This window comes from Neoarius graeffei, chromosome 23 (assembly GCF_027579695.1).
Source record: "Neoarius graeffei isolate fNeoGra1 chromosome 23, fNeoGra1.pri, whole genome shotgun sequence".
NCBI classification, from domain to species: domain Eukaryota; kingdom Metazoa; phylum Chordata; class Actinopteri; order Siluriformes; family Ariidae; genus Neoarius; species Neoarius graeffei.
Genome location: NC_083591.1, coordinates 19364601 through 19436689, shown reverse-complemented (window position 1 = coordinate 19436689; position 72089 = coordinate 19364601). Strand labels below are relative to the sequence as shown.

The window sequence follows — 72089 nt, the reverse complement described above, 5'->3', positions numbered from 1 at the left end:
CTTCGAAAGTTGTTACATGTCACGTATGCTCGAATGCACTCATTTCGCTCAAAAGCAATGTTCCTTGTCAAACGTTTCCTTCATGCTCTGAAAAGGAATTAGAAACGGGCTGAATGCGCTAGGAAAGCTGTTTTCATGCACTGGGTGACACAAAGTGTGTTTTCCCACTCTGAATAAGTGCATATCACAATGCTGTGTTGAATACTCGTTTTAAACATGCTTTTCCAGTTAAAATGACAAACATGGTGAAAATGTGTTAAAAGCTCTTAAACATTAAAATCCATGCTTAGAAAGTTGTTACATGTCACGTATGCTCGAATGCACTCATTTCGCTCAAAATCAGTTTCCTTGTCCAACGTTTGCTGTATGCTCTGAAAAGGCGTTAGAAACGGGCTGAATGGGCTTCTGAGCTAGGAAAGCTGTTTTCATGCACTGGGTGACACAAAGTGTGTTTTCCCACTCTGAACAAGTGCATATCACAATAGTATGTTGAAAACTCGTTTCAGACGCGCTTTTACAGTTAAAATGACAAATGTGTTAAAAGCTCGAAAACATGAAAAACCATGCTTAGAAAGTTGTTACGTCACGTATGCTCGAATGCACTCATTTCGCTCAAAATCAATGTTCCTTGTCAAACGTTTGCGTTATGCTCTAGAAAAGCGGTAGAAGAAGGCTGAATGCGCTAGGAAAGCTGTTTTCATGCACTGGGTGACACAAAGTGTGTTTTCCCACTCTGAATAAGTGCATATCACAATGCTGTGTTGAATACTCGTTTTAAACATGCTTTTCCAGTTAAAATGACAAACATGGTGAAAATGTGTTAAAAGCTCTTAAACATTAAAATCCATGCTTAGAAAGTTGTTACATGTCACGTATGCTCGAATGCACTCATTTCGCTCAAAATCAGTTTCCTTGTCCAACGTTTGCTGTATGCTCTGAAAAGGCGTTAGAAACGGGCTGAATGGGCTTCTGAGCTAGGAAAGCTGTTTTTATGCACTGGGTGACACAAAGTGTGTTTTCCCACTCTGAACAAGTGCATATCACAATAGTATGTTGAAAACTCGTTTCAACCGTGCTTTTACAGTTAAAATGACAAATATGGTGAAAATGTGTTCAAAGATCGAAAACATTAAAATCCATGCTTAGAAAGTTGTTACATGTCACGTATGCTCGAATGCACTCATTTCGCTCAAGATCAATGTTCCTTGTCAAACGTTTGCGCTATGCTCTAGAAAGGCGTTAGAAACAGGCTGAATGCGCTCGTGCGCTAGGAAAGCTGTTTTCATGCACTGGGTGACACAAAGTGTGTTTTCCCACTCTGAACAAGTGCATATCACAATAGTATGTTGAAAACTCGTTTCAACCGTGCTTTTACAGTTAAAATGACAAATATGATGAAAATGGGTTCAAAAGATCGAAAACATGAAAATCCATGCTTCGAAAGTTGTTACATGTCACGTATGCTCGAATGCACTCATTTCGCTCAAAAGCAATGTTCCTTGTCAAACGTTTCCTTCATGCTCTGAAAAGGAATTAGAAACGGGCTGAATGCGCTAGGAAAGCTGTTTTCATGCACTGGGTGACACAAAGTGTGTTTTCCCACTCTGAATAAGTGCATATCACAATGCTGTGTTGAATACTCGTTTTAAACATGCTTTTCCAGTTAAAATGACAAACATGGTGAAAATGTGTTAAAAGCTCTTAAACATTAAAATCCATGCTTAGAAAGTTGTTACATGTCACGTATGCTCGAATGCACTCATTTCGCTCAAAATCAGTTTCCTTGTCCAACGTTTGCTGTATGCTCTGAAAAGGCGTTAGAAACGGGCTGAATGGGCTTCTGAGCTAGGAAAGCTGTTTTCATGCACTGGGTGACACAAAGTGTGTTTTCCCACTCTGAACAAGTGCATATCACAATAGTATGTTGAAAACTCGTTTCAGACGCGCTTTTACAGTTAAAATGACAAATGTGTTAAAAGCTCGAAAACATGAAAAACCATGCTTAGAAAGTTGTTACGTCACGTATGCTCGAATGCACTCATTTCGCTCAAAATCAATGTTCCTTGTCAAACGTTTCCTTCATGCTCTGAAAAGGAATTAGAAACGGGCTGAATGCGCTAGGAAAGCTGTTTTCATGCACTGGGTGACACAAAGTGTGTTTTCCCACTCTGAATAAGTGCATATCACAATGCTGTGTTGAATACTCGTTTTAAACATGCTTTTCCAGTTAAAATGACAAACATGGTGAAAATGTGTTAAAAGCTCTTAAACATTAAAATCCATGCTTAGAAAGTTGTTACATGTCACGTATGCTCGAATGCACTCATTTCGCTCAAAATCAGTTTCCTTGTCCAACGTTTGCTGTATGCTCTGAAAAGGCGTTAGAAACGGGCTGAATGGGCTTCTGAGCTAGGAAAGCTGTTTTCATGCACTGGGTGACACAAAGTGTGTTTTCCCACTCTGAACAAGTGCATATCACAATAGTATGTTGAAAACTCGTTTCAACCGTGCTTTTACAGTTAAAATGACAAATATGGTGAAAATGTGTTCAAAGATCGAAAACATTAAAATCCATGCTTAGAAAGTTGTTACATGTCACGTATGCTCGAATGCACTCATTTCGCTCAAGATCAATGTTCCTTGTCAAACGTTTGCGCTATGCTCTAGAAAGGCGTTAGAAACAGGCTGAATGCGCTCGTGCGCTAGGAAAGCTGTTTTCATGCACTGGGTGACACAAAGTGTGTTTTCCCACTCTGAACAAGTGCATATCACAATAGTATGTTGAAAACTCGTTTCAACCGTGCTTTTACAGTTAAAATGACAAATATGATGAAAATGGGTTCAAAAGATCGAAAACATGAAAATCCATGCTTCGAAAGTTGTTACATGTCACGTATGCTCGAATGCACTCATTTCGCTCAAAAGCAATGTTCCTTGTCAAACGTTTCCTTCATGCTCTGAAAAGGAATTAGAAACGGGCTGAATGCGCTAGGAAAGCTGTTTTCATGCACTGGGTGACACAAAGTGTGTTTTCCCACTCTGAATAAGTGCATATCACAATGCTGTGTTGAATACTCGTTTTAAACATGCTTTTCCAGTTAAAATGACAAACATGGTGAAAATGTGTTAAAAGCTCTTAAACATTAAAATCCATGCTTAGAAAGTTGTTACATGTCACGTATGCTCGAATGCACTCATTTCGCTCAAAATCAGTTTCCTTGTCCAACGTTTGCTGTATGCTCTGAAAAGGCGTTAGAAACGGGCTGAATGGGCTTCTGAGCTAGGAAAGCTGTTTTCATGCACTGGGTGACACAAAGTGTGTTTTCCCACTCTGAACAAGTGCATATCACAATAGTATGTTGAAAACTCGTTTCAGACGCGCTTTTACAGTTAAAATGACAAATGTGTTAAAAGCTCGAAAACATGAAAAACCATGCTTAGAAAGTTGTTACGTCACGTATGCTCGAATGCACTCATTTCGCTCAAAATCAATGTTCCTTGTCAAACGTTTGCGTTATGCTCTAGAAAAGCGGTAGAAGAAGGCTGAATGCGCTAGGAAAGCTGTTTTCATGCACTGGGTGACACAAAGTGTGTTTTCCCACTCTGAATAAGTGCATATCACAATGCTGTGTTGAATACTCGTTTTAAACATGCTTTTCCAGTTAAAATGACAAACATGGTGAAAATGTGTTAAAAGCTCTTAAACATTAAAATCCATGCTTAGAAAGTTGTTACATGTCACGTATGCTCGAATGCACTCATTTCGCTCAAAATCAGTTTCCTTGTCCAACGTTTGCTGTATGCTCTGAAAAGGCGTTAGAAACGGGCTGAATGGGCTTCTGAGCTAGGAAAGCTGTTTTTATGCACTGGGTGACACAAAGTGTGTTTTCCCACTCTGAACAAGTGCATATCACAATAGTATGTTGAAAACTCGTTTCAACCGTGCTTTTACAGTTAAAATGACAAATATGGTGAAAATGTGTTCAAAGATCGAAAACATTAAAATCCATGCTTAGAAAGTTGTTACATGTCACGTATGCTCGAATGCACTCATTTCGCTCAAGATCAATGTTCCTTGTCAAACGTTTGCGCTATGCTCTAGAAAGGCGTTAGAAACAGGCTGAATGCGCTCGTGCGCTAGGAAAGCTGTTTTCATGCACTGGGTGACACAAAGTGTGTTTTCCCACTCTGAACAAGTGCATATCACAATAGTATGTTGAAAACTCGTTTCAACCGTGCTTTTACAGTTAAAATGACAAATATGGTGAAAATGGGTTCAAAAGATCGAAAACATGAAAATCCATGCTTCGAAAGTTGTTACATGTCACGTATGCTCGAATGCACTCATTTCGCTCAAAAGCAATGTTCCTTGTCAAACGTTTCCTTCATGCTCTGAAAAGGAATTAGAAACGGGCTGAATGCGCTAGGAAAGCTGTTTTCATGCACTGGGTGACACAAAGTGTGTTTTCCCACTCTGAATAAGTGCATATCACAATGCTGTGTTGAATACTCGTTTTAAACATGCTTTTCCAGTTAAAATGACAAACATGGTGAAAATGTGTTAAAAGCTCTTAAACATTAAAATCCATGCTTAGAAAGTTGTTACATGTCACGTATGCTCGAATGCACTCATTTCGCTCAAAATCAGTTTCCTTGTCCAACGTTTGCTGTATGCTCTGAAAAGGCGTTAGAAACGGGCTGAATGGGCTTCTGAGCTAGGAAAGCTGTTTTCATGCACTGGGTGACACAAAGTGTGTTTTCCCACTCTGAACAAGTGCATATCACAATAGTATGTTGAAAACTCGTTTCAGACGCGCTTTTACAGTTAAAATGACAAATGTGTTAAAAGCTCGAAAACATGAAAAACCATGCTTAGAAAGTTGTTACGTCACGTATGCTCGAATGCACTCATTTCGCTCAAAATCAATGTTCCTTGTCAAACGTTTGCGTTATGCTCTAGAAAAGCGGTAGAAGAAGGCTGAATGCGCTAGGAAAGCTGTTTTCATGCACTGGGTGACACAAAGTGTGTTTTCCCACTCTGAATAAGTGCATATCACAATGCTGTGTTGAATACTCGTTTTAAACATGCTTTTCCAGTTAAAATGACAAACATGGTGAAAATGTGTTAAAAGCTCTTAAACATTAAAATCCATGCTTAGAAAGTTGTTACATGTCACGTATGCTCGAATGCACTCATTTCGCTCAAAATCAGTTTCCTTGTCCAACGTTTGCTGTATGCTCTGAAAAGGCGTTAGAAACGGGCTGAATGGGCTTCTGAGCTAGGAAAGCTGTTTTCATGCACTGGGTGACACAAAGTGTGTTTTCCCACTCTGAACAAGTGCATATCACAATAGTATGTTGAAAACTCGTTTCAGACGCGCTTTTACAGTTAAAATGACAAATGTGTTAAAAGCTCGAAAACATGAAAAACCATGCTTAGAAAGTTGTTACGTCACGTATGCTCGAATGCACTCATTTCGCTCAAAATCAATGTTCCTTGTCAAACGTTTGCGTTATGCTCTAGAAAAGCGGTAGAAGAAGGCTGAATGCGCTAGGAAAGCTGTTTTCATGCACTGGGTGACACAAAGTGTGTTTTCCCACTCTGAATAAGTGCATATCACAATGCTGTGTTGAATACTCGTTTTAAACATGCTTTTCCAGTTAAAATGACAAACATGGTGAAAATGTGTTAAAAGCTCTTAAACATTAAAATCCATGCTTAGAAAGTTGTTACATGTCATGTATGCTCGAATGCACTCATTTCGCTCAAAATCAGTTTCCTTGTCCAACGTTTGCTGTATGCTCTGAAAAGGCGTTAGAAACGGGCTGAATGGGCTTCTGAGCTAGGAAAGCTGTTTTTATGCACTGGGTGACACAAAGTGTGTTTTCCCACTCTGAACAAGTGCATATCACAATAGTATGTTGAAAACTCGTTTCAACCGTGCTTTTACAGTTAAAATGACAAATATGGTGAAAATGTGTTCAAAGATCGAAAACATTAAAATCCATGCTTAGAAAGTTGTTACATGTCACGTATGCTCGAATGCACTCATTTCGCTCAAGATCAATGTTCCTTGTCAAACGTTTGCGCTATGCTCTAGAAAGGCGTTAGAAACAGGCTGAATGCGCTCGTGCGCTAGGAAAGCTGTTTTCATGCACTGGGTGACACAAAGTGTGTTTTCCCGCTCTGAACAAGTGCATATCACAATAGTATGTTGAAAACTCGTTTCAACCGTGCTTTTACAGTTAAAATGACAAATATGGTGAAAATGGGTTCAAAAGATCGAAAACATGAAAATCCATGCTTCGAAAGTTGTTACATGTCACGTATGCTCGAATGCACTCATTTCGCTCAAAAGCAATGTTCCTTGTCAAACGTTTCCTTCATGCTCTGAAAAGGAATTAGAAACGGGCTGAATGCGCTAGGAAAGCTGTTTTCATGCACTGGGTGACACAAAGTGTGTTTTCCCACTCTGAATAAGTGCATATCACAATGCTGTGTTGAATACTCGTTTTAAACATGCTTTTCCAGTTAAAATGACAAACATGGTGAAAATGTGTTAAAAGCTCTTAAACATTAAAATCCATGCTTAGAAAGTTGTTACATGTCACGTATGCTCGAATGCACTCATTTCGCTCAAAATCAGTTTCCTTGTCCAACGTTTGCTGTATGCTCTGAAAAGGCGTTAGAAACGGGCTGAATGGGCTTCTGAGCTAGGAAAGCTGTTTTCATGCACTGGGTGACACAAAGTGTGTTTTCCCACTCTGAACAAGTGCATATCACAATAGTATGTTGAAAACTCGTTTCAGACGCGCTTTTACAGTTAAAATGACAAATGTGTTAAAAGCTCGAAAACATGAAAAACCATGCTTAGAAAGTTGTTACGTCACGTATGCTCGAATGCACTCATTTCGCTCAAAATCAATGTTCCTTGTCAAACGTTTGCGTTATGCTCTAGAAAAGCGGTAGAAGAAGGCTGAATGCGCTAGGAAAGCTGTTTTCATGCACTGGGTGACACAAAGTGTGTTTTCCCACTCTGAATAAGTGCATATCACAATGCTGTGTTGAATACTCGTTTTAAACATGCTTTTCCAGTTAAAATGACAAACATGGTGAAAATGTGTTAAAAGCTCTTAAACATTAAAATCCATGCTTAGAAAGTTGTTACATGTCACGTATGCTCGAATGCACTCATTTCGCTCAAAATCAGTTTCCTTGTCCAACGTTTGCTGTATGCTCTGAAAAGGCGTTAGAAACGGGCTGAATGGGCTTCTGAGCTAGGAAAGCTGTTTTTATGCACTGGGTGACACAAAGTGTGTTTTCCCACTCTGAACAAGTGCATATCACAATAGTATGTTGAAAACTCGTTTCAACCGTGCTTTTACAGTTAAAATGACAAATATGGTGAAAATGTGTTCAAAGATCGAAAACATTAAAATCCATGCTTAGAAAGTTGTTACATGTCACGTATGCTCGAATGCACTCATTTCGCTCAAGATCAATGTTCCTTGTCAAACGTTTGCGCTATGCTCTAGAAAGGCGTTAGAAACAGGCTGAATGCGCTCGTGCGCTAGGAAAGCTGTTTTCATGCACTGGGTGACACAAAGTGTGTTTTCCCGCTCTGAACAAGTGCATATCACAATAGTATGTTGAAAACTCGTTTCAACCGTGCTTTTACAGTTAAAATGACAAATATGATGAAAATGGGTTCAAAAGATCGAAAACATGAAAATCCATGCTTCGAAAGTTGTTACATGTCACGTATGCTCGAATGCACTCATTTCGCTCAAAAGCAATGTTCCTTGTCAAACGTTTCCTTCATGCTCTGAAAAGGAATTAGAAACGGGCTGAATGCGCTAGGAAAGCTGTTTTCATGCACTGGGTGACACAAAGTGTGTTTTCCCACTCTGAATAAGTGCATATCACAATGCTGTGTTGAATACTCGTTTTAAACATGCTTTTCCAGTTAAAATGACAAACATGGTGAAAATGTGTTAAAAGCTCTTAAACATTAAAATCCATGCTTAGAAAGTTGTTACATGTCACGTATGCTCGAATGCACTCATTTCGCTCAAAATCAGTTTCCTTGTCCAACGTTTGCTGTATGCTCTGAAAAGGCGTTAGAAACGGGCTGAATGGGCTTCTGCGGTAGGAAAGCTGTTTTCATGCACTGGGTGACACAAAGTGTGTTTTCCCACTCTGAACAAGTGCATATCACAATAGTATGTTGAAAACTCGTTTCAGACGCGCTTTTACAGTTAAAATGACAGTGTTAAAAGCTCGAAAACATGAAAAACCATGCTTAGAAAGTTGTTACGTCACGTATGCTCGAATGCACTCATTTCGCTCAAAATCAATGTTCCTTGTCAAACGTTTGCGTTATGCTCTAGAAAAGCGGTAGAAGAAGGCTGAATGCGCTAGGAAAGCTGTTTTCATGCACTGGGTGACACAAAGTGTGTTTTCCCACTCTGAATAAGTGCATATCACAATGCTGTGTTGAAAACTCGTTTTAAACATGCTTTTCCAGTTAAAATGACAAATATGGTGAAAATGTGTTCAAAGATCGAAAACATTAAAATCCATGCTTAGAAAGTTGTTACATGTCACGTATGCTCGAATGCACTCATTTCGCTCAAGATCAATGTTCCTTGTCAAACGTTTGCGCTATGCTCTAGAAAGGCGTTAGAAACAGGCTGAATGCGCTCGTGCGCTAGGAAAGCTGTTTTCATGCACTGGGTGACACAAAGTGTGTTTTCCCACTCTGAACAAGTGCATATCACAATAGTATGTTGAAAACTCGTTTCAACCGTGCTTTTACAGTTAAAATGACAAATATGATGAAAATGTGTTCAAAAGATCGAAAACATGAAAATCCATGCTTCGAAAGTTGTTACATGTCACGTATGCTCGAATGCACTCATTTCGCTCAAAAGCAATGTTCCTTGTTAAACGTTTCCTTCATGCTCTGAAAAGGAATTAGAAACGGGCTGAATGCGCTAGGAAAGCTGTTTTCATGCACTGGGTGACACAAAGTGTGTTTTCCCACTCTGAATAAGTGCATATCACAATGCTGTGTTGAATACTCGTTTTAAACATGCTTTTCCAGTTAAAATGACAAATATGGTGAAAATGTGTTCAAAGATCGAAAACATTAAAATCCATGCTTAGAAAGTTGTTACACGTCACGTATGCTCGAATGCACTCATTTCGCTCAAGATCAATGTTCCTTGTCAAACGTTTGCGCTATGCTCTAGAAAGGCGTTAGAAACAGGCTGAATGCGCTCGTGCGCTAGGAAAGCTGTTTTCATGCACTGGGTGACACAAAGTGTGTTTTCCCACTCTGAACAAGTGCATATCACAATAGTATGTTGAAAACTCGTTTCAACCGTGCTTTTACAGTTAAAATGACAAATATGATGAAAATGTGTTCAAAAGATCGAAAACATGAAAATCCATGCTTCAAAAGTTGTTACATGTCACATATGCTCGAATGCACTCATTTCGCTCAAAAGCAATGTTCCTTGTCAAACGTTTCCTTCATGCTCTGAAAAGGAATTAGAAACGGGCTGAATGCGCTAGGAAAGCTTTTTCATGCACTGGGTGACACAAAGTGTGTTTTCCCACTCTGAATAAGTGCATATCACAATGCTGTGTTGAATACTCGTTTTAAACATGCTTTTCCAGTTAAAATGACAAACATGGTGAAAATGTGTTAAAAGCTCTTAAACATTAAAATCCATGCTTAGAAAGTTGTTACGTCACGTATGCTCGAATGCACTCATTTCGCTCAAAATCAGTTTCTTTGTCCAACGTTTGCTGTATGCTCTGAAAAGGCGTTAGAAACGGGCTGAATGGGCTTCTGCGGTAGGAAAGCTGTTTTCATGCACTGGGTGACACAAAGTGTGTTTTCCCACTCTGAACAAGTGCATATCACAATACTATGTTGAAAACTCGTTTCAGACGCGCTTTTACAGCTAAAATGACAAATATGGTGAAACTGTGTTAAAAGCTCGAAAACATGAAAATCCATGCTTAGAAAACAGCTTTCCTACCGCAGGAGCACATTCAGTCCTTCTGCAAAGCCGTTTCTACGCATAAAGCATTCGTTTGACAAGGAATATTGATTTTGAGTGAAATGAGTGCATTCGAGCATAAGTGGCATGAGATAACTTTACATTACATGTAGACATGTATACTTTACATGGAGATGTCCCAAATCCACTCCAGACAGCAATGCATACATGTCAATCCCTTTGCGCATCCACCTGTAGTATCAGAGTAAGAAATCCATAAAATCCTTATCGCCTTCGAATCGCACCAAACTTAATAAATAAGTAAATATAACTTGCCTGAGAACTTCGTCCAGCATGTCGAAAATCGCCTCGCCCGTGCCGATATAGAGGATGTGCAGTCATGTGACCCATCCATGTTTACTCCGCCATATTGGACGGCTTCAGGATTGTTTACCTTGCGCGAGCGTAATGGATCCAGGGAGTAATCCCCAAGAAAATTCGGAAAATACCCCATCTACATCGCGCGATAACTTGTCTAAGTTTGTTCAGCATCTTGAAGGTGACGTGAGGCAGCATTATGTGGAAAAGTGTTCCAGGTTGGGGATTGCAGATCCATACAACTTGCCGCAATCTTTGTTCAGGGAAATTCGGAGCTGCAGTGCCGGCGATTTGCCCGATCTGGCCTACCACGACATTTACAATTTTCTTGTTAATCATGTTACACTGGCAAAGCCCTCAAAGCTTACAAGAGCCTGGAAGCTTATAAATATTTTGTTGCGGGATGGGTATCCCAACTTTACCTCTGGAAGGTTCCGAAGAAGAATGTCTACTTGATAACCTCACGGGTAAGTGGCATTAAGACGTTTATCATAAAGAGACTTTGCAGGATGTTTTATCGTAAGAATGTTCGAAATCTAAACTCAGTTCCAGATAATGACAGGGCTGTAAATATGTATGGTTTTGTCTGAAAAAAAAAAAATCATGGCGGCACGGTGGTGTAGTGGTTAGTGTTGTTGCCTCACAGCAAGAAGGTCCGGGTTCGAGCCCCGTGGCCGGCGAGGGCCTTTCTGTGTGGAGTTTGCATGTTGTCCGCGTGGGTTTCCTCCGGGTGCTCCGGTTTCCTCCACAGTCCAATGACATGCAGGTTAGGTTAACTGGTGACTCTAAATTGACCGTAGGTGTGAGTGTGAATGGTTGTCTGTGTGTCAGCCCTGTGATGACCTGGCAACTTGTCCAGGGTGTACCCCGCCTTTTGCCAGTAGTCAGCTGGGATAGGCTCCAGCTTGCCTGCGACCCTGTAGAACAGGATAAAGCAGCTAGGGATAATGAGAAAAAAATCACAAATCACTGCTATCTTTATCTGTGCAGAATTATTATTCAATATCAGATATAAATGTATTAAAAGATTACACCTACCTGATATGAAGTGTTCACTACAAATTCGGCTGGTAGAACTGGGGTACCAGTTTTCTCTTTGCACAGCAGACACCCATTTTGCATGTCTCTCCTCATCTGCGGGGAATCTATAAAATGACAGGCCCTCCTTTTGGCCCTGTCTATTGGTACAACCAAATGCTGAACAAGATATAACCATTCTCGAAAGATCTACTCCCACACACTTGATAATTAGAACGGCTTCGTCTAAGTTCTATGCGCGGCCATGCCGTCCAAGATGGCAGATAAACAAATATCACGTGACCTCGTGACGGCAAGTGCACGCTCTCTATAGCACACGGGCATTTCTATGATTATTGACTTCGCCCCTCTGTTTATGTCGAAGAGCCGCACCAAAACGGCCGTCACCAAAACGGCCGCTTGTCTGTCTTTTTGTCATTGGATTCGTCGATCATCAAGGATAATGGTGATGTCCGGCAGTGCTGGATGATCGGGGCTTCGGGGGCCAAGCTCTTTTTGATTATTTGCGCTGTTTTGGTGCGCCTACAGCTGATAGATTTCGTAATCGTACTGTCCGTGCAAATTCGCGGCAACAGTTCTGTCAGGTGGTCCGCAACGTCTAGCGGCAAATTGTGCTGAGCAATAAAATTACAGATCGTAACTTCTGCTCTTATTACACTTGTTGGTTGATCATCGGTCTTAGGCTTTGCAAACATCGTCATTTCCGGCTGATTCTGTTTGTGGTGCAAATTTCGCTGATGTAGTTTGGACCTCATGTGTTCCCTCATGTCGTAAACTCCAGACGCCGCAACTTTTATATCTCACACACAAACTGTGCAGTGCGTGTGCTCCTCATTTTTCGCCTGAACAATGACACCATTAAATGTCTCCTTCCATTCAAGAAGATACCGTCCACCGTATCTCATTTTCTTTCTCGGTGTTCCCATTCTTTCACTCAGCAGACGCTATTCAAAATCTCTCAGGTGTAAACAATGTCGCTCTGCACAATGAGAAAATCGTTCGAACAATGGCCGTTTGGCGCGTTTAAATGCAGATCGTGCGCATGACTGGAACGAGCGAAGTCTCGCAGTCGCGATACTGCACGAGGCTTGAGGAATAAACATCCGGTTTCACACAGTCTGGGTTATCTGACCCTGCATACACGCTGTTCTTTGTCTATAAATCTAGCTTTTGTATGTTTTTGCGACGATCAGCTGACGATGTTCAAGTAAGATACACAAAATAAATTTAGGTCAGAAAATACTGAAAATCCATAAGATTTTGTTTATACGCCCGTACGCCCTTGAAATGAGCTAAAATCCGTATAATTTCCGGACAATCCGTATAGGTTGACATGTATGACAATGTGAACCTGTTAAATCTGTGTAATTACGAATCTTGCTGTAATTACAGTATGTAATTACATAAACTGATAACAGGTGAATCTCAAGGTGCAATTATTAGTTTATAATTATTGTTTAATTTAGTCTTCAGGAGAGACTGCCTGCACACAGTACTAGTTATTAATAGTTTTTTTTTCTTACATGAAAGCTGAGGCATTTATATTATATTTTAAGGTAACTTCATGTTGTGCTGTGAGGTTCTATGCACTTTAACTTTTGAACCAACAGGTGCATTTGGATACGTAAAGCCTATGTTTCTGCATTTTTGTAGTCCTGGTAATCTTTTATATTGGTAAAGTTGTTTATAGGACCATTTCTCAGTGTCTTTGTTTTTTTAATCAATAGTTTTTCAGTAATAATATTTAACATATCACTCAATTTTAATCACAAAAAGAGAAAATCGCAACAATTTCGCGCAACTTTCACTTCCTCCCGCAATGTAAACGCAACAAAAAACTAAAAAACCCACCGCAACTTTCATCGCAATTTTTTGTAAAAACCCCGCAACATCAGACATTTTAGCCCGCAACAATCACAAAAAAGGCCCGCGAAATCCTGGGGGGACTGACTAATATATATATAGGCAGTGCAGAAAAACAGAGCTTCTGATGGGTTTTTGAGCAAAATATTTGCAAGGGCACAAAATCAACCTGAAGAGAATAATAATATTATAACACCATGAATGACCCATTGAATTGTGTAGCGCTGTGTATTTCTTGTGACAGTGAGACCAATAATGAAATACGCATCGCAGTTATGAATACGTACTCATTCCTTTCTTTGACACCGCATGCCATGCACCAGAAACACCATGACATTTCTTATGGTGTGACTCTGCTGAGTGGACAGCAGTGAACCAGGGCTTTCACTTTGAATCAGTGTTGTAGTCGAGTCACTAAACCTCGAACCAGTCTCGAGTCCCCAGCATTCAAGTCCAAGTCAAGTCCAAGTCATTAAAGAAAATTTCGAGCCGAGTCCACTACTGATCCGAGTCGAGTCCGAGAACAAGACTCCAACCGCACCATTTGACGGTGGCTGTTGCTGCCTTTATGTGAAACCGTCTCTGCTTCTGTGTTGGACTAACATTACTGCTTGACTGCCCCAATAGGCTACAGATTAAAAAGCTTGTTCATCACTCAGCAAGCCCCGCTATCAACAGGGCAAATAACATGAGAGAGGGTTAACACTAGTTAGTTCATCAGTCAGCAAGCAAGCCCCGCTATCAACAAAGCAATGACCATAGCGTGTCACTTCCTTCTCTGGGTGGAGTCTTGCCAAATGGCAACTGAAGTTCGAGGTCATCCCCGTCATCTCCTCAATAGGTCTTCTACATGTGGAACACATAGTAGTGCATTTTTTACCACTGCACGAGAAGTCTGTATAAGCAAAGTGGACAATCCTAGGGGCATTCTCTCCAGGCATTTCAGCACCATTAGTTTGTTCCTGAACATGACATATGAACAGGTGAATGTGCATTCTCTTGCATGAAATTTGGATAAAAATTAATGTAAATATAAATATCTTAGTCTATGTGTCAGCCCTGTGATGACCTGGCGACTTGTCCAGGGTATACCCCGCCTTTCGCCCATAGTCAGCTGGGATAGGCTCCAGCTTGCCTGCGACCCTGTAGAAGGATAAAGCGGCTAGAGATAATGAGATGAGATGAGATGAGATTAATGTAAATATAAATATCTTAGTCTATGTGTCAGCCCTGTGATGACCTGGCGACTTGTCCAGGGTGTACCCCGCCTTTCGCCCATAGTCAGCTGGGATAGGCTCCAACTTGCCTGTGACCCTGCACTGTAAAATATAATAAGTTGACTTTACTTTAAAAAAATATGCAAAGTCGTTGCCTCAAAAAAAGTCATTTATGTTGATTTAGATAAATTAGATTGGGTTAACTTATTTTTTGTGAGTTTGCAGTACTCAAATTAACTTAGATTAGTTTGATTACATTAACTTATTTATTGTGAGTTTGCAGTACTCATCTTATATAATTTTGATTACATTAACTTATTTATTTTAAGTTTACAGTACTCAAATCAATGGCTTTCAGATATCTTTTTTCATAAATTTAACTTAATATTCATGAATTGTGAAAGCTTAATTCTCTAGTTTTACTCATCCTTCATACTGAGGCCAATTTAACTTTAATTTTCTTGACCAAAGAGTTTTGCGAAAGACAATAGGACACATGCTAATTTAATAAAAATAAAAAAACCACACACAATATAATGAGCAATAATGAGCCCCCAAACAAATGAATGGTGAACACATTGGATTTACTTTGCAATTAACATTTATTTTAAATGCTAAACAACGCATCATTTAAGGCTCTGGAAACATGTTCCACTTTTGTTAATCCTGGTGCATGTGCTGAAAAGACCGCGCGTAGATGGGGCAGGTCTGCGGATGTCTAAACACAACGCCCAAAGGACTCTGGGACAATAAATTATATTTTCTAATTTAACTGAAGTGGAGTACACTAAGTTAAGCGTGTTCTCCAACTTGAAATTAGCAGTTATTTATTTAATATTAGTGTTGACAACAGGTTGATGATTTCTAAGTTTGATTCACTAATCATTTCTAATTAATTTGAATATTTGCATTTACAGTGTGTAGAACAGGATAAAGTGGCTAGAGATAATGAGATGAGACAAATATCTTATGCTAAATGGCATGTTACAAAAAAATAAAGAAAAAATCTGAGTCCTCTTCTCCAATTTACGAGTCCAAATGCAGTTAATGGACGAGTCTGAGTCCGAGTCTGAGTCATCAATGCTCAAGTCCAAGTCCAAGTCAAATCATGAGTCCTTAAAATTAGGGCACTCGTCGGACTCACGTCCAAGTCTTGAACTCGAATACTACAAGCCTGATTTACATCATTAATGTATCATAACGATTGAATACTATCGGACATGAGAACTAATCGATTTCGATCCGCGGTAATTTTAGATTATCTAAGACTAAGGAAAGATGCTCATAATTGCAACTGTCAATTGTCCAATAAGCTGGTGGACGAATAAAACTGTTTTAACTAGTTTATATGAAAGTGTCGTGAATATTTTATCTAAAATGTGTTAGTAAATAATCCCATGTTATTTTTTAAAAAGCAAATTAAAAATAAGAACTGGATAAAATCCACCTATCATATGTAAATAAAAGATCAATTTTTTTGTCAAGTGTTTGAGATATGTTGCCTTGCATTTACAATCGGGTTCCCTGTGGTGGTACACGGACGTCGTTTTTACAGTCGCAGAAGCCATCAAAAGTGTACACACTACAGTTTCAGCGGTATTATAAGATTATACCTTGTCGCCAGACATGGATTTCTGGCATGTGCAGCATCAGTGACATTCAAGGGGCGGCATGTCAGATACATATAATTTTGATACATGAAGCAAGATCAAATTTCTATAGCGAGTGAGCTTGTCTCATCACTTCACCACCTGTTGTATTTGCACTGCTTAGAAAAGTCTTGCCAAAAATATTTCGTTCATTCATGCAGGTTGATTAGAAAGTTCAAAGTAGGGAGATCGGTGGAGAGGGGACAGAGCATTTTTAAAGGATTTTCCACTAGGAGACCAACTGGTCTGGGCAATACAATCACAGGCCCCAGAGTCCATGCGGCTGCACCGCTGCGGCATATTCTGTGATGCAAAATGGTTCACCAATCACCATATAGACAAACACACTACAGTGACTACACAGCTATCAAGAGCAATTACAAAGCACAAATGTTATGTCAAAAACACTCAAAGTTATACAGTAATGACATCGGATTCTGACATCAGCCATCTCAGTAACCAAATTTTAGTTTTGTTTTTCTTAACCAACATGATCGTGTGTATATCTTATAACATAGATCTTCGTTTTCCTTGTTAAATGTATACTAACATGGTACTTGGTTAATTAATTGCAATTGATTGAACCAAATGATGAGACATAACTTGGTTTAAAATTTGGTCTCCCAAATGTATATATACATTTGGGAGACCAAATTTTAAACCAAGTTATGTCTTATCATTTGGTTCAATCAGTTGCAATTAATTAACCAAGTACCATGTAAGTATACTTACATGGTACTTGGTTAATTAATTGCAATTGATTGAACCAAATGATAAGACATAACTTGGTTTAAAATTTGGTCTCCCAGTTTGTCTCCCAGTTTGGCATTGACTAGGAGACCATATCTGACCACTGGGAGACCATTTGGGACCATTTGGTCTCCCAGTAACTATGTTAAAAAAATGCTCTGAGAGGGGATACCTATCAGAAACACACCTCTAACTTTTTTTTTTTTACAGAAATCTGTAAAAAAAAAAAAAATCCAATCCTCCAAGGTGGATTGGTTTAGCCTCTTGATTCTTGACCTGAGTTTGACGGTTGGTAGATGAGTAATAACTCAGCCTCAAACAGCACAATAAGTCATATTTTGGATAAACATCAGCTGTTTAAAAAGTTAAAAATAAAAAAGGCAAAGTCATCGGGTCCATACGGAGCCGTAGAGGGGACATGGTGAATAAAAAAATAACAAAGCGTGGGAACGACTTATAAGGCGTGTGCACGAGATATTAATGCGCGCGCACGAGTTATAACCCGTGCGCACGCTTTGCGTTAAGGCGTGCGCGCGGGTAGTTAAAAGTGAGGGGACGAGTTACAAATCGTTCCCTCGCTTTCATTAAGACGTGTGCACGAGATATTAAATCGTTCCCTCGCTTTCATTAAGGCGTGAGCACGAGATATTAATACGTGCGCTCGAGTTATAAAGGCGTGCGCACGGGTTATTAAAAAGTGAGGGAACGTCTTAAAACGCGTTCCCTCGGTTTATATCCAAGGCGTGGGAATGATATCCTATGTCGTTCCCTCGACTTATTAAAATATTCCCACAATATCCTTGTTTTCGTTGATCTCGTTGGTTAATTAATTGCAACTGATTGAACCAAATGATAAGACATAACTTGGTTTAAAATTTGGTCTCCCAGTTTGTCTCCCAGTTTGGCATTGACTAGGAGACCAAATCTGGCCACTGGGAGACCATTTGGTCTCCCAGTAACTATGTTAAAAAAATTATATTGCTTTGCAATATAAAAAAATTATATTGCTTTGTCAATATAAACCTGTCACTTTCAAATCCAATATAATGTATAAACAGCACATCAGGTTATGTTTGACAGTAATTTCTGTATTTTGGGATGTTTCTCTGACATTTTGACAAGGCTGTATGGTTTTCATTCTGAAACTTGCTTTATTCATAAAGACATAACTGCTCATGTAAACACACAGTTAGCTACAGGAGTAACTGATTGTGGCAGTTCGATAGGAGTGAGTGGAGCACAGAGGACAGCAGGACAGAGATCAGGTTTGTGCAGAGGCTTTATTGCCACACTTTTCAGTCTAACAATATTTTACTATCAAAAGATAGAGACACACACACACTAGCGTCTCGTCCGGGGGATGAGCGCCTCTGCTCTCTGCTCTCCCTCCCTAAATAGGGCGCAGTCACTGGGAAGACACACACAAACACAGGTTAATTGCAGTCAGGTGTAGTGATTCTGCCACTTACCTTCCCTGACTCCGCCCTCCTGTCACAGACCGGCGCTTGACCACGCCCCCGCTGCCACATACCCCCACTGCCCGACTCAGGCCGGGCGGCCGTCCGGTCTGGGGCCGACTCCCCCCTCCTTGACGGGAGAGGAAGTCCACCATGACCATCTGCACCCCCGGCCTGTGGACCACCTTAAAATTGAAGGGTTGGAGTGCCAGATACCAACGGGTGATCCGCGTGTTGGTATCTTTCATGCGGTGGAGCCACTGGAGGGGCATGTGGTCCGAACAGAGGGTGAAAGGGCGCCCCAGCAGGTAGTAACGGAGGGCGAGGACCACCCACTTGATTGCCAGACACTCTTTTTCAATGGTGCTGTAGTGCCCCTCATGCACCGACAGCTTCCTACTGATGTATAGGACGGGGCGGTCCTCCCCCTCCACCTCCTGGGACAAAACCACCCCCAGCCCTCTGTCTGACGCATTGGTCTGTAACACAAAGGGGAGAGAAAAGTCAGGGGAGTGTAAAAGTGGCCCCCCACACAGTGCAGCCTTTACCTCAGAAAAAGCCCGCTGGCATTGCTCCGTCCACTGGACCGGATCTGGTGCCCCCTTTTTAGTGAGATCAGTCAGCGGGCTGGTGACGTCCGAATAATTAGGTATAAACCAATAGCCAGCCCCAGGAACTGTCTCATCCCCTTTTTGGTCTTGGGCCTCGGGCAGGCCGCAATCGCTGCTGTCTTATTAATTTGGGGACACACCTGCCCGTTGCCCAAGTGGAAGCCCAGATATCATACTTTCACCCACCCAATCGCACACTTCTTTGGGTTGGCTGTGAGCCCCGCTCACCTCAGCGACCTAAGGACGGCCCTCAGATGTTCGAGGTGCCTCGGCCAGTCATTACTATAGATGATGATATCATCTAGATAAGCGGCCGCATAAGTGGCGTGGGGGCGGAGGACTCTGTCCATCAGCCGCTGAAACATAGCGGGCGCCCCAAACAGCCCAAACAGAAGGGTGATGAATTGGTGTAAACCAAACGGTGTGGAAAAGGCCTTTTTTCTCGGGATAGTGGAGTCAAGGGGATCTGCCAATATCCCTTCGTCAAATCCAGCGTCAAATAAAAGCGAGCAGTGCCGAGTCGATCGAGCAACTCATCAATACGAGGCATTGGGTACGCATCGAATTTAGACACCGTGTTGACTTTTCTATAGTCTACACAGAACCGGACCGACCCGTCGGCCTTGGGTACCAAGACCACCAGGCTGCTCCAGTCACTGTGGGACTCCTCGATGATGCCCATTTCGAGCATGGTCTGAAGTTCTTCCCGAACCACCTTTTTTTTTGTGTTCGGGTAGTCTGTAAGGGCGGCTACGCACTACTACCACCAGGGACATCTCTATGTGGTGCTCTATGAGGTTAGTGCGACCGGGCAGGGGCGAGAACATATCCGAAAACTCGGTCTGCAACTGGGCGACCTCCGTGAGTTGGGTCGGGGAGAGGTGGTCTCCACAGGGGACCGGAGAGGTACGTGATGTCAATGCCCCTTTTTGAACCTCTGGCCCAAGCTCCGCCTTCTCCGGAACCACCGACACCAATGCTACAGGGACATCCTCATTCCAGAGTTTAAGCAGATTTAGGTGGTAAATTTGTAGCGCCCCACCCCTGTCCGTTCACCTCACCTTGTAGCCGATGTCCCCAACTCGCCATGTGACCACAAAGGGTCTTTGCCACTTGGCGATCAATTTGGAGCTCGACGTGGGCAACAGTACGAGTACTTTATCTCCCAGTGTGAACTCCTTAAGGCGCGTACCCTTGCTGTACAGGCGGGCTTGCCGTTCTTGAGCCTGCCGCAAATTCTCCTGGGTTAGTTGGGTGAGCATGTGGAGTTTTGCGTGCAGGTCCATAACGTATTGAATTTCGTTCTTACTTTGGGAAGGCCCCTCCTCCCAATTTTCCTGCAGCACGTCTAGGATGCCACGCGACTTATGCCCATATAATAATTCGAACGGGGAGAACCCCGTGGAGGCTTGGGGCACCTCTTGCACTGAAAACAACAAGGGCTCAAGCCACTTATCCCAATTACGTGCGTCCTCACTTACGAATTTTTTAATGATATTCTTGAGGGTGCGATTGAACCGTTCCACTAAACCGTCCGTTTGTGGGTGATACACGCTGGTGCGGATCGGCTTAATCCCCAATAACCCATACAGTTCACGCAGTGTCCGTGACATAAATGTGGTGCCTTGATCAGTCAGAATCTCTTTCGGGATTCCGACTCGGGAGATAACACGGAAGAGTGCCTCCGCAATACTGCGTGCTGAGATATTGCGCAGAGGCACTGCTTCTGGGTATCGCGTTGCATAGTCCACCAGAACTAATATAAAGCGGTACCCCCATGCTGACCAATCTAATGGCCCGACGAGATCCATCCCAATTCTCTCAAACGGGGTCTCGATCAATGGAAGAGGGCGCAAAGGTGCTTTTGGAATGGCCGCTGGATTTACTAACTGGCATTTGCGGCATGCCGTACACCACCTATGAACATCGCCACGAATCCCCGGCCAATAGAATCGGGCGACTTGCTCGAAGAGCATGATAAAAGCCTTGGGGTCGTCCTACAGACCCATCTTGGTGACGGTGAGGGGAGACGGGCCCGCGGTGGGATCGCTGGTGGATCCCGCCGATGCGAGGAGGTGCTGGAACGCTTCTCGGTCTTCTTGCTGGGCCAGCACCAGGGCCTCGAAGCATGATTCTTGATCCTTTTGAAGGGTGATGAGTGCCTGGTGCTGGCTTTGCTGGGCCGTGGCGAGGGCATGGACCAGGTCGGCGAACGGGGAGGACTCCATGGGGTTGATTGGCTGGTGCTCCACTATGATCCCGGGTTTCAGCACCACTGTGGCAGTTCAATAGGAGTGAGTGGAGCACAGAGGACGGCAGGACAGAGATCAGGTTTGTGCAGAGGCTTTATTACCACACTTTTCAGTCTAACAATATTTTACTATCAAAAGATAGAGACACACACACACTAGCGTCTCGTCTGGGGGATGAGCTCCTCTGCTCTCTGCTCTCCCTCCCTAAATAGGGCGCGGTCACTGGGAAGACACACACAAACACAGGTTAATTGCAGTCAGGTGTAGTGATTCTGCCACTTACGTTCCCTGACTCCGCCCTCCTGTCACAGACCAACGCTTGACCACGCCCCCACTGCCACACTGATTTAACTGTCAGATCCATGCACATCTTACTGTCTTTAAGACACATTCTGGGGCACTGCTTAAATATTTTTGGAGCATGCTGTGATTCTGGCCATAATGAGGAGCATTTTCCTCGTTATACAAATAGGGCTTTATAGGATACAATGCCTTGAAAAAGTATTCATACCCCTTGAACTTTTTCACATTTTTCCACCTTACAACCACGAACTTAAAAGTTTTTTATTGAGATTTTATGTGATAGACCAACACAGAGTAGCACATAATTGTGAAGTGAAACAAAAATTATAAATGGTCTTCAAAATTTTAAACAAATAAAAATCTGAAAAATGTTATGTGCATTAGTATTCAGCCCCCCTGCATCAATAGATGAACCACCTTTTGCTGCAATTACAGCTACAAGTCTTTTGTGGTATGTCTCTACCAGCTTTGCACATCTAGACACTGAAATTTTTGCCCATTCTTCTTTGCAAAATAGCTCAAGCTCAGCCAGATTGGATGGAGAGCGTCTGTCAACAGCAATTTTCAAGTCTTGCCACAGATGCTCAATGGGATTTAGGTCTGGACTTTGACTGGGCCATTCTAACACATGAATATTCTTTGATCTAAACCATTCCATACAGCTCTGGCTGTATGTTTAGGGTCATTGTCTTGCTGGAAGGTGAATCTCCTTCCCAGTATCAAGTCTTTTGCAGCCTCCAATAGGTTTTCTTCCAGGATTGCCCTGTATTTAGCTCCATCCATCTTCCCATCAACTCTGACCAGCTTCCCTGTCCCTGCTGAAGAGAAGCATCCCCATAGCATGATGCTGCCACCACCATGTTTCACAGTGGGGATGGTGTGTCCAGGGTGATGAGCAGTGATAGTTTTCCGCCACACATAGCGCTTTGCATTTAGGCCAAAAAGTTCAACTTTGGTTTCATCTGACCAAAGCACCTTCTTCCACATGTTTGCTGTGTCCCCTACATGGCTTCTGGAAAACTGCAAACGGGACTTCTTATGCCTGTCTTTCAACAATGGCTTTCTTCTTGCCACTCTTCCAAAAAGGCCAGATTTATGGAGTGTACAACTTATAGTTGTCCTGTGCACAGATTCTCCCACCTGAGCTGTGGATTTCTGCAGCTCCTCCAGAGTGATCATGGGCCTCTTGGCTGCTTCTTTGACCAGTGCTCTCCTTGCTCGCTCTGTCAGTTTAGGTGGACAGCCATGTCTTCGTAGGTTTGCAGTTGTGCCATACTTTTTCCATTTTTGAACGATGGATTGAATAGTGCTTCTTGAGATGTTCAGAGCTTGGGATATTTTTTTATAACCTAACCCTGCTTTAAACTTCTCCAGAACTTTACCTGTCTGGTGAGTTATTTGGTCTTCATGATGCTGTTTCTCTAACTGAGGCCTTCACAGAACAAGTGTATTTATGCTGAGAGTAAATTACACACAGTAGGACTCTGTTAACTAATTAGATGACTTCTGAAGGCAATTGATTGCATTAGATTGTATATAGAGGTATCAAAGTACAGGGGGCTGAATACTAATGCACACCACATTTTTCAGATTTTTATTTGTTTAAAATTTTGAAGACCATTTATCATTTTCGTTTCACTTCACAATTATGTGCTACTCTGTGTTGGTCTATCACATAAAATCTCAGTAAAAATCTTTTAAGTTCGTGGTTGTAAGGTGGAAAAATGTGAAAAACTTCAAGGGGTATGAATACTTTTTCTAAGGCACTGTATGTTCTGAATTATGCCTGTTGATGAAGTCATCTGCTTCTGTTTACCAGGATCCCTCGGATGTCTGTGTGTACATAGTGTGCCTTGATTCATGGCTTGATTAAAGAAAACACCACAAATGCCAGTTTTTCAACATATATGCTTTATGTGATAAAGGTCCAGAGAGCTGTAATTTACCTGCTTATACTTTCCATATTATGTCCCTTTTTGTCTGAGCATGAAAGAAATCATTTTCTCTTTGGCTAAAAACCAAAAAAAAAAAAAGGTTTTGCACGATTGGGGGGCTGCTTTAAACCCGCGGCGGAATCGAAATTCTTTCTCTCTGGCGGTGGGTTTCCACGCGTGAAAGAGACGTCGTTACATCTGTGCTACCGGAGAACAAAGGACAAAGAACGAGCTATTGATACCGGACCTTTAGCCAAAGTTCAATGTATTTGATCTTCGCATAGTTGTAATAATAACTGAACCGGTTAGTTACTGCAGCCCACGCAGTATTTTAAAGAGAAAAGGCGACCGGATCCCTTTTCGCAACATCGACGAACTACAAACAAGATTCCTTCCAGATCATCGGACGACCGACAGGACACCGAAGATCTTCAGCTAACGAGCTGTAAAAGTGAAAGGAACAGAACTGTTTTCTCTCTGGACCTGCGCTCCGCGCTGTCTTCGGACAGTATTACACCGTCTGCGCCTTTTACGAGTGTTGCATTTCATACTTGAAGGAATGGGGAGCTCCATTTAAGGAAATAGAGGTCCTCTCCTGGACTCTCCTCAACACTGTCCCTCAGTGGGATAAGGTTGAATCGTCCCTCCAGTACGTGTCGTCAAGATTGCATCAATGTCACATTGACGAGACGTCATCTGTGCGGCTAAAGAGCGCTGATGGCAAGTCAACGGATGAGCGCTGGGCGGAGATGTTGGCGCACTTCAGGGAGATTCCTTACAGCAATGTCAACCATCTTTGCCAGTTTGCCATGCACCTACCTGGCACCAATGCTCCAGTTGAGCGAATATTTTCACTCATGAGCAATACCTGGACTGATGAGAGGAATCGCATGACCATGCCTACTCTCAAAGCCTTGCTCATTACCTGGGCCAATTTTGCCGATACTTGCTCGCAGTTTCACAGCAGGCTCTCGGCAATAAAGCGCTACTAGAGCAAATTCACTCATCATGTAAATATATGCAATAAAATGGCATCTTTAGGGTGGGGTGGGTGTGTTTCTGAAACATTTTTTGTTGTCTTTCATCTGTTTCATCTGTCTTTAATCTGTATCACGGATTGTCTTGACTTGTTTGATGCTGTTGTCAACTCAGGGTTCACGTTTTCAAAATAGTTAATAGATTAAACAGAGGCATTTTAGGTAAAGGTTCGAAGGTGACAATGAATAGGCTCATGCGCTCGTTCCTGTTACAACGCATAGCCTATTGTTTAAAAAAAAAGTTCACCGCATAAAATGTTGATGTTAATATGCAAGCAATTCTTGGCGTTTTCACAAAGGTGAAATAAATCAGTTGACATTTAGGCTATTGGCCTATTCCCCATCATCACATCTATTGTCTGATTTTCTTATTTTAACTGAATTGTGATAGAAGTACATGTAGATAACAAGAAAATACTTGATTATTCTCTGAAATGTTGATAAAAGTGAGCTTCTACAAAATGATAAAAGCACCTGTCTGATCCATGGTTTGAGCCGGCGCATGTTTACATCAAAACGCGTGTGCGTGCACGAATATCACGGTCGGGGAGGGAAACTTGGGAGACTGGAGCATGTTGAGCGAATTGAGGAGAGGGCTGTGGAGGACGGAGCTAAGAGGAGAGTCTGGCAAAGCGACGAAGAAGAAGCAAACGCGGTCTGAATTCAAACCGTGAGGCGGTTGGTGACAGCTGGGCTGGGAATGGTCTGGAGTTAGGTAGTGATGTACTAGGAAGTGAGGGTGAGGGAATGGATGAGTCAGGTAGGAGTGGTGAAACAGGTAGTGTGCTTTCTTTGGATGAAGTAGGGCTTGCGGCGAGGGGAAATCACAAACGAAAAAACCCAAGTTGTACGGAGGATAGTTATTGTGAGGAAGGAAAAAAAGCAAGAGTTGAGAGGAAAGAAGTCGAGTATAAAGTTTTGGTGTAACTGCTAAAATAAGGGACGAACTTCGATGACTGGAGCCCGGCTCTGCTAACGGTGGCATTACAGAAGGCGTTTGGTGAGGTGAGTGCCAAAAAGCTTAGAAGTGGACTGTTGATGAAGTGCAAGGATGAGGAACAGCAAAAGCGCGCAATTAAGGTAAACAAATTAAATGGCTTTGAAGTCAAATGCACAGTGGCGTATGACAGGAGACTGGTGAGAGGGGTGATCTCTGGCATTCCACTATCTGAATCGGTAGATGTTGTTAAAGAAAGTATCACCAATGTTAGGGTGAAAGAAGCAAAGAGACTGAAAACCAAACGTGATGGGGTGTTAACCGACAGCCTTTCCATTATGCTTGCATTTGATGAACCTGAACTTCCCAGAAGAGTGCTGTTGGGATATATGAGCTATGATGTGAGGCTATACGTTCCCACTCCGCTTAGGTGCTATAAATGCCAAAGATTTGGCCATGTAGCAGCCGTCTGCAAGAGTAAACAAAGATGCAGTACAGTGAGGGACACGAATATGGACAATGTGATAAGGATGCTAAATTGAAATGCTGTAATTGTGGGGGAGAACACAGTTCTGCATATAAAGGCTGTGAAGTGAGCAAAAGGATGCAGGTGCAGCGGGTTAAAGCTACTCAAGGATTGACATACGCAGAAGCAACGAAGTCGGTGAAAAGGGTGGTAACTAATTCAAACACACCAGAAGTCAGAGAGAGGAAACAGTGCGAAAAGTGTGAGGTCATTACTGAAGATACAATGATTGTTTCCAAGAGTGACTTTGTTTTGTTTGTAGCTACAGTTATCAACTGCACTGCGCAAGTTGACAGCCGCACTGAAAAACTACAAATCATTGTCAAAGCAGCCAAGAGGTTTTTGAATATTAAAGAAGATATGCAATGGGAATCAATCAGGGACGCCCTGAACCTGGCTGAAAGCATTAGTCAATATCAAGGATGTCGTGGTGGATCTGGATAATGGGATTGACCATATTGCAGTGGAATGCCAGGAGCTTGATAGCAAATGGTCAAGAATTTAAAAATTATGTTGACTGTATGAGTATCAAACCTGGTGTCATATGCATTCAGGAAACCTGGCTAATCCCAAAATTGGATTTTAGTATCAAAGGATAGGAGAGTTAGGAGAGATAGGGAAAATGGCAGGGGCGGGGGAATTGTAACATTAGTACAAAAAGGTATCCAATTTAGGGAAATCAAAAGGGGAAGGAGTTGGAATATTTAGTATTAGAGGTCTGGACGGGTATGATTATAAATTTCTACAACCCCTGTAGGCAGTTGTTTTTGGGCCAGTTGGGAGAAATTTGGGAGGGCACAAAAGGCAGAGTAATGTGGTGTGGCGACTTTAACGCCCATAGTATACTGTGGGGAGATAGGACCGATGGAAATGGGGATGTACTGTTAGAATTTATGGATGGGGAAGGGGTAGTTTGCTTAAATGATGGGTCAGGGACTAGATATGATATGGCAAGAGGATCAGAGTCAGCGATTGACCTCACGTTAGCCACAGCAACGTTGGCAGAAAAGTGTGAATGGGAGAATGGGAGGTACTGAAGGATAGTACTGTGGGCAGTGATCATTTCCCGATACGGATTCAAATAGGTATTGAAGTGGCAGTTGAGCGAGAAACTTTAGCTGAAAAATGGGTCTTGCAGAAAGCTGAGTGGGAGAAATTTAGAGAGGTTAGTGATGATATGCTGGCAGATATAGATATAAGCACAGATGTTGAAACACTAAGCTTGAACATTACTGCTGGTATACTTAGTGCTGCAGTGTCCACCATTCCAAGGACTAAGCCTAGAGAACTAGGATAGTTCCTTGGTGGAATAATGAGTGCAGGCAAGTAGTAAAAGGACGAAACAAAGCATTTAAGGTACTGAAAAGAACGCATAATTTTCAGGACTTAATTGAGTATAAAAAAGCGCAAGCAACTGTGAGGAGGACTGTAAGAACGGCCAAGAGGGAATACTGGAGACAATTTTGTGATTCAGTGGGCCGTGACACCCCAGTGGAGAAAGTTTGGGGCATGATAAGGAAAATGAAAGGGAGTGGGAAAGAATATGGCTATCCTGGGCTGATGGATGGTCAAAATATTGTCATTACTAGTAGTGGTAAAGCAGAGGTAATAGCTAAGACACTGAGCCTAGCCCAAGGGAAAAGGCAGCAAGAGCTGAAACAGTGAGGAAATTCCAAATTAATACAGAGAGTGTAGGTATACTTGAGCAGGAGCTGGATATGTTATTTACGATGACAGAGCTGAATAATGCACTTAGGAAGTTGGGCAAATCTTCTCCTGGAGGTGACAGGATTTGCTATGCTATGCTGGAGAATCTATCTGGCAAAGGGAAGGAAATACTTCTCTCTCTGTATAATAAGGTTTGGGAAGAAGGAAGAATTCCAAAAGGATGGAAGGAATCCATAATTGTCCCCATCAAGAAACCTGGCAAGGACCCGCAGATTCCAAGTAATTATAGACCCATAGCCCTTACCTCTCAAATGGGAAAGACTATGGAGAGAATGGTTAATGATAGACTAACATACATTGTTGAATCTGCAGGCTTACTCAAACACTATCAGAGTGGTTTTAGAAGGGCTAGGAGCACTGTAGATCCTCTAATCATGCTGGAGGATGCTGTGAGGAGAGCACAGGTGAATAAGGAATCCGTAGTGGCTGTCTTTTTTGATCTCGAAAAGGCATATGATTTAATGTGGAAGGACGGACTACTGATTAAACTGCACCAAATGGGGCTCAGGGGCAGAGTGCATGCATGGGTTAAGGAGTTTCTGACTGACAGGAGAATAATGGTGAGGATAAATGGGGTAATGAGTAAGCAATATACTACAGAGAATGGAATTCCACAAGGGAGCATTATTAGCCCATTATTGTTCTCATTAATGATTAATGGTATTTTCAAAGATGTGGAGGGTTTTGTTGAAGTTGCATTATTTGCAGATGATGGCGCCTTATGGAAGAGAGGGAGAAATGTGGATTTTGTGACGAGCAAGATCCAACAAGCAGTGCAACTAGTAGATGACTGGGCTACCCAGTGGGGATTCAGAATCTCCATTGACAAAACCAAAATAATGATCTTCTCAAGAAAGAATCGTATCAAGGATATTCCTGTTAAAATTTCTGGAAGGGAGCTGGAAAGAGTAAATTCATTCAAATACTTGGGTATTTGGTTTGATCAAAAGCTTACATGGATTCAACATATCCAAACAATAGTGGATAGAAGCAAAAAAGTGCTAAATGTGATGAGATGTTTGTGTGGAACGGAATGGGGAGCAAGTAGGCCTGCGCTGAGAACTATATATATTGGTTTAATCATATCTATTTTTGATTATGGGAGTATGGTTTATGGGTCTGCATCCAAAACATTATTGAAAAAACTTGATGTTATACAGCATCAGGCATTAAGAATCTCCACAGCAGTGTGGAGCTATCAGAACCATGCCAGTTGCAGCCATCCAGGTGGAAATGGGGGAAGCACCTTTGTGTCTCAGAAGAGAACAGCTAGCTGTTGTATATTGGGTAAACTTGAGGGGGCATTGTGCTAATCACATGAGTCAGGCAGTTTTGCAGCAATGTCAGGAGCGGCGAAGCACTAAGATAGGGAGCTTTGGTTGGAGCATTAAGGATACAGTGACAAAAATGGGCCTCTCAGAACTAAAATTAAGTCCTGCAATACCACTTCCTGCTGTTCCGCCATGGACTTTTGAAGAACTTGATGTTGACTTGGGTATACTGGAAAATAAGAACCAAGATGATTTTGACAAATACTGGGTGCAGAGTTATCTAATGGAGAGGTATGAAGATTGTCTGAAAATATTCACAGATGCATCGAAACAAACAGATAGTAGAGTTGGGGTGGGATATGTCATTCCTACATTGAAACATGTAGAAGGGAAAAGAATCACTGATGATTCTTGATGCAGTATACTCAGGGGAATTGATAGCTGTGTGGCTGGCTTTACAGTGGGTGGAGGAGAAAAGACCAAGGAAGGTAGTGGTGGCGTCAGACTCCAGTTCAGCGCTGATCACCATCAAAACTGGACAATCAGAAACCAGGCAAGATATTGTCCTGGAAATAGTACTTCTTGCAAGTAATCTAATGAAGTCAGGGGTTGGCATTACCTTTGTGTGGGTGCCAGCTCATATAGGAGTCTTGGGGAATGAAATGGCTGACAAGTGTGCAAAAAAAGCGACTGAACATCCAAGCATAGATATGGCAGTAAACGTCAGTAAAGCAGAAGTGAAAAGTATGGTGAAACGCAAAGTAAAAGGAGAGTGGCAAATGTTGTGGGAGGATGGGCTGACTGGCAGACAGTTTTATAACATTCACAAAAAAGTAGGAGTACTTAGGCCTACGAGCAGGAGCAGGAGAGAGGAGAATGTATTTTCAAGGATGAGATTTGGACATACCAGTTTGAATAGTAATCTACATCGAATACAGAAACATGCTGATGGTAATTGTGTTTACTGTGGTTATCCAGAAACTGTAGATCATGTTTTTATACAATGCCCAAGGTACCAGGAAAACAGGCAAAGTCTAATAGAACAGTTAGAGAGAGAGAAGATTCAATTTAATTTGCAAGATATTTTACAAAGGAGTACTGGAGAGGTTTGTTTAAATTTTGTTTTTAGATTCCTGAAGAACACAGGACTGTTTCATAGAATTTAGAAGAACAATTTAATTTTTTTTCCTTTTTCCTCATATTATTTAGTATTTCCTTGTTAGGGTTAGACTTCAGATTCATACCCCAGTCCAGCTGGTGGCGGTAATGCACCATTAACGTTAGTTTGCCAACCGCCATAAAACCTAAAGAAGAAGAAGAGTATCACGGTCACGCGCAAAGTGTCCCGGTTTTAGACTCGGGAAATCTGGTCACCCTAAGTCGGCGATATTAGTCACAACTACTATGACCAAAGTTATCGTATTATTGAGTTTTTATGGTTATCCTTTTTGACTGGTCACTTGAATGTAACTGAATGGGCTTAATCCAGACTCTCAGCTTGGACCTAATATATTCTGTCAGTGGAATGTTCAGGAATAATGTTTGGCTCCAATAAACAGCCGAAATATGACTGGCCACACTTAAATAACGAGTCTCATATTTGCTAAGTAGAATTATGTTTGCTTAAAAACGAATCTTCACAAAGAGAATCAGTGAGGTTTATTTTACAGTTCAGGTTCAAGTTTACTTCCGCATACGCAATTTCGTCATGCGCACAGTCCGGTGACCGCGTGTGTGCGAAACTGAGCGGACAGTAATCCGCAGAGCCAGTAGTAGTAGTGTGCATGCGTTAAACCTGTGTATTGGCGAATCCGCAAAATCAGCTCTACTTTGGAAACACATACGTATGTATGTCTACTTCTGCCCTTAAAAATGTCCCTGTTTGCAAAATGTTTGCTAACACCCGTGCTTTAAACGAAATAATTGCGTTATCCGTTTTTTTTTTTTTTATTACGTTATCCGGTTACGTCCGCCCTGTTGATGGTGTGTGCGTCATCAAAGCGCGACGCAATTATTCATTTTTTGCAGCACGTGCGAAAGAAGTGCTGAACATATTGTGTTTATGTTTGAGTAATATTTTTGTTATCGTAATGTTTTAGGTGAAAAAGTAAAAATTTCCTTGCATTGATACATCCACTGATTTCAGGTAAATTCGTTTTGAAATAGGTGTTGAAACAATTTTTCTTTTTTGCTCGCTCTTGTGTTATTCGATAGTCTAATAAATTGGCTTAAAACAAATGGGTAGCTTCGTTTAAGTAAATATTTCTTTCAATTTTAATATTAAAATCGAGCTATAACGATCAAGGGAATTGTGTTTTTTTTCAGTTTTACGATGTGTTATTTTATTAGCAACATGACTTTCTTGTACGCGGGTGAATTTTCTCAGACCTTTCAAAACACACGGGAAGAGCTACATCCGCAGTTTTAGCCTTTTATACTTTATCAACAAGACTGAATTATAAGTTCATTTAGTAGTGGTTTCTGATGACAAACTCTCATTTAAAAACAGACTCAAGTGCTCATGTTTGTACAGAGCTGTCACGTGTACCATGTGACCTATAATAGCTTATCGTGACCTTAGACTGAACATGAGAAGGATATAGAAAAATTGAAAGGGTATCAGTGTAATCCATAATTCAAAAATGGTGGAGAACAAAGTGTATAAACAATACTGCCAGAAATATGCGAAACTCTAAAATAGTCAGATCTGAAACTGAAATAAAAGTCAACATTCATATTGCATTATATTTCAGTGTTAGGACTTTAATATGCATCTTTTGTTACATTTGTAAGGATGCTGTTTCTCAGTACAGGTTAGAAAGCAGCATGGCACAGCACTGGGCTGGAAGCCACACTGCCCCGGTGCTGTGCATCGGCGCTGCCCCAGGAGCTGACGGATTTCTAGCCTCGGGGGCCGAAGGAGGTGAGGTGACGGTGTGGACTCAGGAAGGGACGCCTCTCTCTCAGCTGCATTTGAGCTCTCGGGAAGATGTCACATGTACGGTTTTCTCCAGCACAGCACCAGGGCTGTTGTATGTGTCTCATGGTGAGACGGTGAGCATCCTGGACTCACGCAGTCTGAAGAAGCCAGTGGAGGAATTCAAGGACGTCGGCGAGGATGAGATTAACTCGCTTTCAGTGAGTGAAACAGGTGCCTCACTGGCACTGGCTGATGATTCTGGGGCTGTGAGGGTGGTGGACCTGCAGACGGGAAAAGTGAACCGCACGCTGCGCAAACACACCAATATTTGCTCTTCCGTGGCATTCCGGCCCCAGAGACCTCAGAGCCTTGTGTCTGCAGGGCTGGACATGCAGGTGAGAGACACTGAATTTACATCAGAGAAAATGAGAATCGCTAGGCCAGGATAAGCAGATTCTGTGATTACGTCATGCAGTACATGCTTTGCTTGTTAGTAGGGACTGTTTTTCCTTGGCATATTAATTATCTTGAACAGATGCAAGACATCCATCCATCCATTATCTGTCACCACTTATCCTGTTCTACAGGGTCGCAGGCAAACTGGAGCCTATCCCAGCTGAGGCGGGGTACACCCTGGACAAGTCACCAGGTCATCGCAGGGCTGACACAGAGACTAACAACCATTCACACTCACACCTCCAGTCAATTTAGAGCCACCAGTTAACCTAATCTGCATGTCTTTGGACTGTGGGGGAAACCGGAGCACCCGGAGGAAACCCACACAGACACAGGGAGAACATGCAAACTCCACACAGAAAGGCCCTCGCTGGCCGCTGGGCTCGAACCCAGGACCTTTTTGCTGTGAGGCAACAGTGCTAACCACTACACCACCGTGCTGCCCCCAGATGCAAGACAATATTTCCATAATCAAGGAAATGAAGGGGCATGGAAAAAGTGACTGTAGTGCAGCACAGCACAAAAATGCTTCAATAACACTGATAACTAGCACAACACAATTTTTGACTTCCTGTCAGACTTTTATAAAGGCAACAAACATGGTGCTTCATCACCAGGAACGTGATCAGGACAGGCTGATGGATTTGATTCCACTTTTGAGTTAAATTACATTTTAAGCCTTATTAATTGGACAAGTATAACATGGGACTGGGTAAGGACAAGGACATTTCACTTACCTGGTAAGCTAGCTGATAAATTTATCATTTGTTCAGCCCGTTTAAAATATTTTAAAATGAACAATAAAAGTAAACGGGATAATACACTCACTGGCCACTTTAATAGGAACTTGTTCTTGAACCCAATGTGGTCTGCTATTGTATGCGGAGATGCTTTTCTGCTCACCACAGTTGTAGAGTGATTTTTATGAGTTGCTATATGAGTCCTTCCTGTCATCTTGAACCAATCTCGCCATTTTCCTCTGACCAGTCTTATGAACAAGGCATTTGTTTCCACCCACTGAACTGTTGCTTGTTCACTCACTCAGTGTTTTTTTGTTTTTCGCACCATTCTATCTGTGTAAACTCTAGAGACTGTTGTGTGTGTGAAAACCCCAGAAGCTCAGCAGTTTCTGAAATACTCAAACCAAAAATACTCCTCTGGCTCAAACCAACACCCATGCCACAGTGATAGAAAGTAACACTTCACTATGAGATCACAATTTTTCCCATTCTGATGTTTGAACATTGTGAACATTAACTGAAGCTCTTGGTTTGTGTCTGCATGATTTTTATGCATCGTGCTGCTGTCAAGGGATTGGCTTATTAGAGAACTGCATCAAACAGAACAGCAGGTGGATGTATGGGTGTTCCTTATAAAGTGGCCGGTGAGTGTATTGTGTAACTTCTTGTGAAACATTTTACTGGAAGCATTCACAGAGGACGATGCTTTCAAGAGTTGGAGCCAGTTTTGATGCTTTTTTTTTTTTAAAGGACTATAGGTCACAAAACTTCAAAGTGGCCAGGCTGATTGCCAAAATTGGAAGTCCTACCAACCAGTGTTGGTCCTACCACTTTATATAATCATATTAGGAGATTGAAACCCTTATCTCCCTGCGGCTGTGCTTCGTTTAGCTGCATCCATTTCTGTCCTGGAATTCCTTCTTTTAAGTTCTTGCCTGAAGGTATTAAAAATGGATGATTTATGAAGAGAAAAAGAGGCAGAGTAAAATAATATAGTGCATGCATATATATATAAAAATAATGTGCACTATATTGTATGTGTGTGTGTGTGTGTGTGTGTGTGTGTGTATATATATATATATATATATATATATATATATATATATATAAATGTGCACTATATTGTGTGTGTATATATATATATACACACACACAATATAGTGCACATTATATATATATATATATATATATATATATATATATATATATATATATAGTGTGTGTGTGTGTGTATATATATATATATATATATATATATAAAAATAATGTTAACTATATTGTGTGTATGTGTGTGTATATATATGTGTATGTGTGTGTATGTATATATATATATATATATATATATATATATATATATACACACACACACACACATCTAAAAACCTGTGTTTTAAACTTTACAAGTTTGAAATGAACATTAACGTAACAGTCATTCAGAACAGTTGGAAATAAAAGCATCACTGCAGTTGTGTCGCCCTCTAGTGGTGTACATGACTTTTCGCAGCGTAAGACCAAAATTTTACATACATTCGGGCGTAACTGGTATTAAATTTATTTGACTTATTTACCTTTGGTGCGAGATGGAAATGCTATGATCTGTCCAAATTGCTGGGTTTCACGTGACGTCACATCTGCCTCATTAGTTATTCAAAACTTTGGCTGGTGGTCTACCAAAGCTCAGCTGACAAGTGTTTGTATGGAGAACATGCATTGCTCGCATGAAAAATGCCTTATACTTGCATTGGTTTTTTTTAGGTTGTTCAAATCGATCGAACCGTGAAACTGGAAAGTTTCTTCAGGGTTCCCAGTGAACTATTAAAAGGTGAACGAACACAGGATTTCACAAAAAGACGTCAAGAAAGGTGGCTTTTGAACCTCTCACTGAAATTGTAGGGAGCTGAGTCAAGGCACGCTCAAGTTTGCAGTGATCACTTCGTGAAAGGTTTGTATATCCCTCTCGGCTATGTCGTTAGTATTTTCCAAGTACTTTTCTTGCTATGTGTCGTTATTTTACGGTACTTTTTTTAGTCACGAGGCGCTAAAGTCCCCAGCTGTTTCTTTGTTTACTCCTCACTCCTCAAAGTCCATATGCATGAAGGTCGTGACAAAATTCTTACCCAGCCATACAGTTACAATGCGCCGTGATCACTTCTGTTTTGTTTAACTAAGATCCAGGTCTTGAAAGGGGTTTCTGATGATCTTTGTGAATGATTTACTTGAGAGATAAAAGCCAACACAAGTGAGAATCAAGCAAACTATTGTTTACACTTCAACTTGCAGTGCTTCGTTGTAAAGACACGAACGAAAAGCTTAAAAACATACTTACACAGGCAAAAACAATACAGGATTCATTCGGCAGCAACTTGATACCGAGGTCCTTTACCCAGCCACATACAAAAAAGTTGTAAGCCTCCATACTCTTCCACACTTTCATCTGTTTTGTGGTGTAGAAGGTGTCTGCAACACCAGATAGTTCAAGATGTCGGGGAACTCGACCGAAGAGTAGGGGTCTATTCCATTGCACATAGCAATCTTCTGAATATATCTAAAATGAGCAGTGGCTTCTAGATTACAAGCATACTCTGTTATCGCTAGTTAGGCACTATGGCAGCCGTTTAGACCACCGGCCATTTCGCTTATGGTAAAACTGCTAAGACAAGTCACATGACTGAAATCCAGCAATACAGTGGTTTTTTTAGCACAGATACTCATATTTCTGTCTTGTTGTCCAGCTGATGCTGTGGAACCTGCAGAAAGCTCGGCCAATGTGGACTTGCAGTTTACAGGAAGCCCCAGAGGAGGACAAGAGCTCCCAGCAACGACCAGGTCAGCTCTTTAACCCACCTCTGGCTCACTGCGTCAGTGTTGCATCGTGTGGAAACGTTGTGGCTTGTGCTGCAGAGGATGGGCACGTGCACCTGGCTCGTGTGGGTGCTGGCTCCAGACTCGAACAGCAGGGGGCGATGAAGGCTCACAGTGAAGGTGCTGCTCAGGCCCACTTCCTCAATTTCATGCCTCATCCTTACTGGCTGGCCACCGGAGGGAATGACGGAGTCGTGGCATTGTGGGATATAAGCCAGGAGCCTGTTGTGGCAGGGGAGATCAAGGTCCAACGCAGGAAGCCCAAAAACAGGAAGTCGAAGCCTCAGGGAAAGGGAGGCAAAAAACTTTCAGATGAGGCCAGGAGTGTTGATCCAAGTCTGACAAACACGGCATTAAAAGTGAAATTAACTCATGAGGAGAAGGTGAACTGGGTGTGTCCAACGCTTTTAAAAGGACAGCTGAGTTTACTTGTGGCAGATCAGAGCACCAGTTTATCTGTGTATTCTCTGTCTGGGCTTTAGCACCGTTTCTAACTGTGGGAAACTGGGTTTAGCTTTTTTTTTTTGTTTTTTTGCCTTGTGATTAAACAAAGGGAGTGTGTCTCAAACAGAACAAGTCAGACCTGACTGAATCAGCCGTGATGCGTTTTGTCTGTTTATTCTTCTTTTACAGTGTGGGTGTGTTCAAACTCCTGGGCCCATACTCCACAAATCCAACATGAGATGATATGCCAGATTACTAATCACTATAATTGTATGTGGTAACTTGTTTTTTCAGACATGTCTGAGAGCTGGATTAGTGAGGTGTAGCTGTGTTGACAACCTGCAATCCTTTGATGCCAGGAAAAGGTGGATATAACGAGATTCAAAACCAGGATCAGTGAGCTCGTGATTGACTAATCTTAACTGTACAGGAGCCTGAAAACACAGGCTTTCGAGGTATAGCAATGCAAACGTGATGAGCATCAGAGAAATGTCATTTATACTGTGGAAATCTGTGCACATCCCACAGAGTTCTTAATGTATAAAGAGCATGTTGGTCATGTGATGACCTTCCTTCGTGGAGAGCTTGTGAGATCTGTACTCATGAAGTCCGCTAGCTCAGGACTGCAACATGTGGTATGTTGCATGATTTTGCTTTACTAATGGTTAAAAAGTAGCTTCGAACAGGACAGGAAAACTGCCATTTTAGCTGACTTTGGAGCTCTTTTTCTGCTACAGAGCCAGCTATGATTTAGGCAGTCGCTTTCAGAGTCCCCAAGTCCGGATACTTTGAACAAAATTTTGGGGAGAAATTTGTTCATTTATTGATAACTTATGGTGAACTTGTTGTACATTTTGTATCCAATATTAAATCTCGGTTTGTAACGGTTTTTTAGTTTTGGGGTTTTTTTTTTCCTTCCCTTTCCATTCAAATTTTGCTTCAAATATTCTGAAAACTGAATTGAAAAATTGTGGAGCCAGTCTTGTGAATTGAATCACAATGTGACCAGAGTGTATGGTTACACCTGTATGCACAACATTGTTACTTCAGTCATGCACAGTTGTGCTAACGTTTTTGTTTATTGTTGCACTGTCAATCAAAAACATACACAATGGGCTGGCTCTTATAGGAAAGTAGTCAGAGCTGGATAAGTGGAATTACAGTTCCCAACCTGAAGCCGATTAAACACACTTCAGAGTGGTATTCTTCTTATACCACAGTATTTAACCAATGATTAGAATTTGATATTTATAGTTATATTTAAAGGTAGACTGCCTTTCAGTGTTTTCATGTGTCGGTCATAAATTTTCCCCAACACCCAATTATTTTTTAGTGGACCGAAAGCTACTGAAGTCCAATTTATTTTTTAATAGAACAATTAATGAATTTCTCTATGTGGCCCTAAATTCTCTATTTTTTCCTGCTCCACCAGGACCCAATTCAGGATACTACAACCCCGATTCCAAAAAAGTTAGGAAAAAAGTACAAATTGTAAATAAAAACGGAATGCAATGATGTGGAAGTTTCAAAATTCCATATTTTATTCAGAAAAGAACATAGACGACATATCAAATGTTTAAACTGAGAAAATGTATCATTTAAAGAGAAAAATTAGGTGATTTTAAATTTCATGACAACACATCTCAAAGTTGGGACAAGGCCATGTTTACCACTGTGAGACATCCCCTTTTCTCTTTATAACAGTCTGTAAACATCTGGGGACTGAGGAGACAAGTTGCTCAAGTTTAGGGATAGGAATGTTAATCCATTCTTGTCTAATGTAGGATTCTATTTGCTCAACTGTCTTAGGTCTTTTTTGTCGTATCTTCCGTTTTATGATGTACCAAATGTTTTCTATGGGTGAAAGATCTGGACTTCAGGCTGGCCAGTTCAGTACCCGGACCCTTCTTCTATGCAGCCATGATGCTGTAATTGATGCAGTATGTGGTTTGGCATTGTCATGTTGGAAAATGCAAGGTCTTCCCTGAAAGAGACGTCATCTGGATGGGAGCATATGTTGCTCTAGAACCTGGATATACCTTTCAGCATTGATGGTGTCTTTCCAGATGTGTAAGCTGCCCATGCCACACGCACTAATGCAACCCCATACCATCAGAGATGCAGGCTTCTGAACTGAGCACTGATAGCAACTCAGGTCGTCCTTCTTCTCTTTAGTCCAAATGACACGGTGTCCCTGATTTCCATAAAGAACTTCAAATTTTGATTCGTCTGACCACAGAACAGTTTTCCACTTTGCCACAGTCCATTTTAAATGAGCCTTGGCCCAGAGAAAACGTCTGCGCTTCTTGATCACGTTTAGATACGGCTTCTTCTTTGAACTATAGAGTTTTAGCTGGCAACGGCGGATGGCACGGTGAATTGTGTTCACAGATAATGTTCTCTGGAAATATTCCTGAGCCCATTTTGTGATTTCCAATACAGAAGCATGCCTGTATGTGATGTGGTGCCGCCTAAGGGCCTGAAGACCACAGGCACCCAGTATGGTTTTCCGGCCTTGACCCTTATGCACAGAGATTCTTCCAGATTCTCTGAATCTTTTGATGATATGTTCAAACTCTTTGCAATTTCACACTGTCGAACTCCTTTCTGATATTGCTCCACTATTTGTCAGCGCAGAATTAGGGGGATTGGTGAGCCTCTTCCCATCTTTACTTCTGAGAGCCGCTGCCACTCCAAGATGCTCTTTTTATACCCAGTCATGTTAATGACCTATTGCCAGTTGACCTAATGAGTTGCAATTTGGTCCTCCAGCTGTTCCGTTTTTGTACCTTTTAACTTTTCCAGCCTCTTATTACCCCTGTCCCAACTTTTTTGAGATGTGTTGCTGTCATGAAATTTCAAAATGTCTCACTTTTGACATTTGATATATGTTCTATTGTGAATACAATATCAGTTTTTGAGATATGTAAATTACTGCATTCCGTTTTTATTTACAATTTGTACTTTGTTCCAACTTTTTTGGAATTGGGGTTGTATATCATGCATCCCATGGTGGGCTTTCCCTGGTCACGCAAAACATTGTGGGATACAAATTTGAAACAGGAGAGGAAAATGGAGGACGTGAATGAAATATGAAAGACAGTAACAGAGTGAGAAGAAAAGACATTATGTTGCAAAGGAAAGGAAATGCAGAACCAAACTAATAAATGAAGGTATCAGCTAGCACCTCGGTGTGATCAGCTGTTCATTTAGCGACAAAACGATGGAACTGTCAGTGCATGGTCAAAAGTAAACCTGCACGTGGACTTCCTGTCTGCTTGACTGTGCAAAGGAAGTGATTTCATGCACATAATTTGCTAGGGAATCCCCTCAAATTAAATAACTTCCCAGCTACAGAATGGCTTGATATTTTGTGAGACATTACTGAATCACAATGACCAAATTTCACCGATTTTATGAAATTGAAAGGCTATCGGAGCTTTAACAGTGTGGTGTCTATGAAAAAGTTAGTAATATGTGATAACAGAACTAAAATTTTAAAATATTGATTGTTGTATTACTGAGAAGCCAGATGTGTGTATTATATGTGGCACATCTACAGTAAAACCCATTAAGTAGCTGCTGCAATAGAAACAAAGTATTAGAATAAGCGTGTTAATATAAACCAGATTTTGGCTTTTAGGCAGAACTACTGTCAGAGCTGCTGTTAAAGAAACTGAAACAACATCTGACTAATTAGTTTTGAAAATTCAACAACATTGAGCTATAAATGAATAAAGCCTGCTCCTGAGCACATTCGGGCTTGCGAATAATTGTACAGACTCACCTTGGGAAAGGAAATGGTCAAGAATCCAATCCAGCAAATTCAATAATCCCTGTCTGAAGAACAGGGCCCTGGTCCGCGGTAAATCTGATTCAGATTGAAAGCACTGGATTTCTGCATGATGAATGGCTGGATTATTGTATCCAAGCGTGCACTGAATTATAGTAGTTTTGTTCTGAAGTGTCTTGAGAGAAGTTGTTTTCCTTCTGGGTAATTCTGCCCCAAATTACCAGATTTAGAAAAATGTTTGCCCCTGACCATCTCAGATTTGCTTCATATTTTCTGGAAATATTGTCAGTGTACCCAATAAATAGTGTACAAAATTTTAGGCTTGTACCTTCATTAGTTTCTGAGATATAGGGGCTTTTTTTTTTTTTTAAAGGGGCGTGGCCCCAATTTCACTGTTGAAATGCGTGCTACAGAAAACAGACCTAACTTCCATAAGTCATTACTTTTAAACTATTCATGCAGGCTACATGAAATTTTCAAGGATTGTTCTTCAATGCCAGCCGCCTTTAAATACTAAAATAGAAAGTTCACAGTTCAATATTTGCCAGGTTATGGCTTGCTGAAAATCATTAAAAAAAAAAAAAAAAAAAAGCCTTCTATCATGCTTTGGAGCAACTTTGACACCCCATGTCTCCACATAAAAAGCACACCAGATCTTTCAAATTCTCTTATTTATTACTCGTGTTTAGTACTCTTGAGGCAACTAGGTATGTGTTCAAAAGAAATCAAACTGTGATTTATTAGGCTTTAAAAATAAAAAAAAAATCAAATTTAATTCAAATGTATATTACTAATGTATGATAAGGTCTACCATAAAAAACAATTATACCACTGGAAAGAGCTTGTTTTGATTAGCAAATACACAAAATATGAAGCTGGTACCCTAAACCAAACTATAAATATTAAGGTATCAAGTATGGCATGTTTTACGATAGACGGAAATGCTGGTTTAAGGTATATTACAATACAATTACAAACCTACAGTGTAGGAAAAATAACCTTAAAAATACTTTATTTGAAGAGCTTAAACAGTGTATCGATTTGCTTTTCCACATCAGATGGAAGATTATACTGCCTGCCAGTTGATGTAAGTGGGGCATCAATGATTTTCATGACATGCACCAGAGGGACCCAACAGTTGTCCTCTCTCCTGGGCCAGCTGCAAGTCTGAGAGGGACCATGAGGATGCATAAATGTTACTTGAACTCTTTCCTCCTCTGATAATGCACAAATGTTGCCTATCCACCACTGTCTGTCTGTCATAGAAACATAACATGTTTACCAGGAATTGTATCTGCCAGAGAGACTGCTGATTTAACAGGGGTTTTATGCATTACTTGTGGCTGATTCCCACTCCTATCCAGAATGAAGCTAGGACCACCTGACACCCTGCTGATCTGCAGCTGGTTGGACATGATTGGAACGAATGAGTGGCTGTCTCCTGATCCAGGAATAGTAGCTGACCTTGAAAATCTTGTCTCCAATGCTTTTCCACGCTCGATAACTTCCCCAGTACCAACCCAGATGAAATGGATGTTCTTGATGTGTTTTTCTGCCCACAAAAACAGATCAGATGGGGTTAGTATGTGATCACTCATGACTGCCTGTAAGCTAGCTCAAGCCGCTGACCGCTTTACAGTGCCTCCAATACCATCACAGGGTGATTTACCATGAGAAGTGGCAAAGAAATGCCATTCTGCCAAAAGTCCAAAATCGTTGGCATGCTTTATTAGATTTGTGAATTTTTTTTTTTTTAAATATAGTTTTTGTATTGGGCTGCTGATCAGTCACTGAAGTAAATTACCTTTTTCAGCTGGGGATGTAAATGGCATACATATAGTAAAACCTTTAAGAATGCATGCACAGCCACTATCATACTTAAGGCAGTCACTTATTATGCAGATAGAGATGCATTTTGTTACTTTTGTATCGTCTTCGTTCTTTGCTCTAATGTACACTGCAAATGGATGAAGAGTGCTTTGGTTGTTATCCCAGTGGTATCCCTGGGCAGAATCCTGTACACAGAATGAATGAATAATTTTCGGCAAAATCCAAAAGCATAATACATTCATCCGCTGACCAATTTTCCTTCAAATATCCACTCTGGTATTTGGCAATGAAATGAGGTTTTGCTAGTTTGTCTGCTAGTAGACTGTATGCCTTAAAACAGCATTTCCATCTCTTGTAAAACATGCCGTATTTGATGCCTTAATATTTATAGCTTGGTTTAGGGTACCAACTTCATATTTTGTGCATTTGCTAATCAAAACAAGCTCTTTCCCATGGTATAATTGTTTTTATGGTCAAGGACGCGTTATCCTAATGGGCTTCATGGGCAGCTGCCCAGGGCCTCGGCCACTAGGGGGCCTGAGAGGTAGCGAGATCGGAAAATATGAAACGATATTTTCAGAAGTTTTGATCATATTAATAACATTTTTGATGCATTTCGCCACCCGTAAGGAAGCCCACCTTGTCCCATCGCATAAATCACCTGTCATTGTCAATATGATCACTGTCCACCATGTCTTCACACACTACACCAGCTTGAGTTCAATGATTTAATTAATGACTTCGCTTTCCAGAAAAGTAGGAAAGTGCCCTTCTAAGTTGACCCATGGCTGTCAAACTGAATACGCAAAGCTGTGTGCCACTGCTGTTTGGGACATTACGTGTGTGAAAGGATGAAATGTTTCACATAGCCTAACATTAAGATTTATTTCTGAGAAGCAAGATATTTGTTATTGCTCTTTGTTTTCAAAAGTTAAAAGTCGCCTGGATTCCAAAATGAAAACGAACGGTTATACCACATGAATGTTCTTGCTCTGAATACTAAAGAAACTGTTGTAGGCCTAGGTTATGTTCTTGACATGTTCATTGACTCACTCATTCAAAGGCTTCTTGAGGCTAAACTTTAGTTAACCAGATTTGTTAACCGTGATGTCTGATGGATTTTTTCACCATGCAATTGCCTATTTCACCATTGCTTTTTCTCGATTAAATAGGTGATGATGGATATAAAGTTTTATCGTTCAATAGTATTTCTAACCGTCACTGTCATTATTTAAGTTTGTGTCTAGTTAGACAGGCACGCCTGAGGGGGTGAATTTGCTGAGCGCAGTTGACAACAGGTGGGGGTGGGGCCTCGGGTGTGTGTCTGCCCCGGGCCTTGGCAAGGGTTAACGCAGCCCAGTTTATGGTAGACCTTGTCATACATTTGTAATATACATTTGAATTACAGGTGCAAAAATTTTTTTTATAAAGCCTAATAAATTAGAAAGTTTGATTTCTTTTGAACACATACCTAGTTGCCTAAAGAGTACTATAACATAAGAAATAAGAAAATTTGAAAGATCTGGCGTGCTTTAATGTGGAGATATGGGGCGTCAAAGTTGCTCCAAATTTTATGATTTTCAGCAAGCCATAACTTGGCAAATATTGAACTTTATATTTTAGTATTTAAAGGTGTCTGGCATTGAAGAACAATCCTTGAAAATTTCATGTATCTTGCATGAATAGTTTAAAAGTAACAACTTATGGAAGTTAGGTCCGTTTTCCCATAGCACGCGTTTCAACAGTGAAATTGGGGCCATGCCCCTTTTTTAAAGCCCCTATCTCTCAGAAACTAATGAAGGTACAAGCCTAAAATTTTGTACACTATAGGGCACACAGACAATATTTCCAAAAAGTATGAAGCAAATCTGAGACGGTCAGTGGCAAGGCCTCTGGCGATTTCACATGGATTGACCCTTCTATCACAAGACTTACAGTAACATCATGAAGCTTGACTAAGCTAGTGTCTCTTGACAGTTGGGAGGGGATGATTTAAACTGAAGAGGAGCGATGAATCCTCACCTTTAACACTAACTGCGACGAACCATGATTAGTACTTCATATCAGCACAACTAAGAAAAGTACCATTTATATTGGAAAGAACAGGAGATAAGTAAGCTTGAGGAAATGAGTACACACCAGATTAAAACAATATGCAAAAAGTAACTTTACAGGTTTCAGCAGGAGCTTGAGCCTAAGGAGTTTCCATAATTACACACTCAGCATTCCAGATGTAAGGCACAAAGCAGATGGAGAAAACACACAGATGTTGAACACCGTAAACATCAGTTTATGGTGTTAAAATGTTCAGAATGGAGTGGGTTGTCCAAATAAATAAATTTGTGTAAATGCTTTGGGTACAAGTCCTCACAAAATTCACACAAAAACAGACTTTTCACATGATTCCAAGTCAGCTGATGTGTACAAATCTATAAACAAAAAAAACCAACCAAACAAAAAAAAAAACCTACTGATTTTCAAAGCTTTTGAATCCAAAATACATGATTTAAGCTTTGTGTATCTCTGGCCACCTGTTATGACTGTTCATAGCTTGGCCAAACTCTTCTCCAAAGCCTCGATATCACCATTTTCGTCCTTGTTGCTGTTGCGTGCGCTGCACTCCACAAACTCCACCTGCATGGACACCTGGGAGAACTCGAAGTCCTTGCCCTTCTTCCCCAGGTACAGCGTGGACTGAACCGAGCCGTCCTGAGATGTGAGCGCTGCCGAGCGAGTCACCCTCAAAGTGTTTCTGTGAAGACAGACACACAGGATTTAATTGGTACAAACTTGTGTCCATAAACAAGTGAGCAGCCGATTAGAAAGATCAGATTTTATTTTTTTTTTGCGAATTCTACAAGCAAGTTGAGGTGCACTCGACTGCAAGAACTAAATGGATGATGAATGCTTAGTCACTACTTTTATTATTCTTGTTTAAGAATCATGAAGTTGTTGGAATTGATTGTTCCAGGCGTCTAAAGCATACCTACCACCTTTTGGAAACCAAAAAAGCCAGGGTCCAGGGGCTGCAGGTCCCTGGTTGGGTCCAGGGCTATGCCCTGGTGGGGGCAACGGAAAATGCTTTTAAGCAATTTAAACCTGAAAATTGGGATCTACTGCACTGTTTTGCAGATAACTTTTGAAACATACATTAGCCATCTTGATTATCTCCCTCCTGCCACAACTCAAAATCATATTTATTTAAAAAAAAAGTAGTACCTTTTATTGCATACTTTCCAATTGACTGTGTATATAAATCTGTACTGATGCAATTTCAGTTTTGGTTTCCTCATAGTCCATCAGTGCCAGAATAAATTGTGCATTTTTTTTTTTAAATTGCTGCACCAATTTTTGACGATTCAGTACCCAGACACTGAAGAACATGTGTTTGTTCTACCACATTCATATTTCTTGACAAGTTTAGAGTCTGGAAACATTTTTCTGAAGAGAGGTCCCATGTGGTCCGACAAAGCAATTGGGAACCCATGCTCAATAATCGCTTCTGTAAATAACATTTCTGCATTGATAACATCCAATGTGTTAGGAGTGACCCAAAAAAAAAACCCACCTACTTAATTTGCTATTAGAATCAGAAGCATGGGCAAATGATGTGCTTTTTTGTACCCATGTGGTCTTTGATGTTGCCGATTCCTCCATGTCTGAAAAGTCTGGGTGGTGCAACATGTATGATTTTCCCCTTTTCATTTAGGAAGTATAACACCTGGATAACTGACTTCCTCTCAAAATGTCTGCAAGTTGCATTTTTGTTTGACCTTTTTGTTTAGAAATTAGGTCATTACCATCCATGACACGATCACATGCTTATATTGGAGCAAGCGACCAATGGTGCTGGCGCTGAATACCATTGTGCTAAAAATAGCCATAGCCGATTACGATTCCACGGTCATTTCCGCAACCCAGTATACATTGTACAAGGAGGAAAGATGGCAGCAGGGCCGAGTGTCAAAACAATGGCCAAGTTTTCAGGTACCCCTTTTCCACCAAATCAGTTCCAGGGCTGGTTCGGGGCCAGTGCTGGTTCACAACTCGTTCAACTTGCGAGCCAGCTGAGAACCAGTTTGCTTTTCCATAGCTTGCGGTGCTAAGGGAAGCCATGTCATTACGTCGCTGTATACGTCAGTTACGTCGCTACGTTTGCATAAACCTTGGCGCGAATATCGAAGCAAAAAACACGGAAGAAGCAGCAACAACAATAATAATGATAAATGACTAAGCGTTTGTACAGCTGCTGCTTCTCATCGCTTAAAAATGGCGATCTTTCGCTGTCTTATTGTTGTTGGTCTTAACAACTCCCCCCGATGTAAGCGGTTCTTTCCTCTGGCCCAGCAAAGAGTTGGTGCTAGCCTGGAACCGTTTTTTCTGGCCCAGAGCCAGTTCTTTGTTCAGTGGAAACAGAAAACCCGGTTCCAAACTAAGCACTGGCCCTGAACCAGCCCTGGAACTGCTTTGGTGAAAAAGGGGCAAGGTTTTTATTTCCAATGTTAATATCAAAATCAACAAAGGTTTTTTTTTTTATATTTCTACAAAAAAAAAAATTATGTAAAACTGTAAAAAATTCATGAAAGTCCATAGAGAGACTGAAAACCATAATTATTACAGGCAAACTGTAATAGTTGGCAGGTATGCTAAAGTATGAACATAGAGTTAGTATTAATCAGATATTAAACCAAAGAGGAGATTGCACAAACCGACTTAGTCCAAATTTTGTATCCATACCGTACTTTTATAAATACCAAATGCACGGGGTTTCAAAAATGCTGGACGCTAATAATAAACCTGAGATTGAAATGACAAAGCTAAAAGCACATTTGTAAAAGTGAACACTTACAGCTCTTTCTCTAGCTGCTGTTGAATCACTTTAGCTGATTTTGCCATGGTGATGTCTGGGAGGGGAAAAGGTGGGAAAAACAAGGAAAAAAAATAATTCAGTACAAAATCATATTCAAGCTAGTTTATAACTGCATTTTCAACATGCCCATGTTGCTCCACGGGATTTCAACAGAGTGCACCATGTGTTCTGGACAAAGCCTTGGGAAATCCAAGGATTTCCCAAACCTGTCTTTATAAGCACAGTTATACCACAGTGCTGTTAAATACTCAAATCTGATTGGTCAGAAAGGAAAGGCGTTCCTTTTGGATAACACATGCCTATTTTAATACAGTAATAAACAATTTAGGAGCACCTTATTTAACTAGCAAACAAAAAAATCGTATTTCATAGATCTGTTTTCTACAAGGAGCCATTTAAACATTTATGGAAGGAGTCTCCAGTGGTAGTGCTTTGTAACAGTTGGGTTTTGTAACTGAGGATTTGGCACTTTGATAATCTGCATGTTTTTTTTTTTTGTCTTATTAACATCGAGAGAGAAGAGACTGGTGAGAGAATGATTGTAGCTGCTGTAATGAAAAAACGTCACAATAGAACTACCTACCACTTTAAATGTAGCTATAAAGAGACTAAGTACAACTTATTCATTAATTAACTACACTGAGTGCAGAATTATTAGGCAAATGAGAATTTTGACCACAACATCCTTTTAATGCATGTTGTCCCACTCCAAGCTGTTTAGGCTTGAAAGCCTACTACCAATTAAGTATATCAGGTGCTGTGCATCTGTGTAATGAGAGGGGGTGTGGTCTAATGACATCAACACCCTACATCAGGTGTGCATAATTAGGCAACCTCTTTTCCTCTGGCAAAATGGGTCAGAAGAGAGATCTGACAGACTGTGAAAAGTCTAAAATTGTGAGATGTCTTGCAGACGGATGCAGCACTCTTGAAATTGTGAAGATGTTGAAACCTGATCACCGAACAATCAAGCATTTCATTGCAAATAGTCAACAGGGTCGAAAGAAGCGTGTGGGAAAAAAAAGGCGCAAAATGACCTGTGGAAAATCAAGCGTGAAGCTAACAAGCAGCCATTAGCATCCAGTTCTGCCATATTCCAGAGTTGCAACATCCCTGGAGTGTCAAAGAGTACAGGGTGTGCAATACTGAGGGACATGGCCAAGGTAAGGAAGGCTGAAAAACGACCACCACTGAGTAAGGCACACAAGATAAAACGTCAAGACTGGGCCAAGAAATATCTTAAGACTGATTTTTCTAAGGTGCTGTGGTCTGATGAGATGAGAGTGATTCTTGATGGGCCAGATGGATGGGCCTGTGGCTGGATCAGTAATGGCAGGGATGAGAATGAAAAAAAAAAAAAAGTCTGAAAAAACCAGGGCGTATGGCCCAGGAGGGCGGGGCCCATGGCCCAGGAGGGCGGGGCCCAGGGGCTAATGATTTTTGGCTATTTTTTTTTTTTTAACCCCAAAACCATTAATTTTAATCAGCAAAAAGTTGCAATGTATTTGGAAATAAATTCCCCTTCTTGGTGGACTACCAGGTGAAAATGATTAATATGGTACAAGAGACTTGTTTTTAATCAATTCACATTTGATGATTTCAAAAAAAAAAAAAATATCAATGCACCTTTTAATATAAACGAGCTCTACAGTATTATATTTCTGCATTTTTGCTATTCATGTCTTTGAATACTCTAGTCCTGCAAACCAGAAAAAAGTTCTGTCATAATTCTCTGAAGCTTTCTTCTGATATCATGGTAGCAGGAGGTCTTGCATATTAAGCAAGCAACATTCAACATCACTCATCACTTCCCTTTCAACTGTTGTGTGTACTAACTAGGTTTTATCTGGACAGGATGTTGTGTAATGTAATGCATATACCATATGGTCAATTTGAAGATCAAGACGGTGATTTTGAGTTAAAGAACAGGCATGTACAATGGGCATTACAAATTGGAAATGTATTTTTAAATCAAAAACTAAGTTCATCTTGGCCTAAAAAAATGTGGGCAGACGCTCCCACGCGGCACTAGCCTGGGCCTGCCCATCCTAAGCGTGACGCAACACGAGGGCCTGTTGCGAGCTTAGTCTGGCCAGGCAAGCTATCTACAGCATTTCCAAGCTCCCGAAAAATCGGGAACCAATCAACTTTGAGCATCTCCAACGGCCCTGGGTAGAGGCGTGTTCAAGGCAGTGACGTAGAGGAACTGCGACCGGAAGCCATAGATTGTTTACAGAATCTATGCCGGACGCGCTTCATTCACATCACGAACATGGAGCAGTGGCAAGCCTTTAACACCACGGTAGATGCTGTATTGAAAGCATTCAACAGGAAGTTCTCATTGAAAACGGAGCAAAGAGCAGCCCTGGAGGTATTTATTGAAAGGAAGGACGTTTTCGCCTTGCTCCTGACCGGCTTCGGTAAGAGTTTAATCTACCAGATAGCCCCGTCGCGTCGCATACGTCAGAGGAAAGAGTGATGTGATTGGTTTAAGCCTCATCACAGCCTTTTCTGGCTTCAACCAGTAGCAAACTGAGGCATTTCAGGGAGGCGGGTCAACCACACGCTTTGGGAAACAGTTGGGCTTAATATCTTGGCCAGACCAACAGCTCGTAGAGCTTTGCAGTCGCGTTAGCCAGACTAGCGCGGCACATCCCAGCAATTCCCCCCCATGAAATGAGCAATAAGTAGGAGAGTTATACACGGTATCATACCTAAAATTTTATCAGAAATATAGATATGATACTATGATTCTCCCCAACATGCTACATTAGACAAGCTAACCTCATTTATAAAAAGATACACACTTATGACGTGTATTTGATATATATATATATATATATATATATATATATATATATATATATATATATATGATGTATATTCATACATTGTTACTTTACGGAAATCTTCAATAAGTTTGGTCTTTTCATGACAGCCTGTTGTAGACCTAAATACAGAGGTGTCAAAAGTATTACCATTTATTACTCAAGTAGAAGTATAGATACTGTGGTTTAGAAATACTTTTCATGAAGTAAAAGTATCAACTGAAGCATTTTACTCCAGTAAAAAGTATACTGATTTCTAAACTACTTTAAAGTACAAAAGTAAAAGTAATGAAAGAGGAAAAAAAATGCTATTAAGGACAAAGGCGCAGCCTAGAAGTCCACATACAGTACATTCTCCTGACCCATTAAAATGTGTTTCATGGAGCACAAGTAATAATGACTTGTTGTCTGTAAGTGTTGTAATGGTGTAAAACTTCATACCTCAGAAGTTAATCAATACATTTTTATTGAAAATGTATATATTAAAAAAAAAAAAAAAAAATTGTAATGTCCAAAATATTGTATAACGCAATATTTTTGCAGTATGCTGGCAATCATTTTGTATCCAAAGTTGCATTACATTCACTGTCTAAACGGCAGTAATAATACAGTATTTGAATGCTATGAATGAATGAATACTACACTAACACTACTGTAAAATTGCAGTTTTTTTCTTTTTCATATGGGACGTGCAGTAGAGGCAGCAGGTTCCAGTTAAAATGCAAGAAAAACACTCATCCCTACTAGTTACTGGCTCACCGAGAGAAGTCAACAGAATGTTTGTGTTCCAGCAATGCGAGGCTGAACACAGGCGAGGAGAGAAAGGGTGGCCGCTGGAATGCCGACACACTACAAGCTAATATAACGTTTACTAAGCTAAGACCTGTCACTTTACTCACTAACACCCACCAAGATACCATAACTGTGTTTGTAAACTTAACCTGACTCAGAAAAGAGAATGCCGCATATGGTTCGGGGGGGGGGGGGGGGAGGGATTCCACTCCTGACAAACGAAAGGGAGCTCACAATTTACTAACGGTGTTGAAGTCAGGGCTCTGATTGCTGTGTGCTTGGAGCGCCCTGAGTGGCAGTTTATTAGGTGGACAAAGTAATATAAGTAATATAAAGGTTGGCGCAATGAAATGCAAGTAACGAGACTATTATAAACGTAACGAAGTAAAAGTAAATGCTTGAAAATGTAACGAGTAGAGATAAAAATTAGGTTGAAAAATTACTCCAGTAAAGTAGAAAGTACCAAAATTTCTACTTAAGTAAAGTAACAAAAGTATTTGTACTTCGTTACTTGACACCTGTGCCTAAATATAATGCACATGAAACGACACTCCTCACCTCAACATGTCCTTTACAATCATTTAAGCCACCATGGGCAATGCTGAAATCACTGCTGCAAACAGTACATCGCGCAAAACTGTCATTATTTTCTACTCTTATTTAGACCGGGAGATTCTTTTGTGTAATCTGAGCTGAAGTGGGTTTTGTAGTTTCGTTTTTTGGGGCATGCGCTCTCTCTCTCCGCTATGCCGGTCCTGTAGGCCGCACTGACTCAACTGAAAACTTCGGTCCTCGAGAAAAGGGATAAAAGCCCGCCCACACTGAAAGCTGATTGGCTTATTTTGCTGAGTAACCCAATCAGGATGCTCTTTGTCTGGCATGTGCTACATGAACAGGCACACAGGCAGTGTTGCCACATTGGGTGGTTTTAAGTGCATTTTGGCGGGTTTTGAACATATTTTGGGATGGAAAACGTCAGCAATATCTGGCAACACTGCACACAGTCTCCCTCGCGCGCGCACATTCTAAGATGCGTGATGCAGACCTTAATGTTGCGCGCGCACGCTCTTGCTCGCGTCTATCAATATGCAGGAGACTCCCGGAAGTTCTGGGAGACTTGGGATGTCTGCGTTATAAGGTGACCACAGATCGTTAATCATAACCCCCCCGAAAATTTCTCAACGGATTTACATCGATCTCAAAAATGATCATTTTGGTCTGAAAAAGTTGGAAATCCGCCGATCGGCAGAAAATTCTCATCCCTGTAATGGGCACAGAGCTCCACTCCGACGCCAGCAAGGTGGAAGTGGAATACTGCTATGGGCTGGTATCATCAAAGACGAGCTTGTTGGACCTTTTCGAGTTGAGGATGGACTCAAACTCAACTCCCAGTTCCTGGAAGAAACCTTCTTCAAGCAGTGGTATAGGAAAAAGTCAGCATCTTTCAAGAACATGATGATTTTCATGCAGGATAAATGCTCCATCTCATGCGTCCAAATACTCCACTGTGTGGCTAGCCAGTAAAGGTCTGAAAGGTGAACAAATAATGACATGGCCCCCTTGTTCACCTGACCTAAACCCCATAGAGAACCTGTGGTCCATTATAAAACGTGAGGTCTACAAAGAGGGAAAACAGTACACCTCTCTGAACAGCGTCTGGGAGGCCGTGGTTGCTGCTGCACACAATGTTGGTCGTGAACAGATAAAGAAATTGACAGAATCTATGGATGGAAGGCTTTTGAGTGTCCTCATGAAGAAGGGTGGCTATATTGGTCACTGATTTGTTTTTGTTTTGTGTTTGTCATATGTTTATTTGCAAATCTGGAGTTGTCATATCAGTGTACCTGGTACCATATAAGTGAAAATGGTTACATATTTGGTTTTTATTAAGTTGCCTAATAATTCTGCACAGTGAAAGTTACCTGAACACATACATATTCTCCTAAAATGGCCAAAACTAAAAACGCCCCACTCTAACTTCCATACATATTCAGCTTTGATATTTATGAGTCTTTTTGGTTGATTGAGAACATAGTTGTTGTTCAATAATAAAACTAATCCTCAAAAATACAACTTGCCTAATAATTCTGCACTCAGTGTAGAAGGGCACTCAATAGAATGAATACCGCCACCAAGCCACATAACATCAGAAATCACTTGAACCTCGGATAATACTAAAGCTGTACACCAAATTCCATCCAAATCCGTTCACTACTTTGAGTTATGTTGGAAACAGACAAAAATAAATAAAATAATCTTGGATCCACATATCCGGATTTGCATCAAAACTTAATCAATTGTTCCTTGGCCCATGATCACCTTTCCTCCAAATCTGTTCATTACTTTGAGTTACATTGGAAACAAAGAGGCAAAAACAACCTCCAACAAAGTTAGTGGAGGTAATGAATATGGTTAGTTCTATCAAATTGCTGTTGTATAATAGGAATAAAAACACTGTGATATCCTTTTATAAGAAATTACCTCATCTGACTGCATCACCATCATTGATTATTTTCCTCAAAGTGCGTTCTGAATTGTTTTATTCCTTATATAAATTATATTTAATGCAGAAGGTTTAGAGTTAGAGTAACCCCCCCAAAGTGTGCCCAGGTGCTTGCTTTATCACTAACCAAAATAAATAGATATGCATTTAAGAAAAAAAAAATGTAATGCCTTATTGTAATGCTTTAAAATGAAGATACAGCATTAGTAACAAACCAAACTGAAAACAGGGGGAGAAATAATATAAATTATTTTATCATCAAGCACAAAACTAATGATAAATCGCGGCGACTGGATCCCAGAAAAGGCAGCCTTGCCCCAAGGCTAATCTCGCATGACGTCATATGTAGAACCCTGGTTATCTGGGTCATTTCAGTTCATCTGACTATGCTTGTTTACCCGCTGAAATTGGATATTGTTGGTGGTGGAATCTTAAAAATAACAATGGGAAAGTGCTGCGTTGTATTTGGATGTTCAAATTCATATACAGCAGGACATTCAGTTCACAAATTTCAGGGGGGGGGGGGGGGGGGGGGAACACACCACACAAATCTAAAGCAACAGTGGGTGAGATTTGTGCAAACGAAGTGGGCAGATTTCATGTTGCCTACTAATAATAAATCGGATTCATCAAGTGTTCACCACCAGAGCGGCCACATGGGAATTATTGGAGCAAAAAAAAAAAAACCCATTTATTTAATAAATGGCATTTGGACAGTTCATCGATTCCCCATCTTCCCCCACGATTATTTACACACTCGCAACATCTGATCTCATATCTGATGTACTTTAACAGGAAGAAAAATGCATGCGTGCAATCATTAATTATTAACTGAAATGTGTTAAAAGTCCTCAGATTGCAATATTGCAAAACTCAATTTGTTTTTTTGTTCAGGAAAACATGATGAAAGGTAGCCACCACGTTCTGCACATCTCTATCCATCTCGCACATGCTACAGAGGAAGACTATCGTGAACTGAGTGAACTGGCAGTTTCTCATCTTGGGGGCTCAAAAAGATAACCGTTTACTCCAGAATATTCTCGATCCAACATATAAGAATCCCAATCACTATCAGAATTCCCTCCAAAATGTGATTCCATATCGAGACTGGTCTAACCACTACTGCACACAGGAACGAAATTGATACCTGGATTGTTACACATGGCATATGACACACCCCTTTCCAGTTCAGTCTCGGCAGATTCTGTGATCAGCTAATCTTATTGATTTCCCATCAATTTATGGCCTTTTGGATCAGCTATGGTTCGAAAACACATGGTCAATCAATATGATTGTTGCTTTGTACAAGGAAAAAAGTGGGGTTTAGAGACATTACATACACTTTACAAAAGACGAGAAAGCCATTTTCCATGAGTGGACAGAGTACCTTGTTTGTTGCAGGCTATCAGCATGGTCGGAGCGTTCTTCATCAGCACGCTGTCCGTCAGGACAGAGTAGAGAAACTCTGCCACGTCTTTTACCTCCTTCTGGAAGGTGGCGCTATCCACCACAAACACGATCGCTCTGCAATCACAAGGACACCCAGTCAACTTCAAATTACTACCGTTACATATTAACAGTGATAACCATTTCAACCCATTACAATTTACAATACAATGGTATCAAAAGATAACGTATTACTGCATGAAAACGTTTTAACTGTTTAAAAAAAAATTATAATAAATCAGCAGGCGTCACATTCAGGGAGGCAAACAGCTGCCTGAAACAGCAATTAAAACTCACTTCCCTCTATTACTGCCCTTCTCCAAGAACATGAGCAATGTGTCTCTTGCTAGTACACTGGGTTTTGACCAAAAGTTTGTTCACACCTGATCACACCCATTTCAGATGCAGTTCCCTTTTTCCGTTTTAATAATCTCCACTGGGAGCCTTTTGAGAAGGCTTTCCACTAGATTCTGGAGCGTGACTGTGAGGATCATGGCTATGTGTTCAGCCACAAGAGCATTAGTGAGATCGGGCACTGATGTTGAGTGAGGGGGTGTACTCAGTGTCCCAGCTCATGCCAAAGGTGTTCACTGGGGTTGAGGTCAGGGCTCTGTGCAGGACACTTGAGTTCTTCCAATCCATCCTTGGCACACCATGTCTTCACAGAGCTTGCTTTGTTCGGAGGGGCATTGTCATGTTGGAACAGGTTTGGGCCTCTTGGTTCCAGTGAAGGAAAATGTTCAATTCTACAGTGTACAAAGACAACCATCCCATCCATTATACAGAACCACTTATCCTGTGCAGGGTCACGGGCAAACTGGAGCCTATCCCAGCTGACTATGGGCGAGAGGCGGGGTACATCCTGGACAAGTCGCCAGATCATCGCAGAGCTGGCACATAGAGACAAACAACCATTCACACTCACATTCACACCTACAGTCAGTTTAGAGTCACCAATTAACCAATTAAGTCTTTGGACTGTGGGGGAAACTGAAGCACCTGGAGGAAACCCACACAGACACGGGGAGAACATGCAAACTCCACACAGAAAGGCCCCCGGACTTGAACCCAGAACCTTCTTGCTGTAAGGCAACAGTGCCAACCTACACCACCCCCATACAACCACGTGCCTCCAATTTAGTGGAAATTTATGGGTGGTATGATGGTCAGGTGTCCACAAACTTTTGGCCATATAGTATCCCTGGAGTTCCTAGCAACTCAGAGTTACAGTATTAAAAGATACATTGCACAGCCAAGAAGTGCATTTTATTTAATGAGTAAGATTTTTTTTTTCTCATTTGAAGTTGAACAGGGGGTCACTACCTGTCCAGTGGGTCACTACCTGTCCAGTGGGTCACTGAATAAAAACCCTAACAGACTTATAATAATCAATCACTTCTTCGATTGTCCTGCTCCTGCAGCCCCCTCCTCCTGCAGCAGTTGTCACCTCGTCACCATCACCGGCAGATCAGCCCTCACCCCCACCATCAGAGCCATCAACACCTCCTGCAGACGGAATACACATCATCTCCCCCAGTCCCCCCCATCTTCACTGCAGACCAAGTCAGGAGAGAGCTGAGGAGACTCCACCCCAGGAAGGCAGCAAGCCCAGACAAGGTATGTCCCAGGATGCTGAAGGCCTGCGCTGCCCATCCAGCCCCTTCTACTGAGAGATAAGCTGCAGGAGATGGAGGTGGACACATCTGATCTCCTGGATCACAGACTATCTCACCGGGAGACCACAACATGTCAGGGACGGCATTTCTGACACAGTGATAAGCAGCACGGGAGCACCACAGGGGACTGTGCTCTCTCCAGTTCTGTTCATTCTCTACACATCAGACTTCAAATACAACTCGGAGTCTTGCCACATGCAGAAGTTCTCAGACGATACTGTGATTGTGGGATGTGTTCATGATGGACAGGAGGAGGAGGAGGAGTACAGGAGCCTGATACAGGACTTTGGTGTTGTGCTGTAAATCCAACCACCTGCAGCTGAACACTGCCAAAACAAAAGAAATGCTTGTGGACTTTAGAAGATCCAGGTCAACTCTGCAGCTGATCTCTATTGAGGGGGGGGTGATGTGGAGATGGTCAGGACCTACAAATATCTGGGTGTACATCTGGACAACAAGCTGGACTGGACAGTGAACACTTCCTCTACAGCAGAGGTCACCAACCCGTCTATCGCGATCGACTGGTCGATCTCGGAGGCTTTCCCAGTCAATCTTGGGGGATGAGGAAAGAAATTGGAAGATTATACAGAAATACACTGCAGTATATCTGATTGGCGTTCATATTACATGTCTTCCGATAGGCCCACTACAGCTTTCCCCCCCGTGTCACAGGGTTGTTTTTTTTTTAAACTCCTGCTGCTTATGTCTTACGTCTCTGAGCGTCGTCACCATGGTGATAGCCTCGCAATACAGTTGCAAGTATGTCAGGTCCGCCACCACCAAAGAAGCCGAAAACATGATTTTCATCAAGAATGGGAGGAGGAATTCCTTTTTACGTTGGTGAAAGAAAAGCGTGGGTGTTTGTTTGTTGTGCCATCAGGCACAGGCGCTGTCAAAAAGAGGGGGAATTTGGAGCGGCACCACAACACCAACCACCCAAAATTCAAGGACAGCTTCCCACCAAAGAGCGCGATTCAAGCTAGCAAGGATCAGGAGCTAAAAGCGCCGCTGAAGGCTCAGCAGTCCTTTTCACCAAGCCTACTTCGCAAAACAAGGCAGCAACTGAGGCATCATTTCGTGTCAGCCACCTTTTGGCGAAACACAAGAAGCCTTTTACAGACGGTGATTTGTTTAAAGAAGCGATGGCTATTACAGCAGAGACTGTTTGCAGCAATTTCAAAAACAAAGAGGAAATCAACATCGCTTTCCGTGCTGTGCTGCTTGGTCCTGCAACAGTGACACGAAAGCTCGAGTTAATGTCAGAAGACGTCAATCAACAGGTGTTGAAAGACTTGTCGCGTTGTGAATATTTTTCACTGCAGTTGGATGAAAATCGTTGGATGTAATGGACACAGCTCAGCTAGCTGTGTTTGTCAGGATGGTCTTTGAGGATTTTACAACAAAGGAGGACATCCTCACTCTTCTCCATTTGAAAGAAAGAATGAGAGGTGAGGATATTTATGACGTGTTTAAAAGCTATGTCCGAGAAAATAACATCCCCATTCATAAACTCGTGGCAATCACTACTGATGGGGCCCCAGCGATGTGCGGTGTGCGAGCTGGTTTTATTGCACTGTGCCGTAAAGATCCAGATTTTCCCGACTTCAAGAATTATCACTGTGTGATTCATCAACAGGCATTGACTGGGAAAGTTGTGGACTTTTCACATGTAATGGCACTGGTTGTAAAAGTGGTGAACTCGATTCGGTCAAAAGCCCTTCAACATCGCTTATTCAAGGCGTTACTGGATGAGCTCGAGTCTGTGTGCGGAGACCTGATTCTCCATGCTGATGTACGATGGCTGAGTCACGGCAAAGTGCTGCAGCGATTTGTTGACTTGCTGCCAGAGATCAAGATGTTTCTGTCGACAAGGAATGATCTTCACGAGGAACTCTCCGATGACGCATGGCTACTGGACCTGGGGTTTCTAACAGACTTGACAGCAAAACTGAACTCACTCAACAATGAAGTACAGGGGAAAGACAAACAGCTCCTCCACATGATGAGCTCAGTGAAAGCTTTCAAGGCCAAACTCTGCGTCTGGACCGCACAGCTAAAGAAGGGGTTGCTGATGCACTTTACCAACCTGGAGAAAATGTCACAGTCCATCAAAGACAATTTCGAGTTTCACCCCAAGCGGTACTGTGTGCACCTGGACAAACTTGCAGCGGAGTTCACTCGACGTTTTGGTGAGTTAGACGTCATTGACGATATCGCTACATTTGTCTCAAACCCATTCATGCCTGTTGATACAGATGAGGTAGCAGCCAAATTCCAGGCAGCATTTTGTCACTCAAGTTACAATTTGTGATATCATCACTGTTGTGTTGTAATTTCAGTTGACAATTTCCATTTTATGTTGCTGTGAAATTAATTAATTTAGTGTTACAATACAAACAAGACAGTGCAACTGATGTTAACAGTTCAGCTCTCTCATTACAATATTATTAGTTGATATTAATAATAATCTGAGTCATTGGTGGTTCATTCATTCTGCTCACTACAGATATAGGCCTATATGTTTTTTGTGTATGGACCCTTTTCAGTCACGTGACCTTCGTAAACGCGACCGCCATTTTGGACATGTAGTGGACTTCGGCTCAAATCGGTTTGAATGCGAGGAAGGCGACAAACATAAAAGAAAAAGGAGCGAGATGCAGAAAACTGTATTTACTAGTTTACTGTAATTATGATCTGGCAGCTATTTACACCGGATCCAGTGTAAATAGCTGCCGGAGCCAACGTCTGGCCGGGCCGCGGAGCGCGCGCGCGCTGGCTCCGGGGCCGCCGGCTCCGGCCGGGCCGCGAGCAAGCGCGCTCCGGAACCTCGGACGTTGGCTCCAGCGGCCATTTACACTGGATCCGGTATAAATAGCTGCCAGATCATAATTACAGTAAACTAGAATGGAATGTTAACAGCAATGTAATGCCTTTTCTGGCTAATTTTATTCGTCTTACCTCCAACAAAGTGGTCACTACACAAGCGTTGGTATGCCGCTATCCATCTTCTCCGTCGGTCAGCATCTACCGGGATCTGATAAAATGATAACCCTTGCCTTGTTTGTTGATGGTTACTACATCCAGGTGCACAACAACATAGTGGCATGATGGAAGTCTTGCTGAAAATAAACACTTTCTTTGCTGCCATTCCTCAATGCTGGCTGTGGTAAACTACTGGTAGTACATGTCCAAAATGGCGGCCGCGTTTGTCGTGACGTCACGTGAAAAGGGTCCATAGTTAATTTCCATTGTATGTTGTACTGAAATTAAGTAATTTAGTCAGCTCTCACAAGAAATTAAGAAGCTGGACCAGGGTCTTAAATCTTATTCAGTTAAAATTAGGCTAAATAAAAAGCCTCAATTTGAAACAGTCTAGTCTGGATTTCTTTTTCTGTCAACGCTTCAAGGGGTAGATCTTGCTTGCCATCTAGACAGAGGTTAGGGATCTCGGGCATAAAAAGGTTGGTGACCACTGCTCTACAGGAAGGGTAAGAGCAGACTCTACTTCCTGTGGAAGCTCGGGTCCTTCAGGATCTGCCGAAAACTGCTGCTGATGTTAGATTAGATTGAACTTTATTGATCCCTTTGGGCAGGTTCCCTCAGGGAAATTAAGATTCCAGCAGCATCATTACAGGATAAATAGAAAATAGAGAAAACTTCTAGATAAATTTACATACGAGTGATTCCACGCTTATGGGTACTGAAATGGGGACATGAACTTATTCACCTAAAACCATTTCTTTTTTTACCATCAGGTCACAAAACATGTAATCTTTAATGAATGATATGTTAAAAGATAACTTTAATTTTCTGAGATGTAATAAAAACATTTATATGCCAAAGTCAAGCCTATGAGTTCCAAAATGATGTCTGTTACATTACTTCTGTTACGATTGTCCATCTCGTGTCTGTTACAAATTAATTACAATCTAGCTATATACCATATTAATCTTATTGAAAGAATGTGTATGTTTATTCTACTACACGTTTATTAATTATATTTGCTAAAACATCACCTTCCTATGTTTCAAAAAGTAATTCTACATTGTTAAAATTGAGAATATATATGTCCACAACACTTCTGTTACGTTCTGACTTTGGCATATAAATATGTTTTTATTACATCTCAGAAAATTAAAGTTATCTTTTAACACATCATTCATTAAAGATTACATGTTTTGTGACCTGATGGTAAAAAAAAGAAATGGTTTTAGGTGAATTTTTAAAAATAAAGTTCATGTCCCCATTTCAGTACCCATAAGCATGGAATCACTCATATACAAATATAAAAAGAATAAGATATGGGGAAGAGAGGAAGGGGGCCAGCAGGAGAGATATTGCACTTTATATTGCACACATTGTCCAGTATTGCTTATTGTTAGGCTAGGCTACTGCTCCTTCCTGTCCTGTCCTCCTGTTACCCCCCCCCCCCAAGAGGAGTTGTACAGTCTGATGGCATGAGGGACAAAGGAGTTTTTAAATCTCTTCATCCTGCACTTGGGAAGGAGCATTCTGTCACTGAACAGGCTCCTCTGGTTGCTGATGATGGTGTGCAGAGGGTGACTAGCATCGTCCATGATGTTCAATAGTCCTCTTCTCTGCCACCGTCACCAGAGTGTCCAGCTTCATGCCGACCACAGAGCCGACCCGCCTGATCAGTTTGTCCAGCCTGGACATGTCCTTCTTGGATGTGCTGCCCCCCCAGCACACCACGGTGTAAAACAGGACACTGGCGACCACAGACTGATAGAACATCCACAGGCGTTTCCTACAGATGTTAAAGGACCACAGCCTCCTAAGGAAGTATACCCTGCTCTGTCCCTTCCTGTATAAGTGATTGGTGTTGCAAGTCCAGTCCAGCTTGCTGTCCAGCCACAGCCCGAGGTACTTGTAGGAATTCACAGCCTCCACCTCGACTCCCTCGATCAGAACTAGTTGTGACCTTGGTCTGGACCTCCCAAAGTCAATGACCAGCTCCTTGGTCTTTGAGGTGTTGAGCTGCAGATGGTTCCTGTTGCACCAAACACCAGGCTCCTATACTCCTCCTCTCTGTCGTCACTGATACACTGACTGTTCTACCAGTCTGTGGTAGCCAGTGTCCTCTTCTGTGCTGTAGTGTGTTGGGGAGGCAGCATTAAGAAGAGAGATGCTGGACGGCTCGACAGGCTGGTGAGGAAAGCTGGCTCTGTGCTGGAGTCCCTTACATCAGTGGCAGAGCAAAGGGCCCTGAGCAAACTGCTCTTAATCATGGACAACGTTCACCGCCCTCTGCACAGCGCCATGATCAGGCAGAGGACTTCATTCAGTGAAGGAACTCATCAGGCAGAGGAGTTCATCCAGTGGCAGACTGCACCACGGATAGATTCAGGAAGTCTTTTGTCCCTCAGGCCATTAGACTGTTCAACTCCTCCCGGCTCAGCAAAAATAAGACTCTGTGACTCTGCTGTACTCAGGACTAGTTACACTGCTCTTTTCATGTCCATTGCACTTCTCTGCTGCTTACATAGATGGATATATACATATTTGTAGATAAGCTGGTATGTTGTACTTTACCTTATTATATACTTTACCTACTTCACACACACACACACACACACACACACACACACACACTATCATCTCATTATCTCTAGCCGCTTTATCCTGTTCTACAGGGTCGCAGGCAAGCTGGAGCTTATCCTAGCTGACTACGGGCAAAAGGTGGGGGTACACCCTGGACTAGTCGCCAGGTCATCACAGGGCTGATACAGACAACCATTCACACTCACACCTACAGTCAATTTAGAGTCGCCAGTTAACCTAACCTGCATGTCTTTGGACTGTGGGGGAAACCGGAGCACCAGGAGGAAACCCACGCAGAGAACATGCAAACTCCGCACAGAAAGGCCCTCGCCGGCCACGGGGCTCAAACCCAGACCTTCTTGCTGTGAGGCGACAGCACTAACCACTACACCACCTTGCCGCCTTACTATCACACGTATATGTAATGATATATACTTTAACTATGCCGATCATGTAACATACTATGCTTTTTATCTACCATATACCACTAAAAACACACTGCACATGTATGTAACTGTCCACAAAGTATTTGCACTGTTCATTACACACTTATTTGCACTGTGACTGGTTACTGCCAACTGCACTACCTCCCACACAGAACTGTACATTTTATTACTTGCTCTTATTGGTAATGTTTTATTTCTTTTAGTATTTTGTATTTTAGTTTTTTTACACGTATAATGCTATTTAGTTTTTGTACTGATCTTGTGCAATGCAGAAATGTTACTGGATACCTTGAATTTCCCTCTGGGATTAATAAAAGTATCTATCTATCTAATAATGCTCTACGTTGTACTCTCTGACAACATTTTAGCTCAATAGTATTCTTAGACCGTGTTCTTTATACTAGCATGAGGAGGTTATTGAAGATCACAAACACACATCTGGTCTGGATAAGAGAGTCAAATGTATCAAATGCTGTAAATCTAAAATGAACACAGGGATGCTACAGAGTCCATAGACATGACTTAAGCTCTTTAAGGTAAACCCTCACAAGGTCTACAAACCTGGAATAGGTTCATCTCTACCCACTCTGGGCAGCTTATTCAGTCATCAGCTCATTCGACCAAAGAGCAAGACGGAGTGCTTCAGACACTCATTTGTGCCCACTGCCATCATGCTGAAACACACACTTGCTTCTGTTCTGGACTCATGTCCATGGCACCCAGTGCACATATAGATATATTCTGTCTTTTTTTTTTTGTCTGTTGCCATAACACTATCTCCCCCCCCCCCCGCACTCTCTCAGGGCTCAAAATTCTTTTTTTTTTTTTTCCACCAGCCAGCCAGACTAGTTACCTTCCAAAGTAACTAGCCAAAATTTGTTCATGTATGAATTTTACCTCTGTCAAAAATAACAAAAAAGAGAGTAGTTACCATTGTTCATGACTAATGTGCATTTATTTCAAAACCCGAGTATTTTGATACTGTTGTTAAATACATAAACGAGAACAACACAGAGCACCATAATATATCATCAACAAATAATAATATATTGGAAAACTTGGCAACTTGGTGTATGAGTATTGAATGCAAATATACTTACTGCCATGACTATAGCACCCAAAATATGTCCAACATGCTTTCTGTATTTAACCATTTATGAGAGAGAAAGCATTAGGAGCTTCATATTGACTAGGAATCAACTTGAAAAAAAATTAATTATTCCATAAAAATCATATCACAGCCAAGTCCTACCCTGCTCCCACGTTTGCTTATAAGGCTTTTGTCGTTCCTCCTCTTCAGACCGAGGTCGCTTTGTCCCCATCTCTGGCGGTTTCTGTACACCCTTCAGAAAATTCCACATCGCAACGTAGCTTTGGCAGATGTAGATGTAAACAACAGCAAAAACGTGTTTAAGTGGGCGATAATGTAGCCACATCTATTGAATTTGAGAACGTGATGTGACAGCGGGGGCGTGGCCAAGCGGCGGTCTGTGAATGGAGGGCGGAGTCAGGGAAGGTAAGTGGTGGAATCATTGCACCTGATGGGGATTAACCTGTGTTTGTGCATCTTCCCCAGTGACCACACCCTTTAAAAGGAGAGGAGAGCAGAGAAAGGGAGCTCTCTCTCCCCAACCAGAATACGTGTGTACGCGCGCGGCTGGGAAGTGATAAAAGGCTGAAAAGCAAGCAATAAATAGTTCATTGAGAACTCAGTTCTGGCCTACTGTGCTTCTGTGCTCCACCCACCTGGTCCAATACTACACGTAATTACCGCAATATTCAACGAGATGCGTTATATGCATGCACAGTAGTGAAAAAACCGACAGCCTGACTCGTACACGATATGATTCGGAATTCTTCGGTATTTTCCATCCTGCCGATAAACACATCAATTAACACAGACACGGCACGCGCTTAATATGTGGCGGCTTTAGTTGACGGTGTCTCTGAATCTTCGCTTCATGTATATTTTTTATTTTCAACTAGTCTGCCGGACTGGCTAGTGATAGGAATTACCCGCCAAATGAAAAATTAAGTCGCCTCAGGCGACCGGACCACCTCGAATTTCAAGCCCTGTATCTGCACTATTATCATGCACCGTATCACATGTTGCACTATTAGTCTTACAGCTCCACCAAACCTACAGCTACCTCACTTCACCGCATCAGTTTATACAGCTCTACACCATAAGTGGACGTAGTGCCACTCACTACCAATTCTTGTTTTGTGAGCAATTGTCCTTATATTCTGTATTATATTTATTGCATTCAATCTTTTATTTTTCTACTTAACCTACATTTATCTATATTTTACTCTGTAGTTGAGCTGCTGCAAGACCTGAATTTCCCCTCATGGGGATCAATAAAGGAATAATATCTTTCCAGCAATGCGAATTAGGTGCTCATGCTGATCCAGAGTTGTTTCAAATTGCAAACTTTCTAAAACTAGTTTGCTTTTCCACGGGTGAGAGAGCCACCAGAGAGCCATGTTGTTACGTCACGGGATATGTCTCTGCTTTCCCTGCAACACCAGTCCCAAACACCACAACAACAGCAAACTAAACACTACACTGGCTTTGGTTGGTTTTTATTTTTCTTAGGTTGGTTAGTTGGTCTTATTGCTCACAATCACATTAATCCTGCCCCCAGCCCCTAACACAAGCAGCTCTTGGTTCTAGACCAGTAAAATGTTAGTGCCACTCTGGAGCCAGTTTTTGGTTCTAGACCAATCAAGTGTTGGTGCCATTCTGGAACCATTTTTCCTGGCCGAGAGCCTGTTCTTTAGTTGTCAAAACATGGAGAATTGCTTGAATTTTATTTTATTTTTTTTAGCTTTAATAAAATTATAATTATGGCCTGTAGGTTAGAGAAGCAGCTCAAAAAGGGTCTCCGGTTCGATTCCTGGACCCAGCAGGAAAAACATGAGGGGTGTTGAGTGAATGAATAGCACTTTCCCCTCCCTGTGTATCATGGCTGAAGTGCCCTTGAGCAAGGCACCTAACTGCTTCCCAGGCACTGTAACATAGCTGCCCACTGCTCTGGGTATAAGTATGTGCTCATTGCTTGTGTGTTCACTGCTTCAGACAGGTTAAATACAGAACAGGAATTTCGCTATGCTTGAGTGCACTTGTGACAAATACAGGCTTCTTCTTTTAAGTCATTAATTTAGCTTTGCCATAAGAACTCTACATACATTATGGCTGGGAAACCACTACAGCTTGCACCAATGACAGTGGCCCCATTGTACCTAATCTGCCCGTCTCTGAACTGTGGGGAAAGCCAAAACACCTAGAGGAAACCCACAAAGACACGGTGAGAACATGCAAACGCTACACAGAAAGGCCCCCTGTTAGCCGTTTGGTTCAAACCTGGAACCAGCCCTCAAGCTGCCTTAGTGGAAACACGGTACTTGAGAAGTAGTTCTACCTGGCAGAATCCTTGAACTTCTCCATAAACTGAGCTCTGAGATTGTCATGACCAGGAATGTCCACAAGAGTCCAGCTGGTAGCCTGTGGACAAGAAACAGCACTGAAATCATGCACTCAACTCAGAACATCAAATAAATCCGCTTTTATCATCAGGAGGGGTTGGGCTGTTTTTTTTTTTACCTTCTCTTTTTTTGCTTTGTAAGTCGCTTTACACTCGGTGATGGAGGTCACAGTTTGAATAAATCTCCCTGTCAGCAGCTGAAGAGACAAAAAAAAAAACGGTTAAAACTTCTACAAAACGTGACGGAGGTTTTCCTGAAACAAAATGCACTAAAAGGAGAAATCTTTCTTCCTCACCCGGCTGAAGAGGAGAGTTTTTCCAGCGTCACATAAACCAACTAGTAACACTGCTTTTCTTGTCTTCTTGGTGCCCAAGAAAAATCTCAAAAACACTGCAGTGTAGACGACATGACAACTTATTTAGTGCCAAAAGCGTAGAATGTGGTTTTCCGCTCAAACAAGCCCAAAGCTCAATACTGTCACAAAAATGTTAGCTAAATATTTCCTCTCAGATACCCAGCTAGTTCCGCCCCCCATCCGTATTCCGACAAATCCCACCTTCTATACTGTGATTGGATGGTACTTTTATTCTGCATCAATCACCAACCTGTTCATGATCCACTAGCCAAACAATGCAAGCCCGCATAACGTACCAGCCAATAATCATCTCGAAGGCGGGATTTGTCAGAAAACGATTGGGACCTGCACTTCCAGTCAACGTTGCTATGAGGCCCAAACATTCTCGTTAATTTAGCTTACCAATTGTTATAATAACAACAGCTAATGCGACGATAATCCCAATTAAAAATGAAGGGTCTTGCTCTGTTATTTCCTTAATGATTGCGTCGAAAAATGGCTCCGACGAAAAGTCTTCCAAATCCAAATGAATTTTATCCTCCATTGCGCTGCTACTGGTCCAGAGGAGCTTCTCACACGTGGACTTAAATCTTGCGCATGCGCAGAGGGCAGCCCTATAGCTAAATCTTGTACTGTACTGTACATTTGTACATATTGTAATCATACTGTAAACAGTATTAAAGTAAAAATTTATGTATGTGTTCATGTGATTTGATAAAATGATTTAGTATTTCATAGTATAGAGTACTGTGCAAAAGTCTTAGGCACATGTAAAGAAATGATGTAGACCAAAAATGGCTTAAAAACAATGAAATTAAATGTTTCAACATTAAAATAATACTAAAAAAATAATCAGTAAACCATAATAAATGAAACAAAGTCAATATTTGGTGTGAGACGAACACCAAAAAAATAGTAGTTTCAGGTACAATGGGTGCAGTTTTATAAAGAAATGAGCTGTAGGTTTACTGAGCATCTTGCAGAACCAGCCACAGTTCTTCTGGACACTTTGACTGTCACACTTGCTTCTTAATTTTGCACCAAAACCCAGAAGCCTTCATTATGTTTTCTTTTTTTAATTTGAAAAGGAGTCTCTTATGGAATATGCTGCTCAAATACAAACATCTTTTTCCTGTAATGTTTAATTTTGTGCTGAAAAAAAAACATACGAACGTTTGGAACTCTAAAATGTTTTTGTACTTACTCAATAATGTAAAAGTCATAAAATGGAACTGTATAACAAAGTTTGTATGAAAAAAGGAGGGCTAAGACTTTTGCACAGTACTGTGTATATGCATTATGAGAGAATCAGAATCAGAATCAGGTTTATTGGCAAGAACATTCTCACATACAAGGAATTTGCTTTGGTGATTGGTGTTTTAGTAAAGACAAAAGTAGCTATATAGAGATATTGCAGTCACGTGACCGGAAAGTACACAGCCGCCATCTTGTCGGTAAAAAACACAGCTGAATACTGCTGCACTCGTGTACAGAATGGATCAATTTCAACCGACGGACTACACGGCTCATTTTTCTAATGAACAGATAACTAGATATATGTCTAAAATAAACGATCTACAGATTAGTGACCCTTATGGCTTACCGGACGGAGTTTTCACGACCATGTCAGTGGATTTTGAACTGCCAGCGGAATACCCAGACGTGTATAATTACCTCATTAACTTTCCCTCACTGTTCAGTGGTGAAGCACTGCATGCTTATAAATCTCTGGACAGTTATCTTTACAGAAATTCAGGATTTGTCAGCGACTCAGATGTGGCATCTTGTAAACAAGAAAATAACAATCCTCACTGGATGGGTAAGTCACTTAAGTATTACTAGTACTGCACTGACCAGCCGATTATAGAATAGAATAAGGTAATTCCAGCTGTAATTCCAAATCGCCCATGTTGTTTACCATGGATCTGGCGTTGGAGAGGTAGAGGCTTAGCAGTGGAGGTTTGAGTGGCTGTTTTCTGAGCTTAGTCAACAGGCTGGCTCTGCAGCCTCGCTTTTGCTTCCGCTCCCGACGCCGCCTCCTTCGCTTTGCTTCCGATAACAATCCACGGAGACCCCACTGGTCTCGCTATCTCGTCCGTAATGTTTTTTTTTTCCTCATCCGGAATGTTGTGCATGCGATGGAAATCGCTACAAACCGTCATTTTCTGCTGGAAACCAATGTCCAGTAAGTCCATACGGTTGTAGTGGATATTGAAGTCCGGTACAGACGAACACGCAAAAATACACACAAAAAACATAAAAAACGTGCACAGGTAGGGAGAGCTTGTAGCCGCAGCCGTTGTAGTAGAATTGTATATAGTAGGGTTTTCCAGAAGAAAAGGTAGAAGTAGAAGGCGGAAATATGGCGTTTGACCTACAAGATGGCGTCTGTCACAATCTGGATCGGCTGTGACGTCACATGCAAGTGCTCCATACATAGAATAAAAAATAGAAGAATCCAAAATATACAAATTTGAAAAGGTGACGTATTTAAAGAGTATGTGCATGAGTTGTTGGAGTCCAAGCTGTACAGTATGTCTGGAATGTGCAAAAATAGGTCACCTGATGAAGATGGAGAAGAGTCTATTACTATATGAATGTGTGAGAGGAAGAGATGTGCAGTGGGTTAAATATATAGTCAAGCTGTACAGTGTGTGCTGGAATGTGCAATAAAAGTTTACAGAATGGAGATGTATGACATGACCTTGAAATGTGCAAAATTGCAGTTCAGAGACAAAGTGCATTAATGTCACAGATTGAAAGTGTGAGGTTAGAGTCAGTGGAGATCTATGACCTTATTCATGAGGCAGCTGCAGTGGAGAAAAAGCTGGCCTTATGGTGTGAGGTTTTGGTTCTAATGGACCACAACCTCCTGCCATAGGAGAGTGGTTTGAAAAGTTTGTGTCCAGGGTGAGAGGGGTCAGCCACAATCCTTTCTGCTTTCCTCAGGGTTCTGGAGTCGTGCAGGTCCTGAAGAGACGGAAGGTCGCAGTCAATCGTCCTTTCAGCAGAGCGAATGATGCACTGCAGTCTGCCCTTGTCCCTGGCAGTGGCAGCAGTGTACCAGATGGTGATGGAGGTGAGGATGGACTCGATGATGGTGGTGTAAAAGTGCACCATCATTGTCTTTGGCAGATCAAACTTCTTCAACTGCCGCAGGAAGTCCATCCTCTGCTGTGCTTTCTTGGTGAGAGAGCAGATATTTGTCTCCCACTTGAGGTCCTGAGTGTGGAATAGTGTCCAGGAAGTGGAAATACTCCACTGGGGAGTCAAACAGGGTGATGGGAGAGGGAGTGGCAGAGCTCCTCCTGAAGTTTACAATCATCTCTACTGTCTTTAGAGCATTAAACTCTCAGTTGTTCTGCCTGCACTAGGACACCAGATGGTCAATCTTCCACCTGTAGGCAGACTCATCTTCATCAGAGATGGGACCAATGAGGGTGGTGTCATCTGAGAACTTTAGGAGCTTGACAGACTGGAGGTGCAGCTGTTGGTGTAGAGGAGAGAGGATGAAGCCTTGGGGTGGGGATCCGGTGCTGATGGTTCAGGAGTCAGAGATGCATTTCCCCAGCTTCACATGCTGCTTCCTGTCAGACAGGACATCAGTGATCCACCTGCAGGTGGAGTCAGGCACACTTAGCTGGGAGAGCTTGTCCTGCAGAAGAGCTGGAATGATAGTGTTGAAGGTGGAACTGAAATCCACAAACAGGATCCTAGCATAGGTTCCTGGGGGGTCCAGGTGCTGGAGAATGAAATGAAGAGTCATGTTGAATGACAGCATTGTCTGCATATCTGTTGGCGAACTGCATGGGGTCCAGGAGCTGGTCAGTGATGGTTTTAAGGTGGTAAAGTACAAGGCGATCAAAGGATTTCATGACCACAGAAGTCAGGTCGATGGGTCTGTAGTCATTTAGTCCAGTGATCCTTGGCTTTTTGGGGACAGGGATAATGGTGTAGGCCTTGAAGCAGTCTGGCACATGGCATGCCTCCAGTGAGATGTTGAAGATGTCTGTGAACACTGGAGACAGCTGATCAGCACAGTGCTTCAGAGTAAATGGTGAGATAGAGTCAGAACCTGCTGCTTTGTAGGGGTTCAGCTTCTTGAAGAGCTTGACACCAGAAGAGTTGGTAATAAGTCCGTTGGAGTTGTACCCCTGATGTTCAAGAGCTGTTCTCTGGTGAAAGAGATTTGAGTATTGCAGCAGTGAACTGAGGTTACAAACAAAATAAGACAAAACAATGCACACCAACACACAGAGGCAGCTATCTGCAGCCCCATCTTGCAACACTAGACATAGTATTTTTTACAACAGGGGTGGCACAGTGGTGTAGTGGTTAGCACTGTCACATCACAGCAAGAAGGTTCTGGGTTTGAGCCCAGTGGCTGATGGGGGCCTTTCTGTGTGGAGTTTGCATGTTCTCCCTGTGTCTGCGTGGGTTTCCTCCAGGTGCTCTGGTTTCCCCCACAGTTCAAAGACATGCAGTTAGGTTAATTGGTGGCTCCAAATTGACCATAGGTGTGAGTGTGAATGGTTGTTTGTCTTTATATGTCAGTCCTGCGATGATCTGGTGACTTGTCCAGGGTGTACCCTGCCTCTTGCCCATAGTCAGCTGGGATAGGCTCCAGCTTGCCCGCGACCCTGCACAGGATAAGCGGTTACAGATAATGGATGGATGGATTTATTACAATATATTGTATGAAAAGAGAGGCTGGTGTGAGAAGGACTGTTTATGCCATCTGTAATACAAGTGGATGTTTGACAGGTGTTCCACATCTTTAATTATGTCTATAAATGGATAAAAAACTAAAATGCTATATTGTTCTTTAATGAAACAAAATCAGTCATTGGTAAAAGGAATGAAACAGTTGAGGATGTAGATGACTTCTTCTTCACAGCAGATAATGTCCCTCCATTGCCTCCATATTTTCTTGTGTCATACCAACCATCCTTATGTCCTCTTTCACTACATCCATAAATCTCATCTTTGCTCTTTCTCTTTTCCTTCTACTTGGCAACTCTATCACCAGCATCCATCCATCTTCTACTGCTTATCCAGATCCAGGTCGCGGGGGTAGCAGCCTAAGCAGAGCAGCCCAGACTTCCCTCTCCCCGGCCACCTCCACCAGCTCTTCCTGGAGAATATCGAGGCGTTCCCAGGCCAGCCAAAAGATGTAATCTCTCCAGCATGTCCTGGGTCTGCCCTGGGGTCTCCTCCCAGTGGGGCATGCCCAGAAAACCTCCCTTGGGAGGTGTCCATGGGGCATCCTAACAAGGTGCCTCAACTGACTCCTTTCGATGTGGAGGAGCAGCGGTTCTACTCTGAGTCTCTCCTGAATGACCAAGCTTCTCACCCTGTCTCTAAGAGAGAGCCCAGTCACCCTGCGTAGAAAACTCATTTCTGCCACTTGTATCCGTGATCTCATTCTTTTGGTCACTACCCATAGCTCGTGACCATAGGTGAGAGTGGGAATGTAGATGGACCAGTAAATTGAGAGCTTTGCCTTTTGGCTCAGCTCTGTCTTTACCACCACAGACTGGTTTAGAGTCCGCATCACTGCTGACGCTGCCCCGATCCATCTGTCCAACTCCCGCTCCCCCTTACCCTCACTCATGAACAAAACCCCGAGATACTTAAACTCGTCCAGGTAGCAACTACCCCCTGACCTGGAGTAGGCACTCCACCCGTTTCCAGCTGAGCGCCATGGCCATGGACTTGGAGGTGCTAATCCTCATCCCAGCTGCTTCACACTTGGCTGCAAACCGTCCCAGCGCATGCTGTAAGTCACAGATTGATGAAACAAACAAGACCACATCATCCGCAAAAAGTAGAGACATGATCTTGCTGCTACCAAACCGGACACCCTCCGCCCCTTGGCTGCACCTAGAAATTCTGTCCATAAAAGTTATGAACAGAATCGGTGGCAAAGGGCAGAGTCCAACATGCACCGGGAACGAGTCCAACTTACTGCCGGCAATGCGAACCAAACTCCTGCTCTGGTCATACAGGATCCAAATGGCTCGCAGTAGTGGGCCCTGAACCCCATACTCCCGAAGCACCCCCCACAAGGCACCATGAGGAACACAGTCGTAAGCCTTCTCCAGGTCCACAA

General features: G+C 41.9%; 2 protein-coding genes across 7 annotated transcripts; one reads left to right on the top strand and one right to left on the bottom strand.

Annotated features, from left to right (window-relative positions):
- The first annotated feature begins 30294 nt into the window (after positions 1 to 30294).
- On the top strand, positions 30295 to 37276 carry LOC132871608 (WD repeat-containing protein 53-like). 6 transcript variants are annotated; one of them, XM_060905904.1, is made up of 3 exons: positions 30295 to 30809; positions 31779 to 32280; positions 35814 to 37276. In XM_060905904.1, exons 2-3 carry the CDS (start codon positions 31792 to 31794, stop codon positions 36423 to 36425), a joined length of 1101 nt encoding a protein of 366 aa, XP_060761887.1. In that variant the 5' UTR covers positions 30295 to 30809; positions 31779 to 31791; the 3' UTR covers positions 36426 to 37276. The 6 variants fall into 6 exon arrangements, with proteins under 6 accessions (XP_060761887.1, XP_060761886.1, XP_060761883.1 ...); XM_060905903.1 differs by having other exon boundaries at positions 31774 to 32280; XM_060905900.1 differs by having other exon boundaries at positions 30295 to 30813.
- Positions 37277 to 44159: 6883 nt separating this feature from the next.
- srprb (SRP receptor subunit beta) lies at positions 44160 to 66562 on the bottom strand. Its single transcript, XM_060905899.1, has 7 exons — positions 66380 to 66562; positions 65918 to 66012; positions 65741 to 65818; positions 65559 to 65641; positions 54391 to 54527; positions 46860 to 46914; positions 44160 to 44762 (listed from the first exon to the last, which is right to left on the bottom strand). The coding sequence occupies exons 1-7, from the start codon at positions 66519 to 66521 to the stop codon at positions 44555 to 44557; spliced, it is 798 nt and encodes a 265-aa protein (XP_060761882.1). The 5' UTR covers positions 66522 to 66562; the 3' UTR covers positions 44160 to 44554.
- Positions 66563 to 72089: the final 5527 nt, after the last annotated feature.

Bases quoted from the DNA above. Each gene is read 5' to 3' on its own strand.
- LOC132871608 (XM_060905900.1), top strand. The intron at 32,281-35,813 runs GTGAGAGACACT...CTTGTTGTCCAG, and splicing joins CTGCAGGGCTGGACATGCAG to CTGATGCTGTGGAACCTGCA.
- srprb (XM_060905899.1), bottom strand. From the start codon at position 66,521: ATGGAGGATAAAATTCATTTGGATTTGGAAGACTTTTCGTCGGAGCCA. The intron at 66,013-66,379 runs GTAAGCTAAATT...TCTACACTGCAG, and splicing joins TGTTGTTATTATAACAATTG to TGTTTTTGAGATTTTTCTTG. The intron at 44,763-46,859 runs GTAAGTGTTCAC...CTGTCTTCACAG, and splicing joins CAGCAGCTAGAGAAAGAGCT to AAACACTTTGAGGGTGACTC.